This window comes from Acipenser ruthenus, chromosome 8 (genome assembly GCF_902713425.1).
Source record: "Acipenser ruthenus chromosome 8, fAciRut3.2 maternal haplotype, whole genome shotgun sequence".
Taxonomy (NCBI): domain Eukaryota; kingdom Metazoa; phylum Chordata; class Actinopteri; order Acipenseriformes; family Acipenseridae; genus Acipenser; species Acipenser ruthenus.
This window is the reverse complement of record NC_081196.1, coordinates 17486085-17555080: the sequence shown is the minus strand read 5'-3', so window position 1 is coordinate 17555080 and position 68996 is coordinate 17486085. Positions and strand designations below refer to the sequence as shown.

General features: G+C 36.6%; 4 protein-coding genes across 7 annotated transcripts; all 4 read right to left on the bottom strand.

Annotated features, from left to right (window-relative positions):
• Positions 1 to 1354: 1354 nt before the first annotated feature.
• On the bottom strand, positions 1355 to 8691 carry LOC131737741 (guanylyl cyclase-activating protein 1-like). Its single transcript, XM_059028658.1, has 5 exons — positions 8393 to 8691; positions 6543 to 6692; positions 5200 to 5287; positions 3862 to 4474; positions 1355 to 1807 (listed from the first exon to the last, which is right to left on the bottom strand). The coding sequence occupies exons 1-4, from the start codon at positions 8585 to 8587 to the stop codon at positions 4344 to 4346; spliced, it is 564 nt and encodes a 187-aa protein (XP_058884641.1). The 5' UTR covers positions 8588 to 8691; the 3' UTR covers positions 1355 to 1807; positions 3862 to 4343.
• A 4386-nt stretch (positions 8692 to 13077) lies between these two features.
• On the bottom strand, positions 13078 to 19766 carry LOC131737740 (guanylyl cyclase-activating protein 1-like). Its single transcript, XM_059028657.1, has 4 exons — positions 19475 to 19766; positions 17447 to 17596; positions 16112 to 16199; positions 13078 to 14226 (listed from the first exon to the last, which is right to left on the bottom strand). The coding sequence occupies exons 1-4, from the start codon at positions 19667 to 19669 to the stop codon at positions 14096 to 14098; spliced, it is 564 nt and encodes a 187-aa protein (XP_058884640.1). The 5' UTR covers positions 19670 to 19766; the 3' UTR covers positions 13078 to 14095.
• Positions 19767 to 30013: 10247 nt separating this feature from the next.
• LOC131696791 (leukocyte surface antigen CD47-like) lies at positions 30014 to 50401 on the bottom strand. 4 transcript variants are annotated; one of them, XM_059028654.1, is made up of 10 exons: positions 49669 to 50395; positions 48687 to 48995; positions 46996 to 47073; positions 46154 to 46240; positions 43249 to 43347; positions 41456 to 41563; positions 40520 to 40615; positions 34738 to 34772; positions 32257 to 32289; positions 30014 to 31306 (listed from the first exon to the last, which is right to left on the bottom strand). In XM_059028654.1, the coding sequence occupies exons 1-10, from the start codon at positions 49718 to 49720 to the stop codon at positions 31277 to 31279; spliced, it is 927 nt and encodes a 308-aa protein (XP_058884637.1). In that variant the 5' UTR covers positions 49721 to 50395; the 3' UTR covers positions 30014 to 31276. The 4 variants fall into 4 exon arrangements, with proteins under 4 accessions (XP_058884637.1, XP_058884636.1, XP_058884639.1 ...); XM_059028653.1 differs by having other exon boundaries at positions 46996 to 47097; positions 49669 to 50392; XM_059028656.1 differs by lacking the exon at positions 41456 to 41563 and having other exon boundaries at positions 46996 to 47097; positions 49669 to 50401.
• Positions 50402 to 53798: 3397 nt separating this feature from the next.
• Positions 53799 to 68749, bottom strand: LOC117405554 (TPA-induced transmembrane protein). Its single transcript, XM_059028652.1, has 8 exons — positions 67989 to 68749; positions 62485 to 62577; positions 60189 to 60327; positions 59724 to 59884; positions 59500 to 59570; positions 55711 to 55892; positions 55076 to 55110; positions 53799 to 54467 (listed from the first exon to the last, which is right to left on the bottom strand). The coding sequence occupies exons 1-7, from the start codon at positions 68094 to 68096 to the stop codon at positions 55082 to 55084; spliced, it is 783 nt and encodes a 260-aa protein (XP_058884635.1). The 5' UTR covers positions 68097 to 68749; the 3' UTR covers positions 53799 to 54467; positions 55076 to 55081.
• Positions 68750 to 68996: the final 247 nt, after the last annotated feature.

The following is a 68996-nucleotide window of genomic DNA, read 5'->3' as shown; positions in this document are numbered from 1 at the left end:
AAAGGTCTCTGCATTTGTAACTTGAGCTCCGTTTTACCTTTAGCAACGAAAGATGTTATTGAAGTGCTGTTTTTTTCTGGTTATATATATATATATATATATATATATATATATATATATAAACAAACATATTGTATTATATAAACAAATATATTGTAATGACCCGTGCCCTTGAAGATGAAGCAGAAGACGGAGACGTTGCCAGGTACAATTGTAAACCAATTTATTGGTAGAAATGAACACGGTCCCTGTTTGGACCAAGACCACGCCACAAAAACAATAAAATAAATGATCTCTTCCTATCACTACCCTACACTTTCCCTCTCTCTGTCTCTCACACAGGCTCCTGCTCTAAGCCACTCCCAGGCTTCGGTCGCACACACTCTTGCAGGCCCGCTTTCTCTCTGTAATTAACCCAGCTCCGTGCATTCATATATATATATATATATATATATATATATATATATATTATTGAAAAATCATAACATTTAAATGCATTGCAATTACCTTTCACAATTTAATTATAGAAATACTTAATTCATATCTTCATATATCAGTAATGAAGACATTACCTAAAACAATTGTGTGCTTCAATTAGTTTTGTTTACGTCTGACATATTGTAAATATTTCCTATAGCATAATATAGTTATATGTATGTATATATGAAATGTTACATAGGTAAAAGCTAACTATACAGCCTATACATATATTTATTGCACAATAATTTTAACAAAATATGATAAAATCATCAGGTACAGTATATTATATTTTTCTCTTACAATAACAACAGCTTAAGTCAGGTATTACCTTGGTCTGATAGACTACCTGTTTAAAGGTTACATAAGGACCTTTTTGTTTTATTGTGTTACATGTTCCCATGTGTTGCTACAACTGTTTGCGTAAGGTGTGTGTATTCTTTTATTTATTTTTTTACATTTTGATCACTTTTTTAAATTGCATTCCCTGATGGGAAATGTAGTTCTGAGAGGTCCATGCAGGTACATGTGAAGCCATCTTAAGGCAGGGAATGCAATTTAAAAGTTTAAAAAAGTGGTCAAAATCGTACATTTTAAACATTGATATTTGGACTGTGACCAGCACAGTTCAATAATGACTATTGCATATTAAGGGCCTTTTTATACAAACAACTTCTGTTGAAATGGGTTGTAATTGTACGTAGTGGCGGATCTGTGTTTCCCTTTTGAAGGGCAAGTGGGAGGAACACAACAAGACATCATAATGTTTTGCTGCAGTAGTTTCACAGAATTGCTACCATCACATTGCACCTTTCTACTTCTGCATCTGTGTCTTCTTGACCATGTAAGCCATGCAACTCTTTGGAGATTCAGTCACTCATTTTTCAAATGATTTGTTTATTTGTATTAGTTCTTGCAGCCACTCAAACATAAAATGAAAAATCTCAGCCAGACTTGCTTGAAATAAACCTAGGGCCCTTGCATAGTTCCTTAAAAATACATTTTCCATTGTTGTTGTAGTGCACAGTGATAATACAGATACAGTATTATGAGGTTCCAGGCAGGCAAGGACGTTTTTTAGCCAGTGTTTCGGCCATTGACTAATAATGTAGTAATAAGCCACTGCATACTGTAGTTGAAACCACTTTCTAATGGAGTCGGTTAGTGAAGCAAATTATTTTCATGCATTATTTTTCTCTAGTAAAATTTGCTGTACAGTTCTGTTACAATAATAAACTTAATTACATTGGATTTGCACACTTTTAAAAGCTAAAACCGGTGTAAGCCAGCACTCATGAATAATACTCCATTTTTTGACTGTGGACAGAGACTTACAGTGCCTTGCGAAAGTATTCGGCCCCCTTGAACTTTGCGACCTTTTGTCACATTTCAGGCTTCAAACATAAAGATATGAAACTGTAATTTTTTGTGAAGAATCAACAACAAGTGGGACACAATCATGAAGTGGAACGAAATTTATTGGATATTTCAAACTTTTTTAACAAATAAAAAACTGAAAAATTGGGCGTGCAAAATTATTCAGCCCCTTTACTTTCAGTGCAGCAAACTCTCTCCAGAAGTTCAGTGAGGATCTCTGAATGATCCAATGTTGACCTAAATGACTAATGATGATAAATAGAATCCACCTGTGTGTAATCAAGTCTCCGTATAAATGCACCTGCACTGTGATAGTCTCAGAGGTCCGTTTAAAGCGCAGAGAGCATCATGAAGAACAAGGAACACACCAGGCAGGTCCGAGATACTGTTGTGGAGAAGTTTAAAGCCGGATTTGGATACAAAAAGATTTCCCAAGCTTTAAACATCCCAAGGAGCACTGTGCAAGCGATAATATTGAAATGGAAGGAGTATCAGACCACTGCAAATCTACCAAGACCTGGCCGTCCCTCTAAACTTTCAGCTCATACAAGGAGAAGACTGATCAGAGATGCAGCCAAGAGGCCCATGATCACTCTGGATGAACTGCAGAGATCTACAGCTGAGGTGGGAGACTCTGTCCATAGGACAACAATCAGTCGTATACTGCACAAATCTGGCCTTTATGGAAGAGTGGCAAGAAGAAAGCCATTTCTTAAAGATATCCATAAAAAGTGTCGTTTACAGTTTGCCACAAGCCACCTGGGAGACACACCAAACATGTGGAAGAAGGTGCTCTGGTCAGATGAAACCAAAATCGAACTTTTTGGCAACAATGCAAAACGTTATGTTTGGCGTAAAAGCAACACAGCTCATCACCCTGAACACACCATCCCCACTGTCAAACATGGTGGTGGCAGCATCATGGTTTGGGCCTGCTTTTCTTCAGCAGGGACAGGGAAGATGGTTAAAATTGATGGGAAGATGGATGGAGCCAAATACAGGACCATTCTGGAAGAAAACCTGATGGAGTCTGCAAAAGACCTGAGACTGGGATGGAGATTTGTCTTCCAACAAGACAATGATCCAAAACATAAAGCAAAATCTACAATGGAATGGTTCACAAATAAACATATCCAGGTGTTAGAATGGCCAAGTCAAAGTCCAGACCTGAATCCAATCGAGAATCTGTGGAAAGAACTGAAAACTGCTGTTCACAAATGCTCTCCATCCAACCTCACTGAGCTCGAGCTGTTTTGCAAGGAGGAATGGGCAAAAATTTCAGTCTCTCGATGTGCAAAACTGATAGAGACATACCCCAAGCGACTTACAGCTGTAATCGCAGCAAAAGGTGGCGCTACAAAGTATTAACTTAAGGGGGCTGAATAATTTTGCACGCCCAATTTTTCAGTTTTTTATTTGTTAAAAAAGTTTGAAATATCCAATAAATTTCGTTCCACTTCATGATTGTGTCCCACTTGTTGTTGATTCTTCACAAAAAATTACAGTTTCATATCTTTATGTTTGAAGCCTGAAATGTGGCAAAAGGTCGCAAAGTTCAAGGGGGCCGAATATTATTATTATTTATTTCTTAGCAGACGCCCTTATCCAGGGCAACTTACAATTGTTACAAGATATCACATTATACATTATTTCACATTATACAGATATCACATTATTTTTACATACAATTACCCATTTATACAGTTGGGTTTTTACTGGAGCAATCTAGGTAAAGTACCTTGCTCAAGGGTACAACAGCAGTGTCCCCCACTGGGGATTGAACCCACAACCCTCCGGTCAAGAGTCCAGAGCCCTAACCACTACTCCACACTGCTGCCCGTGTTGAAAGTCTGTAACAAAATGGTTGATTGTTATTGTCGATACGTTGTAGACACGACTACCAATGCAGGCATCGTGCAGGTATCACAAAGTCCAGAAACAAATCTAAAACTGAAATGTGGCAAAAGGTCGCAAAGTTCAAGGGGGCCGAATACTTTCGCAAGGCACTGTAAATACTGATGCAATGTCGATGTGATGTGTTTCTTCAAAGTAAGAATACCTAGAAATTTGCAAATGTAATATTCCTATAAACATAACAGATTATTGATTTTTATAAGCTGCTGTGACAAACAATATGACCGATGATTAACATTTATATTTGTAAATGAAAGTAGCTTCTGAAATTTTGCAGAAGCCACCAGTCATTAGCCTGCATTAGAAACCACTGGAAACCTGGTTTGTTTTTATTCCAGACACCACACCATTTATCATGTGGCATCAGAGCAGTACAGAATATTCCCATGTTCTAGTTCTTTCTTCAGTAGCTTTCCTGCATATTTATTTAGTCATAATCAATATAGGAAAACAGTGTAAGCTTAGAGAGGTTTCTTCCCCTACAGTGTTTAACAATCCCCAAATCCCAAACAAAATAATGGAGCTTTCCTAGCTCTTCAGCCCAGTCCTGTAACCTGGTCTGCAAAGAGTGTTCATTAAACACTGTGCCTTCTGCCGCTTTTGATGACTTTCAGGACATTTGAAAGGTCGAGGGTCTTTTTGATTATGTCCATGATCATCTGGTGTTCTTGTGTTCCATTGATGAACTCTTCTAATGTCAATTCACCTGAGGAAAAGAACAGATATTATAAATCACATATGGGAAATCAACATATCACAATTAAGGATTTGTCAACAATCTTACATGTGTTTAGATGTACATCCCATGCATAGAACATACAGCATTACAAAGTTAAAAAACACATTTTATGTTTAATAGTAGTTGATAAGAACAATTGTTAACTTTATGATTTGTAATAAGTCAATGCGTTGTGTGTAAGGTATCTGTTACTGTAACAGAAATAATTTCTCACAATTGAGGACTTCACATGTCTTAATAGCAGACGTAAGTGTAGTTGAGAGTTGAAAGGTCACAGGGTCACATTATAACTTCTATTAGTGTGCCCTTTAAAGTGACTGTAGTCTGATTTATAGTAAACAATAAAATGTAGATTTTAATATCCAAGATCCTCGACATTGAAGAAAAGGTTTTCAGAGTTTGTTTGTGTTTTGAAGCCTCTGTTTCAGTCTGACTTCTGAATTGAGCTGTAGGAAGAATACCAAGGTGCTTCAGTAGTGTATATTCAAGTTGCTTTTGCAGAATATGAAGATGCCGCTTGTTAAGACACGTGAGATTTATTTGCACTTATGTGTAAATGAAAAGCACAAAAAATAATGAAGTGATATTGCAAAAATAAACTAAACATGTTAATAATACAAAGAGAGTAATATTCCAGCATAGGATATTGGATCAGTGCTTATAGCATTATAAATGTTACAACTGCTTCTTACCATCTCCATTTTTGTCTATCGTATCAAATACCAAGGCTGTGATCTCTTCTGGCGACATGTCAGTATGCTTATTGATTGCTTGTACTGCCTAAAACAGAAATCATAGTTATGGTAGAACCCCATTAGGAAAATAACATCCCTTATAAAAAAGCATATAAAAATGTAAAGATATTTTTGCACAGTCATTTTATAGTTGTTCCATGCTTTTCTTTGCATTCACTATAGTTACCATGTTTTGTCATTTTTTTAATATGCTTTACCATGCTTTCACATTGCTTTATTACACTTTGCTATGCTTTTACTGTGGGATACTTTAATAAGGGATATGGTTTATTATTATTTCTTAGCAGACACACTTATCCAGGGCAACTTACAATTGTTACAAGATATCACATTATACATTATTTCACATTATACAGATATCACATTATTTTACATACAATTACCCATTTATACAGTTGTTTTTTTTATTTTTATTGGAGCAATCTAGGTAAAGTACCTTGCTCAAGGGTACAACAGCAGTGTCCCCCACTGGGGATTGAACCCACAACCCTCCGGTCAAGAGTCCAGAGCCCTAACCACTACTCCACACTGAAATCTGCCTCTGTGTTATACAATGTTATACAATGAAGTTAAAATAACAAGTACAGTCAATAATATTGCTTCCTTCTATTTAATCCAGCAGAAAAAAACAGCATGCTACTGGATTTACTTACTTTCATTAAAATTGTCCCTGAGTGTCTAACCTGGTAAAGGTACAGGTGTGTGGTGCTCAGAGTGAGACATACCGTCAGGGGAGCACAGCTTCGCGTTCTCACCATGCTACAGTGGCCCAAACTGGCCAGGCAGTCTTCGCTGGGGATCCCACTGGGAGAGTCATGTTGGCTCAGGTGCTCCTGTGTGTTAGGGGGTTCCTCACCATGCAACAGTGGCCCCTACTGGCCAGGCATCTGGTGAAGTCAAAGCCTTGTTCTCCAGAGGCCGGTAGCGCGCTGAAATCTACTCTTGGGTGTAAAGAGGCTTGGAGGTGGTGGGTTTGGAGGATGCCTACTGACGTTCAGTTCTCCTGAGCTGTTGTGGGGTTTACTGTAGTGCGGGACATAATTGTGCATTCTAAAATGTGGAGAAAATGGGTATAAAGTAATGAAATCAATAAAATAGAGCCCCAAGAAAAATAAATAAAGCAATCACAGTAACAAATTGTTCGTGTTTAAAAAAAAACGTCCACGTTTAAAAAGTCACGCATTTTCTGTGGAAGAGTGAGGAGTATGTAGACATTATTGAGATTTGCTCAAAATTGAGTTTGACATAGTGTAATTGAAAATAAATATTTAGCAACTTACCTTAAATATGCTAAGCAATTCTTCTCTGTCAATCTTTCCATTTCCATCAGCATCATATAATTTGAAGTACCACTTCAACTTCTGGTCAATTTTTCCTTTTAAGATCAAACTTAGTGCAGCAACGTATTCCATAAAGTCTATGTATCCATCCTAAAACAAAAAGACTAAATATTATTTTTTTCAAATGGAGCTAGATATAAAGTCAAATTAGCATGTTGTCTTTCTCATACAGATAGCAGAGAAAAAATAGGGTTTTGAATCTAAACTCGACCATTATTTTGCACAGAAATACACAACAGGCCAGCATTTACATAATTATAAAGCAGCATTTGTGTAGCTCGGTTGTTTTTATAAAATAACAAAAATCTAACAATTACAGTCTCTGGGTCTATCTCTGTTTCACCATTTTTGAAACTCATACACTGCAACGAGTTACAAGTTCAATTTTATTTTTTATTTTTTTTAATTTGTGGGTGATGTAGTCTGCAGTACTTGTACCTTTTTTAGACAACATTTTAGCTAAACTGCCTGCTGTTTGTTACTTGTGACTATAAACATGTCCTGGCTTAACTGAGAATATTGGATTACTTAACCCCTATTTGAGTGACAACAGGCAAGAAGGCCAGTGTTCTTTCCTAACACTTCTGCAACGCAATTCAGATGTCCTCATGTGCTACTCTTTTACCAGCAATGTACACAGTCCACAGCCGAGCTAGTGCTGCATGTCATCAACACATTCAATGGAATATTATCAAGAATGATATAACAAGTGCTTTACCATTTGCTTTCATGGCATTCAAAATCACGTTATCCTGTGATAACACACCACTGTACAGTTTGGATAAACACGTTACTAAGGGTCCATAGCAACAACAGCATGTTTGTGTTTTTATGTTGTTATTGTTTTGTTTTTAATATGCCTTTAATCTCAAATGTGCCTAGTTTTACTGGTAAGCTCCACTCAGAGTTGAGCATTGTAACAGTGAAGTGGGAGGTAGGGTGGATACAGTTAAGGCACTGGCCTACAGTACTTTAGGGTGATAACTTTAAGGCTGGTATAGTGTGGGAGGAAGTAAACAGACTCCTGAATGAATGAATGCTCTAAAGTTATAGTGTTTTGTAACATACCTTTACATCTTTGCCACAGGAAGTGATTTACGTTGGCATTATGTGATTGAGGTACTGATACAGTATTCGGGTACAATCATGCATCTTGCCTGGCTGTTTTCCTCTTCTCTTCCTATCTTAAATTAATTGCAGGTGTGGCCTATTAAAGTCATCAATTCAATTAGACTAATTTGCCTATTTTGACAATTTTCATATACACATCCAATCAAAACAACAGAAGCAATGGGGTGTTGTAATAAATGTGCACAGTACTGTACATTGGAGAACATGGCATATTGTGCAATCACACATCATAAGTAATGTTAATTTAAGTACACCTAAAATGTTTATTTCTAGTGTTTTTATCACCATTCCCTGATAGAAAAGTTTGAGGAATGCCACTGGGATACCATAATAATTATAATCTATTATCCCAATTAAATCAGAAGCAATAACACATTACACTGTTAAACAAATGGCAACAGAATGAAATTGGAACAAATATTACAGTGGTCTCCATACAGCAACACACACCATGGCATAGTATTGCAACAGAATACCAATGTATATTGTTGTATTTACCATTACTGAGTCAATATACTGTGCTCTGTAAAAGTCTAGGGGACTATTCTACCAATGCCCCATGCTTTACCATTACAGCTGCCCTTGTGCTTTTGTATTATCCCATACTACAGAAACATTGGAAATCATTGGTAAGAAAAATGGTGCTACAACTTTCTTACCTTATTCATGTCAAATGTTGCAAATACTTGTTCAATATATCCATTTGCTTCTTCATTCAGTCCCTGAAGACCGAGGATTGCTTTAAGTTCATACAAGGTTATAAGACCAGATGGAGAGTCGCGCATAAACTTATTATACCAATAGTGGATATCCACGGCCATCATATCTTCAGTTGTAGAATTATTAGCACCCATTGCTCACTTAGCTTCCTGACTCAACTTCTCACTGAAGAATCAGATGTGGACCGCTTCCTCCTGAGAGCTGCTCTGGACCCATTAGACTATAACTTAACAACTGCTACAGATTGTTAAACCTCTTATGGTTAGATACGACAAGAGGCTAAATAAAAATAGCTTTTTAATGGGATAACAAACTTGAGATTATAAAAGGAAAAGTCTTAACATCTAACTGAACACTTATGCAACTTTTTTTAGAGGTTTATCTAGTTGAAATAAGGTAATATGTTTTGTTTAGAATTCACATCCTAGCCTTGCATTTAATGTATTATGCCTGTATTTAATGTATTTGCATTGTTTTTTACTGTTTGTATTTAATGTACTATGCCTGTATTTTACTGTATTCAATGTATTATGCATTGATCCTCACTATCTTGTAAAGTGGTTTGTGATGGTGGTCCACTATGAAAGGCGCTATATAAAATAAATATTGATTGAATATAGTTACAATATCTATTTTGGGGGGCTCCCGAGTGGCGCATCTAGTAAAGCTGCTCCATGTGGAGTGCAGGATGCGCCCTATAGTCTGGAGATTGCAGGTTCAAATCCAGGCTATGTCACTGCCAACCATGACCAGGGGTTCCTAGGAGGCAGCACACAATTGGCCGAGCACCGCCCGGGTAGGGAGGGCTTAGGTTGGCAGGGGAATACACTGTTCACCTCGCACCAGCGACCCCTGTGGCTGATAGGGTGCCTACGGTTCTGCAGTGGAGCCATCAGATCTGTGTTGTCCTCTGGCACTATAAGTCTGGTGGCCTCACTGTGGATCCGCAGTGCGAAAAATGACGGATTGGCAGGAACATGTTTCGGAGGACATGGGGCCAGGGGGTTGCAACGGTGAACCAGGATACAAATAATAATTGGGCATTCCAAATTGGGGAGAAAACCAGGGCAAAAAAAAACAAAAACATTGTCGACAACTACATTTTTAAAAGAAAAAAAAATATTTTGCATTGGACGCGGTGGCTTGTTAATACACAAAACTGTCATAAACTGTAGTTGAATTTCAGGAATCCAATGCATGATATATCAGCTATGTCTTAAATGTCTGAAATATTGTGGCCACTTTTAATACTTTAAAATATAGCAATGTTAAAAAACCTGCCGGTGACCTGGACCTTTAACTGGCCCTGGCCTTGACCGCAAAGCAGTCCTGATAGTCATAGACCAGCTCCTCCAATTGCTCCTGTTGTTCTGGGCTGAGCCCTTTCCCGCTGCGCTGGCAGAGGTCCCGGAGCAGGACTCTCCTGGGCCCATGTTAGTTCCCCAACCTGGTGAATGGCCAGTCGGGGCGGAGGGTTGGCCTGAAGGCCGGCACGGTAGCTGGCAGTCTGGTCTGCGGGCAGACAAGCGGCGGGGCTGTGCGGTAGGCTGGCTTGTGGGCCGGCAGGGTAGCTGGAGTCGAGTGTGCTGGCAGACATGCGGTAGGTTGGGGTTGGGAGCTAGTCTGTGTGCTGGTACAGTAGCTGGCAGGTGATGGGCAGGTTGCAGGTTGGGATGGGGGGTTGGCTGGCGAGCGTTGCAGCCATGGAGGCTGTGTTGGCTGGCGGATGTTGGGTGGTGGGGCTGGCTAACAAGCCCGGATGCCCTAATATCCGTTTCACTTAAAAACCGGACAAGAAACACCAACCTTTCTATAATATTTTCTTTGACATACATTAGTTGCTTAAATGATTTTCACTACTGTAAAACAAGAAAATTTCACGAGCAAGAATTGTTTGCTATTTTCGCGTTAATTAAAAATCTGCAAAATTAATGTGCCGTGAAATATATTATTCATACATGTGCCGTACATTAAAAGAAAAGAAGCTCAAACGTTTATTACAGCAAAAATGAACCTTGAAGGCCATTAGGGAAATTAATGCAGCAAAAAAAATCCTGTTTTATAGTATATTATTAGAAATGTACTCTACAAGGGGATGTAGCGAGGTGATCTGTTCCTTTGTTATGGTTATGGACGTAATAAATTGTATTTCACTTCTTACACATCAGCACTCTCATTGGACTTGTGACCGTGCTGTGTTTTGTGTGTGTTTATACTGTGTTTATTATTTTGGGACTGAACCCCTGGGGTATACTGTGTAGTACACATTGTTGTGTACTACCATTCATTATTATTTACAGTTGTCAAGTGACTTTGGATTATAAAATAAAAACCATTGCACCTGGATTATCGTTGTCTACCTTTCATTGATCACCACATCACTCCTGCACCTGCACCCTGCAAGCCACTTTGCCACACGTGGTGTCAGAACATGGGATGGATCACACTACACTGGCAGCGCTGTTGGAGGCGCTAGAAAGCAGACGGGAGATCGAGGAGAGAAGGAGAGAGGAGAGATACACGACCCTGATCAAGAGGGTGGGGATTGTGATGCGGCCAAACACAACAACGCAACCCGTGATGTCGGCCCCAAAGGCGAGGGCACAGAAGATGATGGCGGAGGATGAACTGGAAGCATACCTCATCACGTTTGAGCAATTAGCAACCACTGCATCATGGCCACCAGAATACTGGGCAAGCCAGCTAGGATCCTGTTTGCTCGGGGAGGCTCAGGCAGCCTATAAGCCCATGATGGACGAAGACGTCGTCAAATATGACTTGGTAAAGCAAGCCATTCTCCGCCGCCTGAACATCATGGGGGAAACACACCGGGTGAGATTCAGGGAGTACCAGAGGCCGCAGGACATACGCCCCAGGAGTAATGGGAATGGCAGATTCAGCCGAGTGTTCCTTCGGCTCTACTTTGAGTGGTGGGATATGTGACAGACAGAATGATTCTTGGTGATAAATCTCCCTCCCGGCCTGTGAGGGTGCTGTGTAAAGGAACAGAGTGCCCTGGACTTGATGGCAGACAATTCATTCCCAGGTTTAGGTGGAAGTCGGCCATCTAGAAAGGGGGAGGAGCTACGGTACACCAAACCATTGACCCGGAAGGAGGAGCGGTTGCAATCGTTAACCAAGGGGGCATGATTGACGGTACATAAGGGGACCCAGCAAGGTGATCTGTTCCTCTGTTATGGTTACGGACGTACCCAAATAACAGTGAAAGTAAACCGTGAGCGTTTGTTTGTTTTGTCGTGTTTAATTCTGTGCTCATTTGTCATTGTTAGACAGCTAAACACGTACCAGGAGCTGTCGCTAAAGGCCAGTACAAACCTGGACAACACTGCACTATTGTTCATGTATTGTCAATTGCATTTCACCACTTACATGTTAGCACTCACTTTGGACTTGTGACCGTGTTGTGTTTCGTGTGTGTTTATACTGTTATTTCGGGACTAAACCCCTGGGTTATACTGTGTAGTACACATTTCTGGGTACTACCATTCATTATTATTTACAGTTGTCAAGTCACTTTGGATTATAAAATAAAAATCATTGCCCCTGGATTATCGTTGTCTGTCTTTCATTGATCACCGCATCACTCCTGCACCTGCACACAGCAAGCCACTTTGCCACACCATACCAAGTTCTTCTTTAAGTCAAATTATTAAATGATTGCTATTATATATATATATATATATATATATATATATATATATATACACACACACACATGTTTATTGAAAATTCATAACATTTAAATGCATTGCAATTATCATTCACAATTTGCATATAGAAATACTTAATCCATATCTTTATTTTTCAGTGTAATGAAAACATTAGCTAAAACATTGACTGCTTCAATTAGTTTTGTATATGTTTGACATGCTGTAAATATTTCCTCTAGCATAATATAGTTATATGTATGTATATATGAAATGTTATAGGCTTGTAGGTGTAAAAGCTAACAATACAACATATATTTATTGCAGGATTCTTTTTATCAAAATATGATCAAATAAGATCACAAGGTACAGTATATTGTATTTTTCTCTCTTACAATAACAACAGCTAAAGACAGGTATTACCTTGGTCTGATAGATTACCTATTTAAGTCAGATAATGGCAAATAAGATTAGTGGATGTTGCTGGAAAAATCTTCTGTGATGGGAATCTTGACTAATGCTGCTTAGGCATGCAATAAGAAAATAGTTTTGCCACATAGACTTGCTTGAAATAAACCCAGGGCCCTTGCATGGATTTCCTCTTTCCTAGTTCCTTAAAAATACATTTTCTATTGTTCTCTTTGGCGCTGTCCACACTACAAAACCGATCTCGAGAACCATACTCAAAACTGTTTTAATTAATCCAGCTCAATGTGTCCACACTCAAGTACTGTTTCTTGTTTAGTCGGGCTTAATGAGACTAAAATAGTTTGGTTACAGTTCCTAGCAGCACAATGGACTGTGGGACTCAATACGATAGTATCCCATCATGCACTATATTTTATTTTAAAATAATGTGTTATGCACCATATTAATAGAGGTCCATATTGCTAAAAAGAAATAAAACAAGTATTTTGGAAAAAGTAAATGTGAACACACACACACACACACACAAGTAGGTCTTGATGTTTTCTGATTCTGTTTAATAATTAAACTCAGAAAAAACTGTTAATTACAAAACCATTTTTGTTTTTACCTTCATATCTTGCCTGAGCCTAATTCTGGTCCCCTTAATTTTATTTCAAACAGAGCTTGTTCATCCCGATCCTACAGTACTTTTAAATACTACAGTATTTCATTTTCGCAGTCGCCTAATTTAATGTTGTGCTTTTGTTATTTTCCCCACTAGTTTAAGAGATGTCTTGATATGTTTTTTTTAAGCATAAAAATGAATACCCAATTACATTGGATTTCCACTTTTAAAGTCTGAAACAGGTGTAGCAGTCATGAATAATACTACATTTTGAACTGTGGACAGGGAATTCAATATAGATAAAATGATAAAGTGATGTGTTTTTTTTTTCAAATTATGGAAGTAAGAAAACCTAGAAACTTGTTGCAACTGCTTTGCTGGGCTTTAGTTCAAATATAATATTCCTAAAAACATAAAATATTGATTTTTATAAGCTGCTGTGACAAACAATATGACCCAAGATTAACTTTTATATTTGTAAATGAAAGTAGCTTTTGAAATTTTGCAGAAGCCACCAGTCATTAGCCTGCATTAGAAACCACTTGCAACCTGGTTTTTATTCCAGACACCACACCATTTATCATGTGGTATCATTGCAGTACAGAATATTCCCATGTTCTAGTTCTTTCTTCAACAGCTTTCCTGCATATTTATTTATTCATAATCAATACAGGAAAACAGTGCAATCTTAGAGAGGTTTCTTCCCCTACAGTGTCTGTGGCGGAGTGTCCCGCCCCTACATATTTATTTATTATTATTTGTATTTTTATCTGTGCCACAAACAAAAATAATAATAAATAAATATATAGGGGCGGGACACTCCGCCACAGTGTCTAAGAGTTTTTTTTTTTTTTTTTACAAGTACAGAATCCTAAACAAAGTAATGGAGCTTTCCTAGCTCTTCAGCCCGGTCCTGTAACCTGGTCTGCAAAGAGTGTTCATTAAACACTGTTCCTTCTGCCGCTTTTGATGACTTTCAGGACATTTGAAAGGTCGAGGGTCTTTTTGATTATGTCCATGATCATCTGGTGTTCTTGCGCTCCACTGATGAACTCTTCTAATGTCAATTCACCTGAGGAAAAGAACAGATATTATAAATCACATATGGGAAATCAACATATCACAATTAAGGATTTGTCAACAATCTTACATGTGTTTAGATGTCATCCCATGCATAGAACATACAACATTATAAAGTTAAAAAACAACACATTTTATGTTTAATAGTAGTTCATAAGTCAATGTTGTGTGTAAGGCGTCTGTTACTGTAACAGAAATAATTTCTCACAATTTAGGACTTCACATGTTGTCTTAATAGCAGACGTAAGTGTAGTTGAGAGTTGAAAGGTCACAGGGTCACGTTATAACTTCGCTTAGTGTGACCTTTAAAGTGGCTGCAGTCTGATTTATAGTAAACAATAAAATGTAGATTTTAATATCCAAGATCCTCGACATTGAAGAAAAAGGTTTTCAGAGTTTGTTTGTGTTTTGAAGCCTCCGTTTCAGTCTGACTTCTGAATTGTGCCGTAGGAAGAATACTGTATTGTTTCGCAGGAGGCAGAAAACGAGAGAGACATTTGTTTCTTTTCAGTGCTTTATTCAGCACACCTTTTTCTCACACACAGAAACTCAGAAACACAGGAACCATGGCAACCAGAACAAAAACACATAAAATGGCGGCACAGCGCCTTTTATAACCTTAGCTCCACCCTTTTATGCTAATAGGTTACTGGAGCTTACACATCCCATTGGTCCTCAGCCGCATACTTCGGGCTCATGCCCTTTGCAGGAGCCCTTGAAAGGGCTGGCGCTTGCAGCAGCGGTGGCTCCTCTCCATCTGGCAGTCGGACGGACAGTACCTCCCTCTCTGACCGGCTCCTTTGCTTGCCTTTGGGAATGGCCGCCCCTCCTCCTGTTTTATTTTCGGGCAGGAAGTACCTCCTCTTCTTCCTGAAAGGGGCAGCACCCCACTTCGTGCCCGAACTCCCCGCAGACAAGGCACCAACCCTGGTCCTCCCTGAAGAGGTCCTCCCATCCACCATCCCACCGGATACGTGACGAGTAGGGATTCCAGCGGCTCCACTGGTTCTTCGGGGCAGTCAGTACCTCCTCTTCCTCCTGGAAGGGGCAGCATACCACCTTGTGCCCGAACTCCCCGAAGGCATGGCACCAGCCTTGGTCTTCAATGCTAATGAGGTCCTTCAGTCCACCGCCAGTCAGTGTCCAATGCTCCATCTCTCTTATCTCCTAACTGCTCCTGCTTGAGGCAGAAAACACGCTTTGTTCCTGGTTCCAAAAACTCTATTTATTTTCTTTTCTGGACGCTCTCTCAGCACCCAAGCCTGAGTCACTACTCTGTCCACTTCACAGCATACAACTTTACACACAGGAACACAGGAACCAGGGCAACCCGAACAACAACAACACACAGAATTGTAGCGCAGCGTCTGTTTTTATAACTTTAGCTCCGCCCCTTTAGGGTACCGGAGCTTACACATTCCATTGGTCCTCAGCTGCACACTTCGGGCCAATGGGAACACACGGAACACATGCGAACACAGTGGCTAACGAGACAGGACCAATCACAGGGGAGACACAGAACATGCGCACACGCAGGCCAGGATCACACAGACACAGACAGAGGTAAACAAAACAAGCTGCAGGAAATACAGAGCGGGAAGGGAACACAATTACAGTACAGGAATTACAGTACAACACAAATGCACAGATTGTTACAATACCAAGGTGCTTCAGTAGTGTATATTGAATATGAAGATGCCGCTTGTTAAGACACGTGAGATTTATTTGCGCTTATGTGTAAATGAAAAGCACAAAAAAGAATGAAGTAATATTGCAAAAATAAACTAAACATGTTAATAATACAAAGAGAGTAATATTCCAGCATAGGATATTTGATCAGTGCTTATAGCATTATAAATGTTACAACTGCTTCTTACCATCTCCATTTTTGTCTATCGTATCAAATACCAAGGCTGTGATCTCTTCTGGCGACATGTCAGTATGCCTATTGATAGCTTGTACTGCCTAAAACAGAAATCATAGATATGGTAGAAACCCAAACTGTAACATCCCTTATAAAAAGCATATACAAATGTAACAACATTTTTGCAGTCATTTTGTAGTTGTACCATGGGTTTCTATGCATTTACTATAGTTACCATGTTTTGTTATTTTTTTTTAATATGCTTTACCATACTACTCTGCAATGCTTACCTATGCTTTGCCATGCTTTCACGTTGCTTTATTACACTTTGCTATGCTTTTACTGTGGGATACTTTAATAAGGGATATAGTTTGAAATCTGGCTCTGTGTTATACAATGTTATACAATGATGTTAAAATAACAAGAAAGTACACTCAATAATATTGCTTCCTTCTATTTAATCCAGCAGAAAAAAAAACAGCATGCTACTGGATTTACTTACTTTCATTAAAATTGTCATTTTCGAAAAACGGGAAGGTGCTTCAGTGTTATAATACACCATACAGAAAGACTGCTAACAGAGTGTACCACAATTCTGAAAGCACAGTAACCACCAGGGGTCAGAGTATTACCCTATTGAGCATCACTCTAAAGAACTGCTGGAAAGGTACACTAGCATCCTTTACTTTATATTTAACTTGTATCTGAGGGTTGAATGCTATGTCAAAAGAGGTGGGTTCCATTGGCAGAGCAGAAAGATGCTATTCTAGGGTGATTGCAGAATATTACTCACACACAAATTGTCTTATGTGCTGTTCCCCATGTTTGATGGTATGTCAACAATGTTTTGCAGTCTTGAATATTTTAAAAATTAGAGCCTGTATCCCTGAGTGTCTAACCTGGTAAAGGTACAGGTGTGTGGTGCTCAGGGTGAGACGTACCGTCAGGGGAGCACAGCTTCGCGTTCTCACCATGCTACAGTGGCCCAAACTGGCCTGGCAGTCTTCGCTGGGGATCCCACTGGGAGAGTCATGTTGGCTCAGGTGCTCCTGTGTGTTAGGGGGTTCCTCACCATGCAACAGTGGCCCCTACTGGCCAGGCATCTGGTGAAGTCAAAGCATTGTCCTCCAGGGGCCGGTAGCATACTGAAATCTGCTCTTGGGTGTAAAGAGGATTGGTGGTGGGTTCGGAGGATGCCTACTGACGTTCAGTTCTCCTGAGCTGTTATGGGGTTTACTGGAGTGAGGGGCATAATTGGGCATTCTAAACTGTGGAGAAGACATTATTGAGATTTGCTCAAAATTGAGTTTGACATAGTGTAATTGAAAATAAATGCTTACCAACTTACCTTAAATATGCTAAGCAATTCTTCTCTGTCAATCTTTCCATTTCCATCAGCATCATATAATTTGAAATACCACTTCAACTTCTGGTCGATTTTTCCTTTTAAGATCAAGCTTAGTGCAGCAACGTATTCCATAAAGTCTATGTATCCATCCTAAAACAAAAAGACTAAATATACATTTTTTAAAAATGGAGCAAGATATTGTGGCGAACTGTGTTTCCTGCAGGCATGGGGTTCCCACAGGCGGAGGTGGGACGCGAACCCGGGGAACTCCTGCTCTTAAGCATAGTGCCGATACCGCTGTACAAAAGAGCCGGCTCCCTTGCATTAGAATGTTTTAGATTGTGTCACCTACCAGCCCTGACCCCTGCCCCGTGCACGCTACAATCTGAAGTCAAATTAGAAGGGTGTCTTTCTCATACAGGTAGCAGAGAAAAATTAGGTTTTTGAATCTAAACTCAACCTTTATTTAGCACATAAATGCTCAACAAGCCAGTATTTACATAATTATAAAGCAGCATTATTGAAGCTGGATAGTTTTTTTTATTTTTTATAAAAGAACAGATATCTTCATACTTACAGGCAGTCCAAACTAACACGTACAGTCTCTGGGTCTCTCTCTCTCTGTTTCACCATTTTTGAAACTCATACACTGCAGCGAGTTACAAGTTCCATTTTATTTTATTTTATTTTCAGTGGATGATGTAGTCTGCTGTACTCAGACCTTTTTTAAGTGCCTTCTGTTCGCTACTTGTGACTATAAGCATGTCCTGGCTTAACTGAGAATATTGGATTACTTAACCCCTATTTGAGTGACAACAGGCAAGAAGGCCAGTGTTCTTTCCTAACACTTCTTTTACCAGCAATGTACACAGTCCACAGCCAAGCTAGTGCTGCATGTCATCAACACATTCAATGGAATATTATCAAGAATGATATAACAAGTGCTCTACCATTTGCTTTCATGGCATTCAAAATCATGTTATCCTGTGATAACACACCACTGTACAGTTTGGATAAACACGTTACTAAGGGTCCATAGCAACAGCAGTGTGTTTGTGTTTTTATGTTGTTATTGTTTTGTTTTTAATACGCCTTTAATCTCAAATGTGCCTAGTTATACTGGTAAGCTCCACTCAGAGTTGAGCATTGTAAAAGTGAAGTGGGAGGTAGGGTGGATACAGTTAAGGCACTGGCCTACAGTACTTTAGGGCGATGACTTTAAGGCTGGTATAGTGTGGGAGGAAGTAAACAGACTCCTGAATGAATGAATGCTCTAAAGTTGTAGTGTTTTGTAACATACCTTTACATCTTTGCCACAGGGTGTGATATATGTTGGCATTATGTGATTGAGGTACTGATACAGTATTCGGGTACAATCATGCATCTTGCCTGGCTGTTTCCCTCTTCCTATCTTAAATTAATTGCAGGTGTGGCCTATTAAAGTCATCAATTCAATTAGACTAATTTGCCTATTTTGACAATTTTCATATACACATCCAATCAAAACAACAGAAGCAATGGGGTGTTGTAATAAATGTGCACAGTACTGTACATTGGAGAACATGGCATATTGTACAATCACACATCATAAGTAATGTTAATTTAAGTACACCTAAAATGTTTATTTCTAGTGTTAAAGCAGTGTTTTTATCACCATTCCCTGATAGAAAAGTTTGAGGAATGCCACTGTGATACCATAATAATTATAATCTATTATCCCAATTAAATCAGAAGCAATAACACATTACACTGTTAAACAAATGGCAACAGAATGAAATTGGAACAAATATTACAGTGGTCTCCATACAGCAACACACACCATGGCATAGTATTGCAACAGAATACCAATGTATATTGTTGTATTTACCATTACTGAGTCAATATACTGTGCTCTGTAAAAGTCTAGGGGACTATTCTACCAATGCCCCATGCTTTACCATTACAGCTGCCCTTGTGCTTTTGTATTATCCCATACTACAGAAACATTGGAAATCATTGGTAAGAAAAATGGTGCTACAACTTTCTTACCTTATTCATGTCAAATGTTGCAAATACTTGTTCAATATATCCATTTGCTTCTTCATTCAGTCCCTGAAGACCGAGGATTGCTTTAAGTTCATACAAGGTTATAAGACCAGATGGAGAGTCGCGCATAAACTTATTATACCAATAGTGGATATCCACGGCCATCATATCTTCAGTTGTAGAATTATCAGCACCCATTGCTCACTTAGCTTCCTGACTCAACTTCTCACTGAAGAATCAGATGTGGACCGCTTCCTCCTGAGAGCTGCTCTGGACCCATTAGACTATAACTTAACAACTGGTACAGATTGTTAAACCTCTTATGGTTAGATACGGCAAGAGGCTAAATAAAAATAGCTTTTTAATGGGATAACAAACTGTAGAGATTATAAAAGGAAAGGTCTTAACATCTAACTGAACATTTACTCACAGTATTAAAAGTGGGCACTTTTAATACTTTAAAATATATTATATGGGTAAGTTACATTCCAGTATATATGCAACTTTTGATGGGAAGAAACATTGGAGTATATGTCCTGTGATTTTACACTGATCTTACACAACTGTCGTGGTCAAAGGCATTCATAGCGTCATTGGTTTGTTAATCCATTTCTATTTCTGGCACATGTCAGTGTTTCATACAGTTTTAAAACAGATTTTAAATATATAGGACGGTTTTTATAAGCCAAATTGGAAAGCAATATGAAGATTTTCTTCCTGATAAGAGTACAATGAAGATAGAGTAATACTATAGAGTATACACACACTAAAAATTGTATATTAGTGTGAAATTGTATCTGACCAAACATTTTACATGTATGTTTACTGCCAAGTTGGGATAAAAGGATCAGTCGCATTACAAAAAAAGCAATGTAACAAAAAGGATCAGCTCAACTTAAAATAGTCCAGAGTGTGTGCCCATTTTTAGTCAGTGAAGAAGTGGTAAGTGACAATTTTCCAAACAGGCAAAGTTCAAACATTCATATTGTGACATTGAGTATAATACCGGTCTGAAGATTGCAGTTGGACTGAGGCAACTTGAAATGATCTCATGAAAAACAGAAAAAAGACAACGGGAAGCCAAATAACCGAAAGACACATGGATGAGAAATTTTGTTAAGCTGTTCAATTCTACCTTTAAGCTATTCTAATAATAATTAACATGCAGTTAGTCGGTTTAACACAGTGTACAAAGACAAACGCAGTTAAAACAGCAATTTATGTGTATTGAACTGTTGATGGCTGTAAGACTGCAATCTCTTTTTAGTAAATCCATCAGAGCCTAATGAGATTACAGTTAAGAGTTACAAGACCAAGCTCTGTCTCTATTGTGAAAGATAGCCAGCAAGTGCTTAAGCAGCTGCAGTATACTCGAGGAAACCATTTAATTAAATTGTGATCCTGGCTTAGAGGGGTAGTAACTAAGTTTAAAATCCACTTTCCTACCCTTAACTAGCTTTAATGCCATGTTCACTTCAGTGTCTCCCCTCCTTTTGTTTTTAGTTTATTCTTAACATTTCCGATTGTAAATTTTAAACTACAAGACCATTTACGTGGAAATGATATTGGTGTATAAAATGATACTGAAAAAATAAAGCACAAAACCCAGCATATTGTTTACCTTGTATGGTTTTATATTATATGTAAAGAAAGACACTGCTCTATAGTCTTTTTAATGTTTTAAATACTTCCTAAATCCTGCAAAAACCTTTACTTCTGTTTTTTCTTAAATATTTTTTATCCCAACATCCTTACATTTTTTTTGTTCTTTTTACACTTGAACGGAGAAGCGATGTGACAAACCTGGCCCCCTGCTCCCACGAGGAAGCGGACACCCGCCTCCTCCTACATGTGTCAGATGCTGTACAGAAAGGGTGCAGGAAAGCATATGTGCACACAGTAGATACTGACTTGTGGTGCTGGCAATTGCCACGTTCAACCAGACCAAGCCTGACGATCTGTGGGTGGCGCTTGGTACTGGATCAAATTTCCGGTATATAGCTGTCCATGAACTGGCTGCTGTGATGGATCCCAGGATTTGTGCCACTCTCCCTGTCTTCCATGCATTCACAGGGTGTGACACTGTCTCTCCGTTTGGGGGAGATGCAAGAAGACTGGGACACATGGAATGGTTTCCCAGAGGCTACCGAGGCATTCGAAGACCTCCTACTCATACAAAGTGACATCAGTGACTCAACCATGTCAGTACTGGAGTGGTTTGTGGTGTTGCTCTCTGACCGCACAAGTGACACCATGAAGGTCAATGGAGCCAGGAAGCAACTGTTCATGCAGAAGTCAAGGAGCCTGGAGAACATACCACCAACACAGGCAGCACTCAAGCAGCACATCAAACGGGCTAGCTACCAAGCCAACTGCTGGAAACAGGCCCTAACTCCTGACCCTGAGCTTCCAAGCCTGTCAGATTGGGGCTGGAGGAAGGACACCACAGGGTGGCAACCACTGTGGACCACCCTTCCAGAAGCATCACAGTCATGCTATGAACTCATTCACTGTGGGTGTAGGAAGGGATGCACTGGGCAATACAAATGTGTCAAGGCTGCCCTCAAGTGTACTGCCCCCTGCTCCTGTTCTGGAGAATGTTTAGCACTAAGCTAGTACTCAGATCATTACCCAGACCTACCAGTTCCTCAACTCTCTGCATCTAATAAGTATCTGCATCTAATGTACATGTAGACACCACATTTATAATAAAATGGTTTATGTGTGGCATTCATTACAACTTCCCAATTGGACAGCACATTTGAGCCCTGAGCGAGGTCATTGACCTCTCAAGGTCAACAGAGGTGATTTCACATATGAAAATAGTGTTCCAAGACACAGAACTGTACATAAATCTTATGTAATCTATCATGTTGTTATGACACATGGTGTTAAAATAGCAAATTATCATTATCATGGTCGTCAGAGGTCTGAAAACAAACCTTAGGGTATGTACAAACAGTGGGAAATGTCATGCTTTTATCATAAAATGCACAATACCTTTTATATATGAGCTTATCAGCTGTACTATAAAGCTGGACAAAGACAAGTAAACATAGCTGCTTAACATGAAAGGCTGCTGACTGACTAGTTACCAATGACCATACAACTTTCATTTATATAGTGGTCTTTATGTAAATGCATCCTGGTGGTTTGCATAATTTAACAAACTACAAGAGCTCTAAACTACTCAGTAGCAAATCCGTCAAATACAAAAGATAAGATCAGACGTGTTCATTTTAGTTGTTGTGTGATGCTCAAAGAAGGATATTGAGAACACCCCGTCATGTTTATTTTATATACTGTACTTGAGCTTGGAACTGAAGGAAGCATATAGTGAGCCAATAGCAGGATACAGTGACAGCTATAGCTATATTAAACAAGTACGTAAGTCACAAACATCCCCCGCCACAGCTATGTATTCAAAATGAAAGAATCAGTATGACAAAATAGTGGATGATGATGTTTATCAACAGTATGTACAGAATAGAACGCAATATGAAATGGCTGCGTCTGATCACATCATTGCTGTTGTTTTCTGTAAAGCTATCCTTTGATGTTTGCTATAATAACAAGATCACTAACAGACCTACATTCAAATAAAACGACAGCGACCCACTGAATTTGTGTGACCAAGTTACTGTGAAAAGGATTTTCTACAGAATATTATTATTTATTGGTAAACATCAGGGTGGTTTAAATGGAGCCTCTAATGCCAGAACCATACCAATTATATGGAAATGACTATACTAAAATCCATACCAATTATATGGAAATGACTATACTAAAATCCATACCAATTATATGGAAATGACTATACTAAAATCCATACCAATTATATGGAAATGACTATACTAAAATCCATCCTTCTAGTCAGTTGTTAAAGAAACCAAAAAAACAGATATAAACATTTTCAGCATTTGAATATCAACCTTTATCACACTCAAAAATAACTCATGATCTGAACAGGACCCACTAACTCTAATTAAAACTAGGGATACATAAACAAAACAATAAACAATGGTACAAATTGTACCTGAAGGAGTGATTAATAAAGCTTTGAAATCCATTTCGTATTTCCCTAATGTAGTTGTGCTAAAGATCTCTTGGCTCTTTCCCAGTGTACTAATGCAGATACAGTATGCAGAATTATTATTGTGTGAATACAAAGCAGTTATGCTACCTAATCACGTCCTTTGCTGAAAGTCAGAAAAGGGTCAGTGATAAGGTTGTTAATAAGAGGTAAGAAATTTGATTTAAAGTCTTAGGTTATCAGTCCTTTAAGAAACAGCCGTGTGAAATAAGCTTAACCTTGCCAAGCTAAGATTTAAAATTATGAACCTCAAAGACCACTTCCTTGAATAGCCCTGCTTGTCCTTCAGCATGTGATATAACTAGAGCCCAATACAGGTCTTGCATAACATATAAAATGTGTAACATGTTTTGATAAAACATGTTACACATGTTTACAATTTTTGAGCATTGTATAATGTGCACATTTGAAATTGTAAGTCCACTTTCTCTACCTTGAAGTGCAAAGAAAACATTTTATGAGCGGAATAAAACAATAGTAATGGAATAAAACAATACAGTTGTTTACAGTAATTTCAGGAAAATATGTTATAATTAAGTAGTTTTATTTCTCTTTGCACTTGATTAGCAAAAATAGCGCAAATGTAAAAGACATGGCTTTGATTCTCAGGGGTAGGTGTACTAAAGTGTTGCGGCTGTCACAATAGTCGCAAAGCCATTGTAAACGATTTGGAAGTCCAGGGTAAAATGTACTTAACAAGTGCAATGCTGTTTGCGGCTTTTTAGGGAATGCTTCGCTGCTGCAGTTTATTTTTTGCAGTTCAGTCTCAGATGAATATGTAATTATGGGCGTTCCTGCATAAATTCACAAAAATGGGGTGGGGTGGAAATGAGGGCTCTCAAATATTATAATGAGATGTACGAAAGCTGCCGACAATTGTGACACTTATAATTGCATCAATTTGTAAGTTTTTAACAGTCGCAATTGTTTTTGGCATTTCCCAGTCTGCCTTTTCTTGTGTGTTGCCAGTCATGTTCAATGCATTTTTGTGTTAACACCCAAATACCTATTTTTCCCTAAAAGCAGGGTGTACTTACAAGCCTTGAAAACAAATTTTCATGACATTTCTGGTTTCCCCCAACGTATTGGGAGCAATAGACTGCATACACGTGCAGCTAACCCCTCCAGCTCATTCTGAGCATCTGTATAGGAATAGGAAACACACGTATTCTATTAATGTGCAGGAGGTTTGGAATTGTGCACAATTTAGCATTGCACCCTGGCTAATTTAAATAAAAACTGACAGTATACATTTGGCTCATAGGCTACTGATGATAATATGAATTAGTGGTATAATGCAAAATTTGTTGCTGGTCCTTTTGAAATTCGTATTAATGAGAATTGACTGTCCTCCTGTAAGTATCATAACTTATCAATGCGGCACCATGATCTATTTTGTGTTAATTGTCTAGGCTACTAAGTACTAAAACCCGCTAAAATTATTTAGTTTCAATTTAAAATAATCTTTTATTCGCATTGTACACCAATGTGTACAATGTAGCAGCATGATTTATTTTGTGTTACCAGTAGCCTATAAGCTAAACCAAAGGTGCGCAACCAAACTTTTAATTTAACCCTTAGCTGCAATATACATATTATATACTGTATATATATATATATATATATATATATATATATATATATATATATATATGTCTCACAGCTCCAGCATCCTGGGTTCAATTCCAGCCTCAGGGGTCTGTCTGTGTGCAGTTTGCATGTTCTCCCCGTGTTCGTGTGGGTTTTCTCCAGGTACTCCAGTTTCCTCCCACAGTCCAAAGACATGCTGGCTAGGTGGATTGGCCTCTCTAAATTGCCCCTTAGTTACCCTGTGATGGACTGGCAACCCAGCCAGGGTGTGGTCCTGCCTACAGCACCTGTCATTCAAAGCACCTACTTTGAAATTAGCAGGTTAAGGTGTAGGTAAGCTTTTGCTATAGGTATACGGTGACAGTTACTAGTTTGATTTGAAAATGGGGCGCAAGAGGAAAACACTTAATGAATATTGTGCACAATACCCTGATGGATATCTGAAGTCTCCGCAGCAGGACAAAGTGGGCCTGTCTGCCCTACCTTCCAGTGACTCTGAGTCCAGCTGTGCTGAAGCAGGAGATGGGTGGAACTCAGACTCCAAATAACAAGTGCAAATTAGGTCTGTTCAACTACCTAATGTTTTGTTCTGTGCATATTATTTTTTACTCGTAAATGTATGCTATAAAAGTCTGTGAAATACATTTGTATATGCTGCGTTTTCTGTGGTTTATTTGAGACCATTTTTTAATTTGTGTAGGATCTGTATCTTTACAAGGTATAGCTGTGCTGTGAGTAGCAAGCCTAAATATATTTATAAGTGAAATGGAATTAATACACTGGGCCGCAGTCAGGGGATAAACGAGTTGGGTCAGCGGGTTGAGTGTCCCTGGGCTAAAGTAAAAATAAAGTGCACTAGGCATTCATTTGATTTTACTACTGCACTGTATACTGTATAGGCCTACTGTAAATTTTACATAATGTAATGTGTAGCCTACCCAAAACACATTAGTATTATTTCAGTGCAATGATTCCTACATTTGTAGTGTGTTAGGTATATCGGTGGCACCAAAGTGTAGGAAATGAGATATACATGTATACCTTATTTGAGTTGAGCATCATATAGAACCTGGATTCCCTCGACAATAATCAACATTCACACTTGTTTGAAATACAAAACAAGACTTTATTTAAGAATAAAAAGGATGCACAATTAATCTAATATTACAGAAATGAAAGGCTATTGATTAGAGATATTCGTGAATAGTATACAGCTCATTGATTCCTTAGTGAAACGATTACATCGACCACAACATTATTAGCCTACATGGCTAAGATACTAATATAAATTATGGTTAGTCACACAAAGTGGTCTACTTTGCATTAGTATTTTCAATACTCGTTTCTCATTTTAATCAATCATATTTTATAACAAAATGCACAAGAATTAATTCAACTTCCTATTCAGAACTGAATCCAACATTCCAGTAACTAATTTATGAAATTACCAAACTGGTATGTACCAAACTGATATGTTATCAACCTCAATTCATTCTCAAATTATCTGCATTTATTAGGCAACTCTTTTGAATTACACATTTCAACAACAAAATACTGTACATTTCTTGCACACGCCAAAACAGGAAGTTATATTCTATTCCTAGAACAGTTTATCCACTGACTTGACAGCATTAGCTACAGTTAATTTCTCGAGTCATAAAATGTTTTATATTTGATATGTTGATATTTATGGATTTTCAACGAATAAGTCATTCTTCTTAGAGTGATGAGAACACTGCAATCTCCTATCTCTCTGGATCTGAAGATCCACCGAAAGAAAAGATGGTTGTCCTTGAAGAAGACATTGTATTGCGTCGGCTCTCAACAAAACAGCTGTTGATTTCCAAAAGTTTTGCAACATTATCTGAAGGTTTCCAATTGGAAATAATTCAGTTGATCAGACATAACTCACAATTCAAAGAATGTGTTACAATTGAAAAGTTGATGTAGTTTGTAAAAGTGTTCTTGTTGCAATTCTTTTGTACGGACTAAGGGAAGAAACTCACCCGTGCCTGTTTCTCATTAAAGTCTACCAGAATTGCCTGTGCAGAGATCCCAGTTCGTGATTATGCAAAGGATTTTTTACGACCCAGCATCACAAAGCTGCATTTGTCTACCTCTGACCAAGAGATGGGAGAATATAATAATAATAATAATAATAATAATAATAATAATAATAATAATAATAATAATAATAATAATAATAATAATATCATCTTTATATAGCGCCTTTCATAGTGAACCACCACCACAAAGCGCTTTACAGAGGTAGGCTGTGAACTGTGCATTATATGCAAAGTCAGTTACGATAGGACATTGATTTAACATCTCATCCGCAGGATGGAGCACAAGGAGGTTAAGTGACTTGCTCAGGGTCACACAGTGAGTCAGTTAGTGGCAGAGTTGGGATTTGAACTGGTGACCTTCTGGTTAGAAGCCCTAGACTTTAACCACTGGACCACACTGCCTCCTAAGAAAAAAATATTAACTTGCAAGTTTCTCAAATTGTTTCAAACTGTGCATTTCAGTGTCCAGCCACACCCTCATTTGACTGCACTTTCCGCTACACATTGAGCGATTTTAATGTATTTTTTTTAAACCCGACACCAACATGTCTGGTTTAGCGAGGCGCTACTGTAGGATTATGAAAAGCTTTTTGATAGAAACATTGTGGGTGAAGGTGGGGGCTCCACTATAGAATCCGATGGGATTAAATTACCCATTATTTATTCAAAAAAATGTTGCACGATTCTCGCAATGCTAGAGATCTCGCCAAGAGGACGGAACAAATATTTAAATTAGTATATTGCGGTTCTCTTCATTAACATATTTTATATCAGTACAACAAAATGTTTACTTTGCAAATTGTCACAACAAAAATACAAATTGCGGTATGTTTTCTCAGCAAATGGTCCATCTTGGTACATCTACCTCTCAGTGCTTTTTACACAAGCATTGTCAGTTACCACGTAAGCTACAGTGATAACAAATATAAAAAAGGCATCTACTCCACCTAGTGGCAAGCCTAAGAATTTTACAAGCAATAATATCCATACAAGTTTCTGAGAGCTATATAAAAACTATGCAATTAGATTGTTTTTATCAATATTGGGAGTGAATCCTGCTTACATTTTCAGATGAAAATACTGTCAGTTAAAAGTGGTGTAAAATTTATGCTATTTTTCTTTATAAATGCCAAAATATAATTTGCATATATTTTTGCAAAACAAATATATAAATAAATAGTGAGCAGAAAGTTATTATGGAACTGTGAACGTGTGGGTTGCAGTGCGTAGTGAAAAGGTGATGCAGGTGCTCCAGACAAGGACAAACACAAAGTTCACGGTTCAAGTTCTTTATTTTCCTTGACCAGGGTTTAAATAATAAAGCTGGCAACCCAGCAATGGGTATTGCCAGCGCCAAAACAAGGGGTTGCAGTCCCAAAATAATAATTACAAAACCACAGACACAACACAAACACAGACAGGTCTCTGGACTGTGCGTGCTCTTAGTGCAGGTGCGGTGCTGGAAACAGTGATGCTGGTTAAGTGCAGGTGCGGTGAAGTCTGGATGAATCGCTGGCCCCAGGCTGCAGCTCCCAGATGCGTGCTTAATCAGTCTGCCGAAGACAAAACACACACGTTTGCAAACAAACCAAAACACTTAACTCAGGTTCCGAACAGTCCTCGTTTCCTCCCATCAACCTCAACAAAGGAACTGATTACGGCTTCATGTACCCCTAAAGTACCCTCAGCCCCGCTGCCTCCGATAGCTAGTTCAATCACGTCTCCTCCAATTCATGAATGAAACTTTGCTTACCGTATTAGGGCGGGGACTCCTGGTACCTTGACGCCGTCCCTTTCCTGAATGGCCGGCTTCCGACTGCCCCCGGAATGAACTGCACGCAATTCCTGCTGTACAGTGCTCTCACAGATTGTTGATTCAGAGCAATTCGCTCTCTGTCACAGGAACCTATACAGGAATAATGGGTGTTTTTTTCCTATTCTTTGGGACAAATCCACTGAGTGTTTGCTCCACCTTACTGTAGATACAAGCTATTCATGTTTATAAAGTGAGAATAAACATCTTAGGGTATATTTTTTAACACAGCATCACCCTACAAGATTGTTACCTACTAGTTTTAGAAAATGAACCTCTTTTGTCATTAAATTGTTTTTATACCTAACTTGAGTCTCGTCTTACTACTGCAACCGATTCACCGATCAGGACGACCGGAGATTAAAGGACAAGCCAATAGCCTTATTTGACCTCCCAAACCTAAGCTATATATTTTACCAAGCTACCGAACCCTGGAGTGGTTGCTTCAGCACGTTGACGTGCACTAACACCAACTGTCTGGCACTGCCCTTGATCTTGGTCTAAATCACATATTAATTAAAGACTAATACATTAACTTCAAGAACACAAGAAGTAAATAATAGTATTGCAGTACTGACTAGGACATTCAATTTAGAAATGGAAACGGAACATAATTCAGACAAAGTCAAGTCTTTCTCCACCTGTTAACGAAATTAACTACAATATGTACATTATCAAATGTACTAACGTGATGTTGATGATACAGGTTGAAGATATGCTAAAGTACATGCTATCTGTGATCTGATCACTGAATCCATGTTCACTAATTTAAAAAATCACTTGTGGGTTAATAATGTCAAATCATCATAGTTAGCAAGCAGTGTGATAGAAGCTACATTAAGCTATGAACACACAAGAGTCAACAGCATGCAGTTTTTTTTTTATTTTTTTATTAAGTGTTCATATTAATGTTACCATTTTCATAAGACAAGCCATATTTAGATTTTTTTTTTTCGGTCAGTGCTCAGCCAAAACAGGTGTATATAAAACATGTGCACTTTTATTAGCAAAACAGAAACAAAAACAAACAAAAGATTTAAACAAACACAAATCAAGACCGGACCCAAACTGTGCCATCTCGGTGCCTCATCTGTAAGCACAACCTACTGCTCTCAGCCTGTTCCCTAAACTAACTCCCAAACAAAGGATCTCTTTATATTCCATGTGGCTGGGGCTTGATTGATGACCAATTATTCAATCAAGACCAAGCCACATTCCACACATGTTTGGTAGGAATGGCATTAACCATAATTTACAGTGTTCAAATATTTAAACTTTAATTACACAACAACACATGACACTATTTACACGTGCACACACATATATATATATATATATATATATATATATATATATATATATATATATATATATATATATATATATAAACTATATTATTGCCATTCCTTTTACTATAAGACACTGAATTTACAAAGTTTACTTTAGTATTTCTCTATACAGAAAGCAGTTCATTTTGTTTTAAGTTCCACAAAAGCAGTTTAAGATATATGAACATAATATGCATTCTGTTTTATCAGAGAATTTTTTTTCTCACAAAGCACCACCACAACATATGCCAAAGCCTTTTTAAAGCACATAGCAATAATGATTATAGTTATTAGGGTAACAATGCTTTAAAATATAGCCTTTTATGTGATTAAAGCCAGACAGGTTGAAAAACACAGCTAAACATTTTCTCTTTCAAAACACTTTCAAAGAACAGCTTTTTTGGTAACAAAATGGTTTTAAACCAAATAAAAAAAGAAGAAGAATTTGGTGCTTGACACTAAGAAATTAAAAAGGAATCAATCATTTTAACAGTATGGTTAAAATGGGTTCCTATCATGTTTAAAAACAGTATATACATAAACATATATATATTTAAGTGACTGGTTATATATATATATATATATAACCAGTCACCTAAATAACTGAGAAGGCATTTAACAAACTGTCAGCAGATAGCAAAATGGTGATATGAATTTGCATAAAACGGCTGTTAGGGAACCGACAGGAAGCCTGAAACATTCACACAAATAGTCAACTGATCCCAAGTGACTTCACCATTTCACTATCTGCCACCAGTTAGCTTTTTCTATATGTCTACCACATTTACAAACAAAAATAAAATAAAAATATAATGTTAAAAGTTGTCTCCAGATTTTGTTCCCTATTTCAACTATAGTTTTTTATGTCTTATGAAACAGGATCTTGAATTCAGTGTGGACGAGGAATGACAAGTCTTAATTCTCTTCTGTGCCGTGACCATTCACCTGAAAAATCAGAATTATATCATGAGGAATGTATTTTCACCTAATTTTATTTCATTCTGCTTCTTACCACCACCTCAATACAAACACATCACTGTGGAATCAGCTTACAATATTCCCATTTATTTTTATTTTCAATTCCATTTTCAGACAATCAGCTAATAATTTAATTGTTTTATGTTTTTCTGTGAATAACGCTATTCATGTTTTCCTAATTTAAGTCAACCAGCTGTTAAAGAGTTAATTGGAGAATGGTAAAACTTAGTATAAAATACCAGCACATTGTGGAAAGTACAAGAGTTACTACATGTGGTACTGGGTATTGCATTTCCTGTCTACAGGTAAGTACTGTTCAGGTAAGGCATTTGAAGAGCTGAACATGAATCAAACTTTATAATTCAAATAAATGTAGTCTGGAATCCAACATTTTATATGCTTGGCCCTAGCACCAAAACACGATAAGTTTGACAACATGCATGACAGAACCTACAATCTGTGTTGCAATTCAGACTGGCTTCACATTATTTGTATGTCTACTAAATTTAGCTTTATCATTACACTTCATCATCACACATTAGGGATAAGAGATAGGGTTAAATAACTTTGTTGAAAACTAGTTTAGTTTGTGAATCATAATGATATTTAAGCCAGGTTGTATTGCAAGTTCTCTTATGTACTCTAAGCGTATTGTAATTGGGGCACTGGGTAAGCATGCACATATCTCAAAGCAACTAAAATGTTGGATTATAATGCGACTGATAATCCGTGAAATAAATAACTTCTGTTTGACAGTGGGCGCGAAATATTCATATTGCAGTGAGAAACAGCAAATTCTACCAGTGGATGATGAAGACATTTACCAATAATCAAATTGTGATTGTCAAATCATATGAACATAGTAAGCAGATTCCACTTTGTGTTTCCATACACCACGCTCACAATGAAGGACCTACCTTAACATCATTAAGTTGTTCTCCCTCTTTTGACTGTGAAGAAAATATATGCTATTTATTATTAAACTTGCATTAAAAGGAGAGTGTATAGCCTTTAAAATCTCAATTTCTGACATTTGACAGATTTTAAGTATGTAGCTTGTTCTCACGCAGAGCCTTTGAGTGGGTTTGAACTAAATACACTATGGATTTCCATATTTTGCTATATTGTATATGATATATCTTCTAAAGCACTGTTCTAAAAATGTGAAAGGAATGTTTCTGGCAAGTCAAATCAACCGTTTACATACTTCAATATTTAGGATACGAGTATTCTGAATAAGTACTCTAAAGTATTTCACATGTAAAGCCAATTAAACAGAATACTTACTGCGCTGAACATGTACATTGAGCAAATAGTGGATTCCATGGAAAATGCCACAAGTACAATGGTAAACTTGAAGTACCTCGAGGCACGTCACAGTATACCATGGTTATCTTTGGTGCAGCTTGAAGTGTAAAATCAGTACTTTTTTCCAGCTTAGTGCGCCATAAAGCTTTTAGGAATTGAATGGGCTGTATATCATTGTTCCTGAACAAGACGATTTATGCTTTAGATCTCTCTCTGTAGGGGTATCGTGTAAGTACTGTAGCAATTCGTAGGAAGTCCAAGACAAATGCATACTGCCAGTTTTTATTGACATTAAAATCAAATTGAAATTACAGAACAATGAAAAAGTATTACACATCTGCATCAACATCTTTCTTTTTCTCGTAGTGTTGCATTATCCACCGCTTTCAACACTTCCACTTTTGTCTGCTACATGGAAATATGCGTGAGCGCTATGGCGGCTCAAAAATGCATCACTGGATCAGTAGCCCCAAACCAGCACTAAAATACAGAACAGATAATCTGGATGCAAGTGAATACATTTCCCAATATCCTTTGCACTCAGCTGTTCAAACTAGAGCGATCCGTTTTAGTCATATTTTTCTTCCCTGGTGGGGCTATAATTCGCACTAACAGAAAATTAGTTTTAAGTTCATTCGTATTGTAAGAACTAATTTTTAATAAGCAACTGCTAAATTTGTCAGGGACCATGTCGAAAATTCATAGCATCAGGAAATTCGTCTAATCCAAGTTCATTTTAACGAGAATTAACTGTATTTACATTTTTGGGAAATGCACTTTTAGAATGCAGTTTAAAACCGTTATTCGTATTTATTATTTTAGATTGTTATTGTTGTGCAGTTCACATAAAATTATCTCAACATTTGATCATCACTAGTAGCATAGGAAACTAGCTACCACTCAATGTCTATTCTATTTCTAAGGATAGTTAGCAAAGAGTACATGTCTACTGTGGTATTTATGAGCAGATGTACTGCAAGAGTGGAAGAAAACCCCAAAAAACCGCAGTTGTATTTTTATAAGCATCACAACAGGCATCGTAGTTAATACGAACACCAGAATATATATGGCCACGTCCTCATTAGTTCGGCTGTTTCTTTTGAGTACTCCCTGTGATGTTACATACAGTGGGTTCCTTGGAAAATGTCCCCAGGCACGGTTCTTGATACCGCAGTGCACCGTGGGTTACTGGTCAGTTAATGTGTAAAATTGTTTAGAAAAAAACAGAAGAGCCGCCAGGTGGGATGTTTTTCTTTAGAACTAAAAAAACAAACAAAACAAAAAAAACCTGGCTGTGCACCAGATTGTGTTGTTTTAAAATTGTGACATTATCACATTGTAAACAGTAACTGAAGATAACTCTTCGATCCGAACAAAATAAATATACAGTATATTCACGGGAGAAAGAAATGGTAACATAATTACATAAAACCTAAATGTAACATAAAAGCTACATAAGATTTGGTCTAACTTTGCTTGAAAACAGAATTTATATCATCACGACCAAGATTTTCTTATTTTCCCTGTCTTTTTTTTTTTTTTTTTTTTTTCCTGTCTCCATTAAGGCACTTAGAAATGTTAATGTTTCTATGCTTAGGTCTTTTAAAAATTCAAGTTTCCACATGAGACTGAAAGTAGTTCACTGTGTGCTGTTCCCTGTTGAGCAGGAGCTGCAGTAAAGGATGCACTGCAAGCAGCTAGAATACTGCAAACAACTGTGTTTACATGAACTAGCATTTGACTATTACAATACTTAGTATTTGTAAACCTACAGAATCAGGAAGTGTGATCAAAACAATTTATTTATTTATTTTTTCTTCAATGATTGTTTGTCCTTTATATACGTAGTCGTACTTGCGGCAGGAAGAAACATGCACAAGTGAACAGGTAAGTAACCTCTACAAACAAACAAAGACACATTTACGTGCTGTGCATTCATGTTTTAGAACATTAATTCAGCATTATAATGTGTAGTACATCAGTGCATTTAAACTGTAGTGAGAGAGGGGAGGCAATGCCAGAAATGTGAAAGAATGTGAAGGGATTATTTGGACGAAAAATATAACATCCAGAAAAACATCCAGACTTACTCTGTCTTTATTGATGTCAATAGACGTCTCTTGACCTAAAAACACAAATAACAAAAGATGTGTTTATTTCACCAGCAGCATATAGTGTGACCAAGGTATACAATATCCCTGTCGCTGGGAATGTGCATTGTAGAAAATATGAATCCACAGAAGAGGGATATTTAAAATAAGACACTTTATCCAAACACATGTATTATTGACTATTTTTAAGCATCCGTTATATGATCTTATCAAATACTATAAACCATTTGAGATTAACTTTGTTTTCCATGTTATGCCACAGTACCCTTCACTCTGACCCGTGACCTAAGGTGGCTGTACATTACTGTCATGTGACATTTTGGTTTCCCAATTATAGAGAACCAACACTTTGATATGTTGGCTTCATGCTCTGTACTCAACTGTATAATATGACCCTTTGGTGGCAGTCCTTGTAAAAAGCTAATGCTGCTGCACTGCCAGAGCCTTTTTAACATCTGAAGTACTAACTTAACATTTGCAGGGTTACTTATGATTTGTAAGATTGAAAAATGATTTCCTTGTAAGATTGCCTTATGCATTGAATATTACTTTAAGATGAACTTATTTAAAATTTAATATTGAATATTATATTTAAATAACTAACTGACAAATAACTTCTTAACCCCTTCGCAGCCTCCATCGGCTATGTTTGATTCCCCTAGTGGTCTTTAGGTAGTAGACATCAGCCAGGGTCGATTTTGCTTAGCGTCCCTTCTTAGCTGTGTAACTGTCCTAGCAAGTTTGTAACTAAACACACTCCAAAAAATAAAGAACCACCATTAGTCTTCTGGTATCCCATAATCCACTACACAAGAAAGAGTTAACTGATCTATTTCTGAACTTTTGTTGGCTGATCTGCTTGTAAGCATCAGCAATGGTCTCAGCAATGTGCTTAAATTATTATTATTATTTTTTTTAATTCTAGAAATGGTCAGTATTATTCACTGCTAAATACTTATTGACTTATCTTGTTTTATGTAATATAAACCTATACTGTAAATCACATATTTCCATTGTTAATACTATGATGCACAGGGCATCAGTTATAAATATGGTATTATCAGCAGAAATAAAACATCACACAAAAATACAATTGTTTATTCTATGTCAGTGGTTTTCAAACTGGGGTAAGCAAACTCTCGTCAGGGGGTATGAGAGAAAAATCCTGTAATGGCAGACAACGCATTTAGTACTTTGTGACTTAAGCCAAGGGCACACTAGTCTACATTTTGCTACAAAATGTAGAATGAAAGCTGTTGCTTCTACATTGTTGCCTCAAATTTCAGGAGACACTATTCTACAGTATGTAGAAATTGTAGCTAGTGTCGATGGTCAACACACAGAAGACAATTCATAGATGATATTTCCTATCAAAAAGTTTACTGGTGTTTTTAATGTCCACACAATTTACCAGCATCTTTTTTCAATATATTAAAATTAACTTTTTCTTAAGTATGTATATATAGGATTATATTAATAATATTTCCCATTACCCTCATCATTTTTGTTCTGAATGTGTTATTTTTGGCTTTTTTCTGTTTTATGTGTGTAAATAAATGTGAAAATAAAACTAATTGTAAATAGAGGGAAGTTGAAATGTGATTATTGTTATAGTTTTTATATTATTTTGAACAGAATTCCTAATTGTCAGGTGATTTTTTTTTGGTAACTAACAATATTTGAAAGTTGCGTCTACTGAACTGCAACGTTCAAACGGCTTTAAACAAAGTAGGACTTGCTTTATCCATTACTTGAAATGTATTTTTTGTTTACGACTGTAAGTCGTCCTGGGTAAGGGCGTCTGCGAAGAAGAAATAATAATAATAATAATAATAATAATAATAATAATAATAATAATAATAATAATAATAATAATAATAAGTTGTATCAAATGAAAGCCTTTATTTGAGACGAAGTGACCACTGAAAACACAACTTGGGAACTTAAACGTAACATACTGCTAACACACCGTTGCAGTTTAACAGGAACGCTCTAATGCTTCAACCTCGGCACCAAACCGGCTTTTTTTTTTTTTTTTTTTGTAATTTTTAATATTAGACTATAACGCCAACACATTATGTTTAAAACTGTTCATAATAGCAAATATTTTTTTTCAATGAATATAATATTAATAATTGCCGACTTTAATGCCGCTGCTCTACATCTCGTGGCATTAACTGACACATTGATCATTAACTACCAGGAATGGACCGATTAACACTTATTTACTTGCCATACAACTGATAAAAAAAAAATCACCCTGAAAAAAACAATAAGGAGAATCTCCCTCACAGGCCCTGTCCACACTATGCCTTTAAACCGTATTAGCTGCATTTAAGCAGGCTTAAAAGTGCTAAATACGGTTTTCGTCCACACTACGCAGCATTTAATACCGTACTCGAGAACCGGACTCGAGACCACCTCAGGAGGTAGTCTCTAGTCTGGTTCTAATTAGATCGCATCAGGTAGTGCGGTTTATCACAAGTGTGGATGCTGTAATGCCAAAATACATTTTTTGTGTATCCTCCTATATTCCAAAATGCTTTGTGGTATGTTTGGCGAAATACTCAGAGCAGGTACCCGAAGGACTTGCTATCAGTGTACACTCCGCACTAGGTATTTATTTTTATGCTTCAAAAAATCTTGTCAGAACATCTCTGTTAAACTAGTGGCGAAAATAACAAAAACACAACGTTAAATTAGGCGACTGCAAAAATGAAATGCGAGTTAAAAGTATGATCGTGGATGAACAAATTACGTAATTTGTCAGCTCTGTTTGAAATAAAATTAAGAGGACCAGAATTAGGCTCATGCAAGATATGAAGGTAAAAACAAAGATTGTTTTGTAATTAACAGCTTTTTCTGAGTTTAATTATAAAACAGAATCAGCTCAATTTGTTTAAAGGGACTTCATCTGATTAAAAATAAAACCTGAAAACTTCAAGCCCTACGTGTGTGTGTGTGTGTGTGTGTGTGTGTTCGGATTTACTTTTTCCACAATACTTGTTATATTTCATTTATGCAATATGGACTTCTGTTAATATGGGGCATAACACATTACTTTAAAATAAAATACAGTGCATGGTGGGATACTATCGTATTAATTTCCACGGTTCGTTGCGCTGCTGGGAATTGTAACTGAACTATTCTAATGGTGTGTGGACGCATTAAGCCTGAGTAAACATGAAACGGTACTTCAGTGTGGACGCTTTGAGCTGGATTAGAGCGGCTTCGAGTACGGTTCTCGAGATCGGTTATGTAGTGTGGACAGGGCAACAGTATCCCAAACCGGCTCCGCATTAATTTAAGTTTTTTTTGCTAGTGAAGAAGCTAGTCACATGACTTTTTACATCACTTTCATTGGCTGATTTATTGTATGACGTAATGTTGCTTCTGCGGTCCTTTGATACAGTTGCTTGTAAGAAAGTTGCCTGAAACATGTAGCTTGCACGTCACTTACTACAACAAAAAAAAAAAAACATCCTTTTCTACATTTTCTAGCAACATGTAGACTAGTGTCCCCTTGGCTTTAGAAATCAAATCAACAATGTTGAGTCTCCTTTAAAATAAAACTACATCCGTACTGGTGTACGTTTCCTTTCTGTTGGGCGAGGTTAACTCTATAAACACCCAGCCGGCTGCTGACAGTGAGTGAGCGCTAAGCGCACACATGGCTAAGCTACATATTTAAATAGCAGGGCCGTGGTTATTGCAGTCTGTGAGTTAAAAAATAAATAACAAATCAAAGATTGTGTATGATGTTGCTTCTTTTAAAAATGTGTAGTATTTACTAGGCAAGTTTACTTTCTGGAGTTTAAATGTGTTAGTAGTTTAATCAGTTCAGTGTTGTATCTACCTTTACGTTTTTAAATAACAGTATTACGGAGTTGAGCAGGCAGCTGGGCCGCCCTAGACAGTGAAACACTCACTTGTTCTGCGCTGGAGCTGGAGTAACACAACTGTTAGGTTTACTTGCAATGCTTTTATGTGTTTTTTCATTATTAATTAACTCTCTTGTAAGTACGCCTCCACACTGGTAATTATTAATAAAAGCAAAAGCACAATATTATTATTATTATTATTATTATTATTATTATTATTATTATTATTATTATTAAAATGGAATCCCGGGATTAAAAAAAATAAATAAATCCCTAAATCCTGGGAAAAGTGTCTGGATTCGGATTCCCTGCTCCATTGAGTGTGTTCATATGATACAGCGAGTACCCATCAACAAGCTTTAATTGTCTTACAGCTGATTAACATGAACAGACTACTGCAATAAACACTTTAACATGGAAGCATTTTGCGAAGTCATTTTTGACTATGACATAAATATTCCCTTTCTACTTTCAACAAATTAGCTTTGTAAATATTCACTAAACAATGTGCTTATTATGGCTAGATTCAATACCGCACAAGACACACATAGCATTTTACATTGTCAAGTGTTCAAAGATAACATTTTTCAATTAAAATAAAAAAAATAAAAATCTGTTTTCTCTCTACACTCCTGCATTTGTTGGAAGAAATGCACGACTCTTGTTGAATTGCTTTTTGATTTTGTTTTTAAATTGGAACCTTAGTTTTGTTTTTCAGAAGCCTAACCTGTTTTTGGAATCTTAAGTTTCGGCATTTCATCGTGGTTTGGTTTATGTCACTGTTCAATTTTATTTTATAAATCTGTTTTATTTTTACTATATGCTGTGTATTTGTTATTTTGTACTTTGCTTTGTTGTTTTTAGTGTTACTCTCCTAAACTGTACAGCGCTTTGAGATGCTTACATTTAAGCACTATACAAAATAAAGATTATTATTATTATGATGATGATGATGACGACAATGTAGTTGCTGTGGTGTTTTTAATATCATAAATAGCATAATGAACACATTGCAATTTAAACGTGTTTTTACTGAAAAATAAACAGTAACATGTAATCATAAGAGCTGTCTGTGTTACGTGCTGTCAGATCAGGACTTCACTAACACTGAGCATGGGAGCTGCAGCATGCTATTCCCATATTACAACTGTACACATTTAAAGGTGCAGTCACCAATTCAATACACAACACTTAAAATATAAACATGTTAACTTCATTGCAGTCTCAGCTGCACAGATTAACCACTCAGCAGAATGTTGCAAAAAACAAGTCATTAAAAAAATTACATTATTGTTAGTATCACTTTAGTCTCTTAACAAGCTGTTGTATTTAAAGCAGTTGAATGACAGCAACCAACTTGGTCCTGAAGTGGCACCCAGCAATTGGATTTGGCAACAAACTTTTTTGCACCTAGTAGCAAAATGTTTGTCTGGAGCCCTGTACATAAGAAAGTTATTTGCACACGTGTGCTTCTGCGTGTGGCCACGTTTTATTATTATTAGCGATTGTGGTTAGTTATATATTGTCATTTAAAACAACTCTTAATTGAACTTTGCCTACCTTTTTTCTATACTGTCTCCTGTTCCACATAGAGAGGAAGAATTATTTTAAAATATTGACATTACATCATGAGCAAGCCATTACACTCCATTGTGTCTGGACAAGTGCATTATAATTCCTTAGCAATGCTGGTACACATGTCTGATACACCTGGTACATATCCATTTTACTTCATATTTGCAAACCATTTTATTACAGTGCGGCCAGGATTTGAGAGTTCACCTATGAATTAACAGTTTTTAGTTTGACGCTTTTATAGCAAAAATGTGTTAAATGTATTATATAATTTATTTGATGATGAAAAACATAAAATTACTCACCCTTAATCCATAAAACCATGTCACCAATTACTCCAATTAGAAAGATAACCAACCCACCAATGACAGAATCATAGGAGTTGTTTTGTGTCGTGCAGTCTATAAAGAGAAAAAAATAATAAAATATAGGGAATAAAAAAAGTCACTGATATTATAGCAACAAATACAGGGACAAACATTGTCTAAGAACTGTCATTCGGCACATGCTCCTTATCTATTGTTGACAAAACAGGAGAAAACTGACCACCTAGTCGTATCTGCAAGTCATTCAAATATTCAAATACCTTTCAAACATTCAGTGTAATATACATTTTTTTTTTACAACATGTGGAGGTCTCACCTAAAACTAATGTATATTTGGCATCCAAGATATGAAAGGGACTGGGCCTTTGTTCAAAATCACTAATCACTCCTGATCAATTCTATCGAAACTTAAAATGAGGGGGTCCCCGAGTGGCTCATCCAGGTAAAGCACTGGTAAATAATAATAATAAAAAAAATAAAAAAAACTGGTATTTTTTTTTTATGTTTCAATGGTGCTTACTATGTGGAGTCCTGAATTAAATGTGCATCTGTGCTGCTTTTATAAAGTTCATAGCTTATCTGCAGTATAGGTAGAGATACTGGCAGTGCAAGAGGACAGTGTGAGAGAGCTGAACTCAAGTAGGCATACAGAATCTGGGAACTGATACAATTTTATATACAAATTGTTTTAGCCTCATGAGGTAACACGTAGGTATACACACATTTTTATGAACTTTACATGCTCTTCAGAGGCCCCAGGTATTTCTGTTATGGCAGTGTTTCCTTTTTCATTACACCTCCTTTTAATAAAATTAAATAAGAAAATGTGGAAAGAGATCCGCAAAAGAGCAGGATAAAGTTTAAGGTTTAGCATTAAGATATATTGCTGATTAAAGGATACTTTGTATACCTTACCTTTGGTGGCAACTGAAATAAAGAATCCAACAACTGCGATAATAAAGCCAACAATTTTGAACGCAGCACAGACTACTGTGACTCTAGGTTTAAAAGACTTTGCAATCACTATAAAGAGAAGAGAATTATAAATTATTGATAACCAAAAAGCATTAGAGCACATTAGGTGTAGACCTAGCAGCATTGTTTGTTTAATGAAAATGTTACTGTTAATGTTAAACCAGTAAGGAAGTAACAGTAAATAAATGGTGCTAAATGAGCTAGAGTATTTTAAAAGAGCAGCTGTTATGCAATGCTATAAAAAAATAAAAATCTGTGCCTTTTGAAGAGTAAGTAGCGGGGTTCCGAAAAATATAGCTTTATACGTCTCCAGGTATACAACTGTTGAAATAACGTGTCTGTAAGTTATTTTCATTGTTAACATCCTGACAACTTTTTACACATAACTTTAAAATCAGTTTCAAAGCTGTTTTCAAATTGTCCACTCTAGTGCACCAACATTATGAAACGGGTAACAGCAATAACGATCCATGATGTGGTACAGGAAAGCCAGAGGACTTATGTTTTCTTTTTTTTTTTTTTTTTTCAAATTCGCTCTACCTACAGTGATTTAGAGCAGTGGTCACAAACCCAAATGTGACCACAAGCCACCAGGGCAGCCCGCCAAAAGGTGCATGGGCCACCACCAGACAATTTTACTTTTTGGTACCTTTATGACTAGATTTCCAAACATATATTAACTATAAGGTCTTTGTAAATTAAAATATATTTGCATATACTGTATATATAGAGTGCCTATAGAAAGTCTACACACCCTTGAACTTTTTTCACATTTTGTTGTGTCTGTGCCTCAGAGTTTCATGCATTTAAAGGATGATTTTTTTCCACTTATCTAAACACCATACTCCACACTGTTAAGGGGAAAAAAGTTTTTATTGAGAAAGAAATTATATATAAAAAATACAAAACTGAAAGATCATAATTGGATAAGTCTCCACCCCCGAGTTAACACTTGGTGGAAGCACCTTTGGCAGCAATTACAGCTGTGAGTCTGTTGGGATAGGTCTCTACCGACTTTGCACACCTAGATTTGGCAATATTTGACCATTCTTCTTTACAAAACTGTTCAAGCTCTGTCAGGTTCATAGGGGAGTGTTGATGGACAGCAATCTTCAAGTCATGCCACAAATTTTCGATTGGATTTAGGTCGGGGCTCTGACTGGGCCACTCAAGGACATTGAAAATTTTGAAAGGGGGTGTAGACTTTCTATAGGCACTGTATACACACACACAAAATGCTTCAGTGTATAATACTGTATTTATTAACAAATAAATAAATTAGTTCTAACAATTGAACAAAAAATAAACAGTGCATATATATAACAGTAACAACTGCCGGTTCCCGATCAAACCCCATTGCACTAGAGCAGCCATTTTGAAAATAGCTTTGAAACAGACTTTAAAGTTAGAAGTGTAAAATGTTGTCAGGATGTTAATGAAAAGAGACATTACAGATACATTATTTAAACAGTTGTAGCAACGCATGGGGACATATATAACGCTATATTTTTTGGAACCCCGCTACTTGCTCTTCAACAGCTGTGGAGAGTACATATAGAACAATGTCAGACATTGCCACAAAATATATGCAAGGAAAGCAGCTACCCTCAAACTGGTCTTTTTCATAATTGTATTCCACTGTAAACTGGCTAATTTAATAATAATAATAATAATAATAATAATAATAATAATAATAATAATAATAATAATAATAATACATACTATGTACTTACCTCTTAAGAAAAAAAACTGAATTATTATTACAATCAAAAGAGTAAAAACATGTATTCCAAATCCAGTGTTACTTTTGATGGTCATGTTCACAGACACCCCTAGGGTTTAAAAAATAATAAAGCATATTTAAGATAACATGTACTGTTAGGAAGACTGTACATATTTGTATACACTACATATATTTTACAACAAAAAAGCAGGAGTAAATCGAACTTTTGATTAAATATGGATACACTTGTATACAGTTACTCAGTCTGGTACAAACTTAAGCCTCTTTCACACTGGCATGCTCTACCCGGGTAGGAACCTACACGGGTCTGGAGCCGGTGTCATGTGGGTCGGCTACGAGATTTCACACAGCTTTTGATAAAGCAGGGTTCACCTGGGTGACTGACGCAAGTACACAATGTGCACATAAATGCCCCGGAAGCAGTTTGTTACAGCCGCTTCCATCCAAGCTTCTCTGTGGCCCAAATGTTGATTCGAGCAAATGTTTCTTCATCCCTGCTGCAATCTGGTGTGTCTCAATCAACAAAAACATGGCTAAACAGAAATGTTCCTTGTGGAAGTGAAACCTTCACATAGGCGTGGCTTTGTTATTTCGTCAGCTTACGAACGGCCGTCATGCATTTTGTCTCACTCAAAGCGCGTCAACCCACATCCTGAGGTGAGTCGCTGCGACCCAGGTATGACCCAGGTACGTGGTTTCACACTACGTGGGATTGTGACCCGGGTAGCCAGAACTTGGGTCGGGACCCGGGTAAGAGTGCCAGTGTGAATGGGGCTTTAGTTTCTATTGTGTGTCAGGTAAATGTGTGACATACAGTTTGGTACAGCCCTGGTTCATATTGTTGTTAAAGGAACTATGTTAAAAAGAAGGCCATGTCCTGCATTTTCATGAAGTGCAGATGCAATGATGAATCCTGAGCAAAGTAATGGTTGCTGATACCGCAATACGTGATTATAGTTTATACCACAGTACATGATTTTAATTTGTGCAATATCTTAAAAGTGGTTAGTTACTGTGGCAGGGCAATATCCTTGCCTCTATATTCACTGTGTGGTGTAAGTTTGTAGTCCACAGGAGGAGTGTCATGGCTGAAGGCCTAAATACTACATTTCCCAGAAGCCTCTAGGGCTGAATGGGAAACACCAGGGTGCATTTAATTTAATTATTGTTTGAGTGTTTGTCATTATTATGTGCTTGGGTATATACGTTTCTTTGTCTGTGTTGGTGGTGGGTGTACAGAGAGGAGGTACGCGAGACAGGAGAAAGTAAAACAAAAGGAAAAGAAAATATACAATTGCTACATGTGCTGGAAGCACCACCACAGTACTTGGTTTTGGTGTCAATAATTTTTGTGTTTGAGTGTTTGTCATTATTATGTGCTTGGGTATATACGTTTCTTTGTCTGTGTTGGTGGTGGGTGTACAGAGAGGAGGTACGCGAGACAGGAGAAAGTAAAACAAAAGGAAAAGAAAATATACAATTGCTACATGTGCTGGAAGCACCACCACAGTACTTGGTTTTGGTGTCAATAATTTTTGTGTTGTGAGATTTGTTTTTGTTAACCTTTTATTTTGGCTGTGTGAGCTGTCTTTTTTGTTATTTGTCATTTTTAATAAATCCGCGCACCAGCGCTTCCACTCACAGGACCTGTGTTTGTGTGTCAGCATCCTGTTCTGAGCATAGGGATGTCACGGTATGGTAAACGTCAAAAACTATACCACGGTTATCGTCGTACTGCAGTATAATGTCATTTTTTTGTAATCCGTTTTTAAATGGCTATTTAAAGAAATACACTCAAGTCAAGTCATTTTTTAACAAGAAAAATAACTTTAAAATTTTAAAACAAATACAACCAGTCAAGCCAATCAAGTGCGTTTTAAGACATGCAGTGCCTGCCCACTGATCTCTCAGCAGAGTGCAAAACTTAATGATGAGAAGACGGCGCCTGCAAATTCGTTTTTTTTTTGTTTTTTTTTTGGACTGCTTGTTAACAGCAACGAACACAAAGGAATGAAGAAAAGTTAAGGTGGGTATGACACCATTGCAAAGGTAAGCGGCATCTAGGAGAATAAAATTGTATTCATTCTTTAATACATAAAACCAAAATCCCTACAACACTATTAACTCGAGGAGACGGCAACATCTTTACAATACTGTTTAAAATAAAAATAATAAAAATATCTGTAGCATCTTAGACTTAGTTATATATTAGTAAATAGACTTTTTGATTCTCTGCTTACTGCATTTCTCTTGATCGATACGATAGATAATAGCTACTGTTACTTTGGTTTGGTAAATTAATAGGAAGGCAGTGATGAAAAGGTACAGTGCCTTGTTCTTGCTGATATTTTTGAGTATTTGTGTTTCATTTACTGACAATCACGTTTGCTAGCGATCATTGTTTAGTAGGACAGTTTACATTAAATATGACATCATTTATTTAATAGCCTACTCGGATAATCTCATGCATGGCAGTTTTCAGAACGTGAGATGTCTGTGTTAATTAGTTAGTTCTAATGAACACAGTGGCTCACCGATGGACAAACGGTGAATTAAAAAAAGTGCCCATTTCACCTTAAACCGTGTGAACTCGGTAATCATGGTATAGAAAAATGGTTCATCAATCAAACCTATTAAAGCCACTTGTATAATTGTCTGCAATTATTTCTTGCCTTTCTTTTATGTGTGATAGAAAATCATCTGATTTACACTTTTCCATAAAGGGGAGGAACTGAGGAGCAAGTTAACGTCAACTGCGCTACCCTTTTTTTAAGATCATATATTTATACAGATCATCTTTTGCAATAAAGATTACATATTCGCCAACATTTTTATTCTATCTTGGCTGTTTTAATGTAAACTGATTTGGTCATAATAAAAAGGAATGGACTTACCATAAAAAAGAAGACATAAGCCTAAGATTATCAGAACTACTCCAGCGAGCACAAGACAAATACCAATAACATAGTTCTGATGTTTACCTAGATGAAAACAAAATAAAAAGTAGCTTATTTCTAGTGTTGTATAGAGATTGAAAGAAAACACCAAGCCCCACTGCCCATGTGAAATGAGGATGGAACTATAACGGTCTGTAAAGGACACGAGATGTTCATAGATGTACAATACTGTCTATGTGAACCAAATGGAGCAACATGTATGACCCACTTGGGCGCCATGCACGGAAAACATCCACTTCATAACTTGATGCCTGTGGAGTTGCAAGGATATTTTAGAAACCAGAATGAAGCCCTTTGCAGGGACCAATGCCTTTGGCATAACCGTGCTCCAGAGGTCCAGAAAAATCTCTGGAGCTACAGGCTTACCGCTAGATCGGTCTTTCCGTTTTTGCCACAACATAATTCCAGTATTTTTAGTTGGGTCATGGTATATTCCTATGGTAATTTAACATGTGTGCGAGGGCGGGGATGTACAACATCAGAATCGTCACTACAGACAGGCGGTGTTATTGTACGTGTGAAGATTCGCTTGGTTGTAAAAGCAGTATGTGTAAGAATTTTATGTGAATTCAAATGTTTAGATACTGATTAAGATGCATTGCAATGTATTTAAAAACAGTAACAGTTTGAGTGGGTAATCCAACTTGGAAAAACATTTGTTAAATAACTAATGAATCACACTTAGATTCAGGATTTTTAAAAGAAAGCTTTGTTGTTGAGGAAGCTGCTGGAAGTCTTGACAAGGAGAACACAGATAAATGATTTAAAATGATACTCACGTATACATGAAATGGCCATCTGAATAATGACACAAAGCAGAATCCCAGAATACAATATGCAGTAGGCTGCAAATGCTGCTGTAGGAAATAATAACAACTTCGCTGTTTAAGACAAAACATAGAGAAAGTTTAAAATGGCTGCTTAATACATTTATTACAAGTCGCCAACACAGTCATACTCATGCCTATAATTTTATTTTCCCTGATCTAGTACTCTGTTTTCAATCACAACCAGTATAAACTGTAACATTGTGTATAAACAAAAACAATATTCCATTCTAGCTGCAATATTTGCCTCTTTATGCCATTACTAAAACTTACCCTGAAATTACACTGTGGCAGGGCAAATGTCCTGCATGTGTAAAAATGTGTGGTTAGCAGAAAGGGGTTATTAAAACAATCTCCTAGTCAAAAAATGTGAATGTGGTGAAGCTAAATTGTTTATTTGCCAATTTAGCTTGAGCACATACAGTATATAAAATAGGAGCTAATAAAAGTGCGCTCAAAGAACTGTACTGCATGTCTCCTGCGTCTGCTATTCCCGCCATGAACCTGTCTTGACTGCAACACTACCCTTCAACATACACTGAAACATATACATATCTTGATATATTATTTAACTGAAATTAAGGTTAACAAGTACAACATGTCCTTTTATACTGTTTTAGTCATTTTTAGTGTCGCCAAGCCAAGTGTACATTTTATTCAAAGACTGAGGCACAGCTTTGATAGAATAATGGAATATAATTTGGTGTCTCGCCTTCTGTTGAGACAAGAGACGCTCTCAATTGAAGTTCAAGCAAGGCCGGGTGATAGGCGATGGGGTATTTATACAGCCATGGCCAAAAGTTTTGCATTACCCTATATAATTAACACAATTTGCTTCATAAAGTCGAATGAAACCTGCTGAATGTTACGTTAACATATTGAATTACTTGTCGCTTTGTAGTTTTCCATACACTTAACGAAAACTAACGAAAAATTTGAAACATTTCGAAATCCAGCATGAAATATTGTACTACCATTATGGCTTCTGATCGACTGTTGCAATATTATTTTGTAGTTTCATTGATTACATGATGTTAAATAAAATATCTAAATTATGTTATTTTTTTATTATGTCTCAATCATAAAATTCTAGGTGATGCAAAACTTTTGTCCATAGCTGTACACTTCAATATCGTCCAATTTTGTTTTTAAGGAATTATATTACAGCAAGTTACCGTACTTAACCTTACTAGGGAATTTGGATATGTATAGTAATTGAATAATTTTGCTGCTGTTGTTAACAGTAGGGCTGTGCTGATACGTGGAAAATCCAAGTTATTTCCTGTAACATGTTTTAAGGTATTCAGTAATAATGTGATTTAATATAGAACCTGTTGTGATCAAATTAACAAAAACCACTCGTACTTTATCTGCGATAATTATTTGTCTTACTTTTCTTTTATACTTTTAAACGATTTTATTTAACTTCCTGTCTTTTTTTTACTTTGCTCGCTTCCACAGAAATGTGTTATCTGCAGTGAATTGTGGGATTGTAGTCCTGGGCAAGATTTAACCTCTGCTTAAACTCAACAAAAAAAACACATCTCCCAGTATACTCTGAAAATCCAAGCACTTGCACAGTCCTAGTAAATAGTGTGTGCCTTTTCTTTTTGTATTTAATATAATTAACAGAAAACAAGTACCTTCCAGATAAAACTTTGACTGCCCCGATGTATTTAACTCAGTTACTAAACACGTGTATGTTCCACTGCGAGGTTTTTCTATCCACAGAGAAGCATCTCCACGTCCTAATTCTGATATATCTTTTACTACATTGGTATCCTTTACTGTTGTTTCAGCATCAAAATAGTAGATCCTCTCTCCATTAAACTTCCACTGAAGAATCATCAGCCTGGAATCGTTTCTGATCAGATTTGTGACCTTACAATTCAGTAATACCTTACACTGGTGAGAAGTTTGATTAGCTGTAATTAAATTCAGCTGAGCAGAACCTGAAAAAAAAACACAAAACAGTAACAGTTTAACCATGTATCCTAACATACTCTTCATCTTTACCACATTGAATGATGCCAAGGTACTGCATAACACTGTTAAAAAAAAACAAAATGATGGGTCATCTTTACTTTGTCTTTGACCAATATATTAACCCATGGGTCTATTTCATATATTATTTTTTTTAAATTGTAACATTTTCACTCAACCCAAACTATCAGCCACGTGTTGCTATCTAAACATTAGCTATACAGTGGCTCCAGAGTGACTGTTCCCCTGACTGCTGATCTGGATTCAGCTGATGAAAAAGCTAAACAAAAATAACACTATGCTTTACCATTCTAGGAATAATAATATTAATAAAGATTTTCAACACCAGATTGATGCAATCTCTAAAAAAAAATCTGCAATTCAAATCTTATTTAAAACCCTGTATGAGACAAAAGGGTGTAAACGTCAAACATCTGGCATTTCAGGTGATACTGCTAGGCTAGAAAGCCGGTTTTCCCTTGTACATGTCCTCCAGATCAGCAGTGTGAAAATAGCAACTACAACCAACAATAATTAACTTCCTACCCTCGCTATAACTAACCTGTTGTGGTCCAAGCCTTTTGTTTGTTATATCGAGGTGTTTATTATATAAAAAAAAAAAAAACTTTGCCCAAAGCTTACCTATATCTAACAGAACGTAGACCAACACTGCCAAAATAGTGGTTAGGTACATCTTGCAATTCAGGTCAAAACAAAGAATAACCACAGTTTATTTTTTGGTTTTCAGCCACCGCCTATACGGTTGTTATAAAGAAGTAGTCTATAAAAATATAAGTTTCGTTTTATCTACGGAAGTGACGTTTATAGATTATATTTGGCTTGACTCCCATTGCTATATAAGCGATTACGTTGCATTTTTAATTATTAATTAGCAGTCGTAGTTTTGTATTGGTGAAAGAAAATAGAAAATAAGCTGTTAATTTTAGTACGGAGCGCTACAGAAGAGGCGAGTCTGCCTTACACTAAAGCTTTTTGGTGTTAAACGCTAAATGCAGCAGAGGGCGCTGTACGCGCGAGAGAGGTTCTTCTGGGAAATCATGTGCTATCTTGTTTACTGTTTGTAGTCCAGGGGTTCCTAAACTGTGGTCCGCGGCGCCGCGGGAGCAATCACATTATATGTACAGCATTTTTTTTCTGTTAATAGCGAAAAGCAGGTGCCGGGCGGCAGCTGTAACTGTAGAAAAATAAATTGTAGCAAGGCAGTATTGTCGGACTGCCAATCAAAGCAGAAATTCACAAATCCGAGCTAACCGATTGCCTACCTGTAGGCGGGATGTAAAGCGAGAGCTCTGATCAGCAGGGCAGTGTTAAGGTCATGTGATCGCACTGATGTAAACAGTGTATTTAGTAGGCCTATTTATAAAATTACTATATGTCGAATCCGCTACCAAAGAATACGTTTTGCAAAGTATAAACAACAAAAAAGGCTGCTACAGGAATTTGAATGCATTTGTACCGTGGGCTCAGTTTCGAGGTGCTGAAACGTTTTCATACTAACTTTTGTAGTTGATAAAATTCAGTTGATGCCAATGGTGAATACGTTTTTGTGACTAGCTATTAACGTTTTAAATGTTGAGTACTTTGATGAATGTTTCAATATTAACTAAATCAAGTTATTCATCAAACTGATAAATCTTGTTACATACTGGTAATTGATTTATTAAAATGTTTGGATACACTGCTATTTTATTGATTACTGGCTCGTTCACAGTGGTCTTAAAATAACGCTAGAATTTGGTTTGTTTGAAAATAATAATAATAAAGATAATAATAATAAAACGTTTTTTGACTGATTCATATTTCGCTGCAGATGGATTTATTTTAAGAAGTTTTCTTTTGGTTAAGGGGGGGTTGCAAGCCAACTGAATGTGATTTTGCAAGATGTATTTGGTTGAGTAACTTATGCAAGGCTCTCGTTTCCTTCTGTATTGTGCACATTCGTCTTTTTGTGCATGACAGTTCAGCATGAGAGGTAACGGCTGTACGTTTTAGTTGCACAGTGTTCAGAAATTAGGATTTAAGTTATGTTTTTATGCACGTTATACTGGTTTTACTCAAGTGATTCCTGTTCAGGTATTTATGAATGGGAATAATAAGAGACATAAAAAATAACTGCATTTATAACATTTTCATTATACAAAGGTACCTTGGTACAAATTAGGTACAAAGGTACCTAATTTAAAGGGGGTTTTAAATGTTTTTTAATTAAACATCTCTTTAGTTTTTGCAATGTATTTTATTTACAAAAACTAAAGTGTTTCAAAAATTATTTTCACGACATTTATTCAAATGGATAAAGGGCAGTTTAGATTAGGTTTATTTATAATGTTACAGCTAAACATATACAATGTTTTTAATTTGACATTTTCCCAAGGAGTGCTAGTGGTCCACAGTGCCTAATGCAGCTGAACAGGTGGGCCTGTAAAAAAAAGTTTGTGAAGCCCTGCTGTAGTTTAAGTAGCGGTAATTTTAGAATTAAGTAAGATAGACGGTCATGTCAAACCGAAATTATTGTATTAACTTGGTCGAAGTTAGTATTGTGTTTCTTCTATTCAGAGAACGTAATAAAGTTGATTTTCATAGCACTCACTGTACTGGCCTGCACCACTTCATGAGCAATTTCCCTCCGAGTCCTATGTTGCTAGAAAATGTCTCGGTAATGGAAGCTGGTTTGGTGTTTACTGTTGTTTAAAAAAAAAAAAAAAAAAAAAAAAAAACGATTATTTTGATGACTGTATTGTTTGGGACAGAAAAACTAGCGTATTTGTATTTTACATAAATACAAATAAATAAATAAAAATTAACCATAATTTAGCAGTCTATATATAATCGCATTAAACAACTTTTTGAATTGATGCAGTTCTCCAAATCCCTGATGCAGAGCCAGTACAATACGATACATTATAAAACAATTGGTTACTTTTGAATTACACCTAAAGACCACTAGGTGGCACTTTAATTGTAAAGTACACTGTTAAACAACAAACAAAAGTTTATGCATCTTGCAAACAGGTGAACTTATGATGTATTTTTTTAATTTTTAATATAACTATTGCTGCCATGTACAAAACCAGTCAATCTTAATATTTAAAAATAAGATGGAGTAACTTTATTAGTACTGTTGGAAAAATTGGGGATATTTTAACTTTGTATATTAAGAAAATGTGATTATGCCGTGCTTAAAGAAGGGATGTCTAAATTTGATATGCGAGCAACACCTCCATCTGTACCTTTTAACATGTAATCACAAGATACACAGAAGTACAAAATGTAAAGATATTTGACTATCAAAATATTTGTCTAACATTTTTACATTACATTTTTGTACCTCTGTCTTTTCAAAACTTGCATCTACCTCACTTAAATTCAATTACTAGGGACTGAAGTGCCCTCTTGCACCCACAATATCATAAAAACAAACACAAAAAATCAATAAAACTTCAAATCCCATCAATCCTTTAGGATGCCTCAGATCCTACAGGGCAGGCCAGTGTCAAGGGCTGGTCTGGTACAGCACCAGAGGATCCGGGTCACATTTTTACTGAAGGGACCATACGACAGGCTCAGCCTTTGAAAGGCAGGATAAAACTGCAGTGAGGTCTGAATGGCCTCTAACAGTTCTGAGAACAAATACATGTTTACTGACTTGTTAAATAAAGTATTACATTTGTAAACTTAGGGTGTAATGTACTACGCTTTAATGCAATTTGAACCAAGTAAAATATTACTGTTACAATAAAGCACAACAACAAACTTGAAGGAGCCCAAAGTATGCCTAAGCTGTATTTACTTTTTCAACTGTCTGTTGAACTGCCTGTTATTGTGGCTATTATTGTGATTCTTATTCTACTGGTGATAGAGCCGTGGTTTATTATGTATTGTGCATGCTGTTGATCAAGTGTGTTTGATATTTGATGGCATATTGCTGTATTTAGATTAGGGTGCTTCCCTGTTGCAGTTGCCGTAGCTATACATAATGGACAAGGGTTTGTTATAGCCATATGTTCAGTATAATGCTAACTCTCAGTCTTTACTGGTAATAGTTAAGGACTAAAAAATAATCATACTAATAAGTAAACAATATAATAGTTCTCATATTCATGCAGGTTAAACAAATACATGAGAAGAAACATGTAATGTAAAATATAAGAATGTTTATTGTAAAAGTATGAATATTAAATAAGTTTATTTTTGTATAAAATTATTCCAGGTGCAAATGTTTATTAAATAATTAATGCTGTTAGGAGTAGGCGGGGCTGGGGATTATTTAATGCCATGTCTTTCTTTAGGAGGGGGCAGGGGGTTATTAGGATCATCATGAGTTTGTCTATGTGAATGTCAGTCATTGTATTTACAACCTGTTAGTCTGTGAGCATCAGTTGTCATTCATAATCTGAGTGAAGTATCCAGTGCAAAATAAATATGTATACCTGTGAATACTACCAAGAGGCTGTTTCCTGCGTGGTTAAAGACCTCCGTGGTCCTGAGTAAATAATGTGATTGCGGGTGGGGGTAAGCTCGGACCATAACCCCATTACATCAACCACTTGTTTTCTAACAGTACCTTTTTACCCAGTTATCATTTTTATATACTCTAGCACACCCCTTCAAAGTACTGTAGCTTTCCCCCCCACTTTGCTAGACAATAAGCCCACAAAAATAAATTGGGTGGGGAATTCTGTTCTTGTTGTTTTCATATAAATAACAATTTGAACATGTTTTGCAATAATACAACATTCATTAAAATCATTCAAACAAAAGCACTTATTTTTCTTCTCCATTCTCATTTATTGTTGATTACTACATTAGTATATAAATCGACGTTTGCATTTTGTACAAATTACTAAATTGTAAAAGACATTTAAAAAAGTTTGGAAACACATGACATTATGTTGATGTATTCAAATATATACATAATTATGCAAAATAAAATAAAACAGCTCATGTCCAGGTATATTTAATACAAAATCATTAGCTTTCCTTGTTATGCAATGTAAAGAGAAAAACCAATTGCCTTGAAGTAAAACTTAAAAAGAAAAATACCAAGCTCGTGCTTGTAAATATCGAAAAATAAAACATTTAAATGGGTAAGAATTATCTTGGGTTTCATATTATTTGTAGTGAGAAAGCTGACATCATAGTTGCATTTGTAGGTTTAAGTCCCCCAGAAGTAATATAAAAAATAGTCAAACTGGATTCCTGTTTGCCAGCACCTCATCTTCACAGTGTACTGTACGCTTATCAGACATGTATACTTTATGTACATTTTATGTTAAGCAATCACTCTTACAAAATGAAACTCCAACACACCAGTCTGTGAAATTGCCTGTTGTAAAGAATCTAGAACGTGAGTAGAATAAGAAAGAACAAACGAAGTCCAATGAAGCTTCCCAAAGATGAATCCATCACTTGCTATGTCACTACATGTAAAGAGGGGGAAAAAACACATAAAACATGCACTTACATATTACACAGAAGATTATACATCATTACCCTATTGGAATCTGTAAGTGGCAAATACACAATTCTCAAATATCAAACATGCATAATCCTTAATGATCTTAAACATTGTATGTGGCCTTTGTAATCAACTATTTGATCAGTCCACATTTATCCAGTGGAATACACACGAAAAGGTTGATCTCTAAACTAAAGTAAAATCTTATTTCTTGTGTTTTTCATTTTTTATTTTATTTTATTCAGATCCATTAGATGGGTTCTTGTTTGACTTGAAACCCCTATTATTTTGGCAAAAAGGCAATACAAACCTGTGATGTGGAGGAAACGGATTACGGGAATTAATGAACCATACAGGTAATGCATGTTGTGATATTTACATATAGGCTGCCTCCCTTGAAATATTCACCCCTGCATCATTAAACTCATGGGCGGGGGGCATTTGTTGACATTCCATAGTCTATAGGCAAAATACTTTTCTGCATTTCTACATTGACTTGTGCGGCTATTAACGTTTCTATGGTTCTTTTTGGATTAAATAAGCAAACAAAACCAAATTGATTCTCCATACCTGGTTCTAAGATGTAACACCTTTTCCATCAGCAACTATAAAATAGACAAAATATAGTCGATTACTTTTTTTTCTTAACAGTTTGATGTTGTTTTTCACACAGAGAACCACACATTGCAACAGCTCTTTCTAAGAGTAGCTCATTTGGGTGGATTCTGAGTGTGAACCGGCAACTTTGCACACAAGAGAGGTTTTTAATCATACCTCCCTAGCAAGGCTCAGAATCCATGACTGAGGTGCAGCAGCATCACACAAGAGAGGTTTTTAATCATACCTCCCTAGCAAGTGCAGCTCTAAAAAGCGGTTTGTTTAAGGAAGCAATTTTCCAAGAAAAAGAAAACCTTTTCAAAGGCCAGAAAAGGTTAATAATTAATTGTAGTTAAAGAAATGTAATAAAAGCTCATCTTGTCAGCAGTCCTGGAACGAAACTATTATAAATGTTATAAGTAGGTGTTATTGGTCTGACAAAATGGTTAATTGTGTTGCCCCAATTAATCTGCACAGTATCCTCATTATGAGTGACTCGGTAGACTCATAACAATGGAAACTAAGGACATTTAGTTACACTAAATTAACAATACATTATTCACAATTGATATAACTAAGTGAGCCATTCTAGTAATAAAAATGCTTACCTTGTAGCGACAGAGATGATGGATCAATATGTAAGTTTCTGTTCTCTTCTAATTCCTGGTCGTATAAATGTTGTCGGAAAACGTTAACTAGGACCTCTTCACTGAGGGTGTACTTTATCAGTTTACTGTGCTCTGATGGGATTTCAAACTTCAGCCAGTAATATGCAGTCACACTGCCATTGCTGTAAAAAGAAATCAATAATTACCAATGCTTTTTTTTTTTTTTTTTTTTTTTTTTTTAAGTGTGCTCATTAATCTCAAGATTACACATGTATATTATATATCTTTTTTTCATTTTCAAAACCTTGTAACGGATGATGTTCAAACAAATAATCCGACTGGGGTCGGTTTGCTCTTTGTGTCATGCTGGTCAAGTCCAACAGGTACATTGAATTCATCCCTTCCCAGTCCTCAAATGCACAAATAATAAACAGACACGACTCTCACAAAACCATAAAGGGAAATACTAACAACTACAAAAAAGTATGACTTTACTCAATGACTCCCCAAAAACAAATCCAACCTTATCATTATCACCCCAAAAGGGATTTTAATCCAAGTGAACTTGGACAGGCCTCCTCCTGTGTTTTGATCCCTGCGCCTTAGTCCGAGAAATCTATATTCCTGCTATATTTAGAGCCAATTCATTTTCCTGGTAGATGGTCCCTTTTGATAGAGGCCTTTTTTAAGAATGCTTGAATCACAGGTTTAAATTATAATTAGGCTTTTGATTTTCGGTGTTTCACCCTGACTTTTATAATGTAATCTACTTTAAGAATGTAATTGATACCTGTTAAGCCATTTGTGTATCTCAATCACAACTGAGAAACGTGTACAACTGATTTAATTGATGATTTTCTTTTTCTGTGAAACAACTAAATGGGCTTTTAAATCCTAAGTCTTTCTTTTTCATTTAAAAGCAGTAGTACTCATCTTTAGTAATGTAAATACAGTTACATGTAACGATTGTAATATTTTTACAATCGTTATGTGTCCAGCATGCTTTCTTTTTCATTATAGCTTAAATAAAGATTAGTCGCTTATTAAAATGTTGCAATCTCGTTTGTACGGTCTGCTTGTAAATTACTAATTAAGGCTTGGTCGATTTTAAAAGCCCATTTAGTAGTTTCACAGAAAAAAACAAAAATATGTAAATTAAATCAATGTTACTATTAACACGTTTCTCAGTTGTGATTGAGATACACGAATGGCTTAACAGGTATGAATTAAATTCTTAGAGTATAAAAGTCATGGTTATTTAGAGCCACAACCCCACTTTCCACTCTCACCACAAAATGTAACCCCTGTGTCCCAGCAGCTCACCTTAATTAGTGCACCTGGACAACTGTGTTGGGATTCTCTTAAAGGAACAGACCCTAATTGTCTAAATAAATATACTCCATTTCAATGATCTTAGCAGCTTTAACTTGCTGTAAAGTTGGAGTCTAATATCTGCTGTAAAATTTATCAGTTTGTAATAAAGCTTTGCATATGTCTAACTTCTTTTATTATACAGAAAATAATAAAAAGAACCAGAATTATGAATGATGTTTGCAGTTTATTCAATTAAAACTAAAATTACTTTGAAGTTATTTATATTACATTAAGATATGTGAAACCAATGGTTGCTTAATTTTTGTTTTTATGCCGATTATAACTTTAGGCATTATTCAAAACTGTAATTTGACTTCAGTGGTCATGGATACAGCTTGCAACTGTAACCAGTTCTGAAAAACTACACTTTTGCAATAAAGTATAAAGCTTTTCTATTCATAAATAATTTATTATATTAACAAACAACAATTAACAATCTTTAACAGGTTTGTACGCTTGCTGTTAACAATACATTAATTGTGCTGCTTTATGTAAATAATGTTAAAATGGTAGGAAGTAAATTGGTACAAGCAAATGGGAATTCTGAGTTGCGTGACTAATGAGACTCCCTTTGACCCACTCCTAACAATGCTAAAATCTCACTCTTTTTTCATACTCAAGATTAAATATTGAAAACATGCTTCATAAAAGATATGGCAGTAATGGTTTTAGAACACACTCCCTGTACTAGCAGAGTTCTGCAGTTATTATTATTATTATTTGTTTATTTAGCAGACGCCTTTATCCAAGGCGACTTACAGAGACTAGGGTGTGTGAACTATGCATCAGGTGCAGAGTCACTTACAATTACGTCTCACCTGAAAGACGGAGCACAAGGAGGTTAAGTGACTTGCTCAGGGTCACACAATGAGTCAGTGGCTGAGGTGGGATTTGAACCAGGGACCTCCTGGTTACAAGCCCTTTTCTTTAACCACTGGACCACACAGCCTTTGCATTAAAGCAATGCATACTACTTTAGTATACATATAAAGGTTTTATGTTTTTTATATAAAAAAGAACCAGGCCCATGAAAATGTCCTTTGTTAAATATTTGTTGTTTATATTCACTTTAGAGTTATTCTTATAAGCATGCCTGAAGCCTACTCCCGTTTTGAACTATTCCATCTGAAATTTCTTATTATGCTGAATATAACTTTAGGCATTATTCAAAACTAATTTGCTTTCAGTGGCCATGGATACAGCTTGAATGCAAACTGCCATGTAACATATTTCAACAGTGCCATTTAACCACTGCTTAACAAGAAGAATCCCTGATTTTGAAACACTTTGGCACTTTGGAAATTGCAATAGCTTTCAGAACTTTATGAATCAGACCTTCTGAATTCATTACAAATATTACAATAAGTTCCTGAACATACAGTCCTATCCATGAACAGCTGATCAAACTGCAGGTGAAAAGTGTTCAGGATGTGTTCAGGATTTATTGCCTTTGTTAATGTTTAATCTTGTTAGGTTACCAATAATTGACAGTAATACTATCAGTTTCTGTTTTAGATAATACACGTTTGTCTTCTGCAGCAGATGTGGTCATATGTACTTACAGTATGTCACACTTCACATTTCTTTCATTGGTGTTAACATTGTTTTGATAAAGGTATCTGTATTTCACACTTACATTTCTATCTAGCTGGAGATCTGCTTATCCAATTGTCATAAAACATGGCATTACGATTTGTTTAGCATGAGTTCCTGAGAGTATCACATTCTGGGATATGTGGAGGTGTCTGTCCATACAGCCATTCATATGTACATCACACTTGCATATACAGTATCTAGAGAACCATTGATCAAATTGTGATCAATATTTCATTGCCATTTCTTATCCTATACTACTCTGTACATACTGTTGATTTACTTCATCATACCGATGGCTCTAATTTAGAATTTACAGTGGTGGTGACCATACTTGTTATTTTTAATGAATCTTAGATTCCTTCTGCATTTCACAAGTTTCACTGCTTAAGTGAGACCACTCATTTAAATGTCACTGCATCCACCAGACAAAACTTTACCATGAAGCATTACCCATCACTTATAAAAGAAAATCATACATACAAACCTGGTGCATCAATTATTTATATTTAACATATAGCACCCAGTTTCAGAACTGCCCTTGTTTAGGTGTATTATACCTTAGCCACACTACCTATATACAGTAATGCAAGCTCATCACACATGATAACCATGCATTACTTACTTCACTGCATGAATAAATCTCACCTGCATCTGTTTGACTCTTTTCACAAGGGTTACTATTGAGTTAATCACACTGTCTGTCCTATGAGTTGTTCATATAGTTCCATTATTCTTATCGTAATGCTCAAACCCTTTTTAGTGTGAGGACGTGCTAATGACATTTAGTGTGAGGGTGTGCTGATGTATATTATCCCTTACCTGAAGGAGTTTAACCCTGCATTAACAAAGTAGCGGCCCAAAGCAGGAGACGAACTGTATAATCTTGAAAGCTGAAAAACAATAAGAATTACCTGCAACAGCTGTAAATATAACATTAAAGCTATCAGTACCACGGAATTAACTGGCCATGCAGTTTCAGAGAACATAGACTGGACAAGACCTGGGATAGGATACGAACTTGAGAATAGCAGAATATATCTTACCATGTCCTTTAGCTGCCCTGATAAGAATTCAGACTTCTGGGATTTGGGTAAAAGCAATTCTGGTGTAAATTCTTGGTTTACTATTCTTAGAGTGCCATTATAATATCGAGAAACAACATACAGTGTTTTATCTATCTTTTCATCTTCATCCACATACACCACTGCAATATAGAGAATAAAACCAGTTAGAAAAGACCCTCAGACAACCCAAACTTAGAGCTCTACTTTAAACAAGCTCCCATAAAACAACATCAGGAAAAACACGTCACTCTAAAAACAGGAATAACCTCTCCAATAACACTGGGAAGTACATTGGTAATTTATGGTTGTAAATTAAGCAAATTAGAATTGGATTATTATATTAACAATCCACATTTTAACACTACACATCCAGAGACATGACTAGTTCTAAAGATACAAACAAGAAAATAAAGTATTTCATTTTTGTAATACATTTTATTTTACCTGAATAGAGAACCAGACCGATTACAGTTGCTATAGCCAACAGTATAAAAACGGATAAAATGCACATCCACAGCTTGCATTTCCAGAAGACATATCTACTCCTGTAGCGGCACCTTTGCTTTCCTCTGTTTGTTTCATTCTGGAGAGCAGGAAACACAACTCTAATTATTCATACACTTAGACAAAACCCTTGAATTAGAAAGGGCTGTAAAAAAATGCACTGGAAAGACACTACATCTGCTGGAACTTTAATATTGGTCACCATGATTTGTAAATACCTCATTTTAAAAGCAAAATATAAAACGATGATAAGCAAACAAATGCTAGATTTGCATAGGTGTTTCTATCATTTCTGGTGGTACAGTGTGTTAAAGGGTAATACTGGTTACACGAATGAGTTGCTCTAACACTTTACATTCATTTGAAATGCAAATGGAACCCTTCTGTGCCAATAAGCAAACTGGTGGGCTGATCGAGAAAGACACATCAGTAAACAGAATTGCTATGTAACTCAGCAGGCCCTCCTTTTAGTGGATAATGAAATTGCTGTGGCATTGCAAGGTAATAGTGGAACTCCTGGTATTGGAACAGGTGTTAATTACAGGGATGGAAAGACTCCCATTCCATAGCAGTTTGATTCAGTCCTGTTTTCACTATGACTTAAATGACACACATGAGCTTGTTACCTATACGGTGTGGTTAATCAAGCTCATATTAAAACTTGGAATGGGTGAAACTGCTATGCAGGAGTCTTATTTCCAGTCATGTAATTACAGTCATGTCTTTTTCATTATTGAGTAAAAACAGAATGGCTGACCATAGAAAACAATGGGGGAGCAGTGACAGGTTGTTATATAATTAATATTTAATCTGCCCCTGACATCCACAGTAAAGCATGTCATTCAACTACATGTACACCCAAATGACCCTCTAGTCCTACAGTACCACAGCAAACCAGGCTTGATTATCGTTTGGAATATTTGTTGTTTGGTGAACAGTTTAGAATGTGCAAGACAGTTGACTAAACAAATGCAACACAGCACCTTATGTATAAGTGAAATGCTGTGTTTATTACACATTTTTTCATGTCTGAACAACATGTAATATTGCACGTTCAAATGTGATTATACAGGAAATGAAACCCAAACCAACAAGTATATGTAGACCGCTATTTCAGTACACCACCACTGTGCTACAGCAAAAAGATGAGAACCTTTCTCAAAAGTCAAAAGGTCAGCTGTTTTATTTTAAACTTTCCAAAATCTAATTTGAATAAAAAACAAACAGCCTATAGGAGAATGAGATTTGACTATATTTATGTTTAGGGGTTCACGGTAAAAACAAATGTACCTTAGTCAAATAAAATAATATCAAAATTAGAGCTGTCAGTTTGAATAAAAAGTTGATGACTATGACACTTATCAATATTACAGAATAGTATAGAATACAAGTTTCATGACAATTGGATAAGCAGTCCCACTGATGTATGCAAACATGTGTGGCATATGTACCACTGTGTTTCCCCTTTGCAGGAGATAATAATGATGGTAATAGCAATATGAGTTATGCAGGTTTTATTAGGCCCTTTTTAGGCTATTTGTATGTCTTTGGTGTAATAAAAAAACGAATTCCACGATATATAACTAAGCCCTTAATTGAACTAATTTGCTTAATTAGACCTTTTTATTTGTTTCCAGCTCTTAAATGGTTGCAGATTTCAAGTTAGCTCTAACAAGTATCGGTAACTTGAAATGAAAATCAGAAGACACATGGGGTCCCCAGGACCAAGGTTGGGAACCACTGCAGTAGTTACCATAATGTATCAGTTTACTATTTAGGAGATATTTTTGCAAGAAATTTTGGTCTGTCAGCCAAAAGATGGCAGACAAGACAGCAGCAAAGATGAATGTTCTATATAGGCTTGTGGTTTTATCATTCTTGAGATTGATAAAGAAAAAGATCAAATAAATAATCAATACTTTATAAAACTTCTAGCAACTGCAGTGCATTGCCCTGGAAAGTTTTTATCTTTACAAAACAATTTGCTTTAGCCACAATACAACACTGTTTGGAAATGTCTTTCATTAATAACTCAGGTGCAAGACAGACTTGTTGAACTCAAATTTAGCATTTTTCAATAAAATGTAATTTAGGTTTAGTTGCATAGCAACTGGATTAACCTGGTTGTAGTCCAGTATTTCTAATATTCAGTTTCTGTGGACATTAAAAGTAGCAATTGCTAAAACCTGTATCTGGGGGGTTTGTGGATTGTTACATGTCGATAATTAATGCTTACCTGTTCATTTGGAGAATTCTCATCTCTCATCGGACATAACTGGTTGATTTCAGTGGCTTCCTCCGTTTCCTCATTCCCATTGTTCACGTTTTCCTAAAATCACACAGTTGATTGATAAGACTTTAAAGAGCAACTTGGCATGGCAATACAATATCATAGTTATCTTTAATTATGTGGTGGTGGTGTTGTTAAGTCACAGCTTTTATTTAACCACTTCAGCTCCAGGGCATACGCAGGTACGTCAAACGACAGAGCACTTACGTCAAGTTTGCCGTCTATTGAATTGCGCTATTTGTCGAGCCAAGGGAGAACCAAAGCGTGAAACTGTCCTCAAGACATTTGAATCTGTCTCGGAGAGGAGCAGAGCCAGGCACGGGGTTAATGGTTTTCGTCATGACGTTGCATCAGTCAGTACACTCGAAAGACAAACATGGCCTGCAGAGTTGTAAGAGAGGCGCATTCTTCTCGCATTCTTCTCCTCTTTGCTTAATTGCAATTCAACAAAGAGGTTGGGAATTGTTTTTTCTGTAAAAAACTTAGTTATGTTAGAAAACAAGCTAACTTTGGAGCAAGTTTATAATGCAGATGAAACAGAAACTTATGATGATGATAGGGATCCACCTCAGGACAGTGAAAATCTTGTATCTAAGGGATAATTTAAATGGCACTGCTTATTTAACTGAAGACGACATTGTGAATTCTGTTACACAGCCAGCCATAAAGAACAACAATGACTTCATTGATGAAGAGACTGTTCAACATCATACTCCAATCCCAACTCCTGGAGAGGCAGAGGAAATGCTGGGAAAGTGTTATTGTGGACAGAATCCCAGCCAGACTGTTCCCATGGAACTCTTTTGCTGCTGTGAAACTCGCATCACAAGGCTGCCTCAAAGAGAGTGTTGTCACTGCCACAAACAACTATAAATGACTTTTTCCTTTATAGTTGTTTAAAACACAATGTGTTGCAGTGTTTTTCTAGCATACTGTATATTAGGTGGTCTTGGCAGTCTTTTTCTCTTCTTTTTCTTTTGTGAGTGATGTCTGCTACTGTGATACTCTTGTGTTTCAATACTGTTTTTTTACTGTAATATATTTGCAATCATATATAGCGCAGTGTTTAAATGTGTTTTAATCTGTTTTTAAGTAAGCAAAGCCATACGCAGTTACACACTGTCTCACGCTATCCTAAAGAAGCACAGAGAGCTGGCTTTTCACTTATGAAAATATATTGATGCACCTCTACCTCACCCCAACGACGATCCCTGTATCTTACATTTTTAATATTATTACTAAATTATCTTCTGGGGAAATTTATATTATTAAGCTATATGACTCTACCAAGCACTTTTTACATAATTATTACACCAAATTATTCACGATATATTGCTTATTCAAAATTATTTCCGCCATTTAAATACATCGCAAAGACTCTTACATCTCTATTTGTTTCATTAACTGATGTTTATTCAATGTTCCAAAAACTCCACATTTTACTAAACATTTAACTAATACTCTATCTAGCCATTTGTCATTTCGTCGTACCATATACTGTGATACAAATTAGACAGCCGAGTCTTTAAACTACGCATCACATATGTTTGCTTCTCATTGGTCAATTTCCCTAGTTAAGTCTCTGTACCAGAGGTGACCCCTTGGCAGAGGACTCAGGGGATTCAAGGGATGCACCTTGACTGAAACAAGGGAAGGGAAACGTTTAAACAATGCTACAATGCTGTTTTAAAGTTGGCAGTGTTATTTAAGGGGAGCCCTCTCGGGCCGGAGAGTGTGGGGAAGCTTGCCCTCACTGCTGTGTGTGTACCTGAATAAAGAATTGCCGTTCCAGAGATGGATAGATCTCTCGCATGCTTAATTATATAAGTTTACCAAATGTACTTCTGCTTCAGTTTGTTCAGTATATCAACTTAAGTTCAAACTGAGTAAAGAGATACCTAACACCAGAATGTGTAGTGCCAGAAGTTTCCCACGACTTGCTCGAAGAAAGAAGTTTCTCATGACTTGCTCGAATTAAATCCAACACCAGAAACACATTGTTGTTTCACCTGATGAAGTACTCGACAAGTTTGCAATGAAAAGCAGGAGAATGGACTTGGGGATCTAAACATCAGGTAAGGTAGGTTATTCTTTCTGTTATTTCATTTGTATGTCTGATAACTGCATCACAGTGGTTCTATGTGATTGAGGTGAAACATCACGGCTCTTAATAGGCCGATTTCGAGTTCATTGCAAGTTTGGAGTGCGATTAATTTTACAGAAACATTTTCAGAAATTACCTGCAAAAATCTCCATCCCCTCTCCACCTGACTGTAATATCCTCAATTAACTCACAAGCTAGATAAGCATTTTCTTCCATTTCAACATATTTACTATTCTCATCCTCTGCTACTGATTTGGAAGAAGTATCTTGACTGGGCTCAGGCTGCACTGTCTGAACTTCACTCAATGACCCCTCACTTTTATCCTGACTGTTCTGCGATGGGACTATTCTATTAAAGGATGAAATACCTTTAAACATGTATTTAGAGAAAACAAATATGTATATTATACAAGCTTGTGAAATACATTTCGGTACACTGCATGGTTATTTTCAGAAATGGGGAACCATGGTAATCATTGTTAATAAATCTCTAGTAGACTGCAGGGGAAAGCGGGTGATGAATTTTGCCCTAGTCTACGCCTCCTTGTCGTTTCTTTGTTTGGTCCTGCTCCTCCCCTGCCTCCACCTTGCAGCGCGCCTTGTCCAGGGTGCCTCTTGTCCTGCCCGCTGGCTATAGCTGTCAGTGATCGTTACATCACAGTTCAGCCAGCACATGGAGCGGCTATAGAGCTCCAATGGACAAGGCCATGGGCCAAAATATATTACGCTCCTCATGGGCATGGCCATCTGTCAAATGCAATAAAGAAATGTTCAATTCAACCTTTTGTGGATATCTCCTTTCTGAAAATATGGCATGCGAAATAAACAAAGCAAGTGATACATAAATAAAAATCTAGCATTTAAGAGGTTAAGAAACCCAACTCACCCACTCTGTAAAGTCTGCAACAAATGTACTACTTAAAATAAGTACCATTACTTGGTTTAATAAGCTACTTTCAGGAGTGACAAAATAACATGCTCCTTAAAAATAGATATATCTATTGTCATGAATTGTTTTAAATTGTATTTTCTTACCTAGTTTTACAGTGTTAAAACCAGCACTATACATTTCCTTAAAAAAAGTGAAATAAACCACTAAAGCCCCTTTCACACTGGCACGCCTATCCGGGTCACAATCCCACGTAGTGTGAAACCACCTACCTGGGTCGTACCTTCGGTCCCAGCAACCCACCTCAGGATGTGGGTCTACAGTTTTAAAACGGGTTGAGCGAGACAAAATGCTTGACGGCCCTTCGTGAGCCAACGCAATAACTTTGCTCAAATTCCGAAATGGAAAATATCAAACAAGCAAAGAACAAAACAGTAAAAGACAGCAGAGACAGAGACAAATGTAAAATCACAGATTGAGCAGCGTCTTCAAAATCTGTTCTGGTACGTGCATTTGCTCAAAGCACATGTCGCAATTTGATTATATCGCTTTACTCAAAGACCGAAGAAGTTTTCTCTTTTCTGTTTCGTTCTTTGCTTGTTTGATATTTTCCATTTCACCAAAATAATTTGCTCAACGACCGAAATAACCTTTCATTTCGTTCTCTGATCATCTGTAAATGCTCATCGTGAAACGGTTATTTTTTCGGTGGTTGACCGAATCCGGAGTCTGAGTGCAACACACACACACACACACACACACACACACGTGTGTGTATATATACAGTATATTATATATTACATTAAGGTCAGTATACACTAATGTGGACTTTTCAGGCTCATATCAGAAGTTGTTTGGGCAGTAAATATTTAATAAATACAAAAATAATAATTTTGGAATCTCACTGCATCACACTATAAAAGGACTTTTGACAATTGTTTATGTTTTATTTATGTATTTTTTCTGTGCTAGGATCGTCAACAGTAATACTTTGAAACAAAATAAAATTAAAAAGACTGACATCTAAGCTCTTCGAAACACTGACTTATGAATAGATTGTGTTATTTGAACTTTCATTTATGATTTTTGTTCAATATTATTTTTTTTACTAGTTCTTTTTAATCTTTGTACAAATGTTTGTTTCATTTCTTCTACTCTCCATTAGTGTCTACAACAATTATTATTATTTATTTTTTAATGTACTTCACACACACACAAACAATGTATTTTATTTTAGGTATACATTTTTGGGAGCAACGGTCAACAGTGGAAACCACTTTATCTCTGTGATACGAAGGAAGAGTAATTGGATTGTATATGCTGGCCAAAAGGAAGACTTCCAGATAATTGAAAAAAAAAATCACAAAATAAAATATACAATGTGTAATGTAATTTACATACTGGTGCGAGTACAACACATTTAATTTCCAGGAATGTGGCACATTGCATGTACCAGGTTACTGCTTGATAACAGTTGAATGATTGTGTACCTTTAAATGTTTATTATAAATGAGTATATTTCACATACTGTATTTGTTGCTTAGTTCAAAACAACATGTGACTTTAATTAAACATCTGCTATCAAACAATGCCTTTTTTTCTTACAATTCATAATAAATGCTCTAATTCTCACACTAAATAGTACTTCTAGTACTGTACATGCCACTATGCACCATACACTATTCGCAAGACAATTGCTTAACCTTCAACATCACACCCAGCTTGAGGTGGTAAAGCCCTCACAATGTGCACTAATATGTAGGAAAAGAAGGGTGTGTGTATATTTCATGACATAACCTGTAAATGCCTGCTCGTGCCGCTCTGTGATCTACTTTATTTTGAAGATAAATCTTTAGGTTTTAAAATGATACCCCAAATTAAGGTGGCACATCCAGACTATCTGTGTGATTTCCCACCTTAGAATGTGCGCTGATACTCAATACGTAACTGTGCGATTAAGTGACTAACTTCAGTTTAGAATCGGGAAAAAATAACCAACTTCAGCCCTCGAATTGGGAATAAGTAACTAACTTCAGCCCTCGAATTAGGAATAAGTAACTAACTTCAGCCCTCGAATCGGGAATAATTAACTAAGTTCAGCCCGGTCTATTTTAACACATGCAGTTCAGTCGGTTTTACATAAGGGAAAAAGAAAAGTAACACTGAAACCTGAGACAAGTACGGTATGTCATTGAAGTACAAATATTGAATAACCAGGCACAATACATGTTTGTAATGTTTGGAACGAGTCAGTCGGACAAAAAGACAGCAAATTCAACGCAGCAGCACCAACTATGTTTTGCATACGTGAACGGTGACTATCATCTTGACTTAAGAAGTTTTGTTTTATGTTCCACCAAAAACAAAGTTACTACAAACATGTGTAACTGAAATCTCTAATTTATGAGTAATTTGGTAGATTAAAAAAATAATAATAAAACGTGGTAGCCTGCTTACCTGTTCATTATGGGTGATAACATCCATAATGTGGCTGTTTTCGGTGGCTTCCTCCATTTCTTTAATTTCGATGAGAGCAATCCCGTTGATGGTGTTTTCTGTAGTCATCACGTTAATTTTCTATGTACTTTTTATAATAGTAAAGCTACAACTAGTTGTAGTTTCTCGGAGGAAAAACACGGAAGTTATGGAGTACACTACTGTAAAAACAAATAGGATACTGTTGAAAGTGATATGGAATGCTGTCCAGTTTCAGCTTTGTCAGATTCGTTTGAATCCGAATAAACGTTTGTTTGTAAGCGCGGTGTTTTAAGATGATTTATGTAAATATTATTCAATCGGTATACCTGACTGGCAGATTTGCAGTACGATAAGAGAGTGTCGTCACTCCTACAGGTGAAAACTTAAAACTTTTCCCAAAGTTAGGTAATCCACATCAGTTTCTTCAGACCAAAATCATGGGGCGTTACCAGGTATTGCAACAAAGGTGCGGTAGGTTGAATAGTCAAAGCGAAACCTCCTTGCAGCGTTTCAGATGTTTTATGAAATACTGTACTTACCCACTTTTAACCCTTGCTACAAAATCTCAGCCCCTTGGTGACTGGTTAATAATAATACAAAAATGGAAAAACAATGGCAGCGCCAGGAACCAGCGCTGAAATTCTACCGAGGTCAAACTTCAGTTTCAAGCTGTAGTTGGCAGTATTTATATGACCACTTGGTATTTACTGTTCAACCTCCAAATCTATGTTACACGGCAAACCAACAGAGAATCAAGGAGCCTTTCGTGCTTTATCAGAATTTTTACATGAGCATCAGCATTGACCTCGGTGTCCTCATAGCTGTATTTGCGGTCATGGCAGCCTCCTAGATTGAGCGTAATTTTTCTAAATATTATTTTACTGCCCCTTACTTTTTATGACGTTTACATCTGAGTGGTTCAAATTGCACCTTTTGATAAGTTTGTGCTGCTATTCGGTTCTATTTGCTTCCATGTAAAGTAGACGA

What these genes read in the sequence shown, in the direction of transcription:
- LOC131737741 (XM_059028658.1), bottom strand. Translation starts at nt 8,587, where the DNA reads ATGGGTGCTAATAATTCTACAACTGAAGATATGATGGCCGTGGATATC. An exon ending in CAACATTTGACATGAATAAG is followed by an intron (nt 6,693 to 8,392) that starts GTAAGAAAGTTG and finishes TTTTTGTTTTAG; the next exon opens with GATGGATACATAGACTTTAT. An exon ending in AATTGCTTAGCATATTTAAG is followed by an intron (nt 5,288 to 6,542) that starts GTAAGTTGCTAA and finishes TTTCTGTTTTAG; the next exon opens with GCAGTACAAGCAATCAATAA.
- LOC131737740 (XM_059028657.1), bottom strand. Translation starts at nt 19,669, where the DNA reads ATGGGTGCTGATAATTCTACAACTGAAGATATGATGGCCGTGGATATC. An exon ending in CAACATTTGACATGAATAAG is followed by an intron (nt 17,597 to 19,474) that starts GTAAGAAAGTTG and finishes TTTTTGTTTTAG; the next exon opens with GATGGATACATAGACTTTAT. An exon ending in GATAGACAAAAATGGAGATG is followed by an intron (nt 14,227 to 16,111) that starts GTAAGAAGCAGT and finishes TCTTTTCCTCAG; the next exon opens with GTGAATTGACATTAGAAGAG.
- LOC131696791 (XM_059028653.1), bottom strand. Translation starts at nt 49,720, where the DNA reads ATGTACCTAACCACTATTTTGGCAGTGTTGGTCTACGTTCTGTTAGAT. An exon ending in GTCAAAGTTTTATCTGGAAG is followed by an intron (nt 47,098 to 48,686) that starts GTACTTGTTTTC and finishes TGTCTTAAACAG; the next exon opens with CGAAGTTGTTATTATTTCCT. An exon ending in CATGGTTTTATGGATTAAGG is followed by an intron (nt 34,773 to 40,519) that starts GTGAGTAATTTT and finishes TTGTGTTTTTAG; the next exon opens with GTCAAGAGACGTCTATTGAC.
- LOC117405554 (XM_059028652.1), bottom strand. Translation starts at nt 68,096, where the DNA reads ATGACTACAGAAAACACCATCAACGGGATTGCTCTCATCGAAATTAAA. An exon ending in AGAATTCTCCAAATGAACAG is followed by an intron (nt 60,328 to 62,484) that starts GTAAGCATTAAT and finishes CCTGCTCTCCAG; the next exon opens with AATGAAACAAACAGAGGAAA. An exon ending in ATCATCTCTGTCGCTACAAG is followed by an intron (nt 55,111 to 55,710) that starts GTAAGCATTTTT and finishes TCTATTTTATAG; the next exon opens with TTGCTGATGGAAAAGGTGTT.